The sequence below is a fragment of the Quercus lobata genome, chromosome 12, assembly GCF_001633185.2.
Source record: "Quercus lobata isolate SW786 chromosome 12, ValleyOak3.0 Primary Assembly, whole genome shotgun sequence".
Lineage (NCBI taxonomy): Eukaryota > Viridiplantae > Streptophyta > Magnoliopsida > Fagales > Fagaceae > Quercus > Quercus lobata.
The window spans coordinates 10,073,725-10,145,813 of NC_044915.1; the positions used below are offsets into that span (position 1 = coordinate 10,073,725).

At 35.0% G+C, this 72,089-nt stretch overlaps 2 protein-coding genes across 3 annotated transcripts; both read right to left on the reverse strand.

Moving 5' to 3' along the window:
• Positions 1-7,891: 7,891 nt before the first annotated feature.
• On the reverse strand, positions 7,892-20,034 carry LOC115970905 (putative disease resistance protein At4g19050). Of its 2 annotated transcripts, XM_031090527.1 has the most exons (4): positions 19,874-20,034; positions 10,360-15,377; positions 9,642-9,721; positions 7,892-8,143 (listed from the first exon to the last, which is right to left on the reverse strand). In XM_031090527.1, exons 1-2 carry the CDS (start codon positions 20,028-20,030, stop codon positions 10,492-10,494), a joined length of 5,043 nt encoding a protein of 1,680 aa, XP_030946387.1. In that variant the 5' UTR covers positions 20,031-20,034; the 3' UTR covers positions 7,892-8,143; positions 9,642-9,721; positions 10,360-10,491. The 2 variants fall into 2 exon arrangements, with proteins under 2 accessions (XP_030946387.1, XP_030946386.1); XM_031090526.1 differs by lacking the exon at positions 9,642-9,721.
• A 29,806-nt stretch (positions 20,035-49,840) lies between these two features.
• Positions 49,841-52,536, reverse strand: LOC115970212. The gene is made up of 5 exons (XM_031089872.1): positions 52,131-52,536; positions 50,713-51,483; positions 50,394-50,598; positions 50,050-50,297; positions 49,841-49,863 (listed from the first exon to the last, which is right to left on the reverse strand). Exons 1-5 carry the CDS (start codon positions 52,534-52,536, stop codon positions 49,841-49,843), a joined length of 1,653 nt encoding a protein of 550 aa, XP_030945732.1.
• Between the last annotated feature and the right edge of the window lie 19,553 nt (positions 52,537-72,089).

Consider the following 72,089-nt stretch of genomic DNA (forward strand, 5'->3'; position numbering starts at 1 on the left):
AAAAAAACTTTTGGCTTAGATTTGTTATTTGGTCCCCTAATAAACGAGGGAGTTGGGGGAGTGAAAGAGGGGGGGGGGGGGGGGATGGTGGTGAGGGCTAAGTTAACTTATCAAAAAAAAAATTCCTGTTTTTGGTCTAAGTTTTGAATAAATTTTATCAATATTTAAACTTTGTAGTTTTTGAGTGTGGATTTGATTTATATAGGTCCCATTTAACAGTTGGACTATATATTAAATTAATTAATAAAGGTTTTCTTTTATTAAAAAAAAAATCAACAATTAACAACTTTTGTTAAAAACTAAATTAGAGATTCCACAACTAAAGTGTAATAGCATTTTGACAAAAATGCAAATCACACATTAACCACTCTATAAATTTGACTAGAATTTATTTTTGACCTCTAACTTTTATTTTTTGTTAAATTGAGCCCTCCAAATTTCAAAATCCCCCAATGAATGCCTATTGTTATCCTCTGTCACAATACTCCATTAAAAAGACTCATAACGGCATTGTTATAGTATTTTATGAATATTTAATGACTAAAATTATTATTTTATTATTATTTCAATAGTAAAAAAAAAAATCAATAAAAAAAATTAAACAATTAATGAAACAATTTAGCAATAAACTTGGTTGTTGTCTAAAGTTACAACTCTGCTCAATATCTTTTTATTAGATGTGAATTTTGACAAATCAACCATTGGTTCACTTTTTTTCTTATATCTTTCATGCTTACAAAATTTTCAAAAAATCAAAGATTATTAGCTATGTTATCAATTAAATGTTTAAATTTCAAGTTTTTGTTGTCTAAAATTATGCATAGAAAATAAGTTATGGATTGAATAGTAAATAACATTTAATTGATATGAAACTTTACATGCATGTTTAGAATAGGAAAAAATGCAAAACTGACCCTCTAACTTTTAGCCTTTTTCATTTCAGTCTTTTAACTTTCAGTTTTGTCATTTCAATCCTTTAACTTTCAATATCTGGTCGCCGGTTATCAAAGAATCGGACTTTGGCAACCATATCGACTCGACTTCTTCACGTACTTTCACCAAAACCTCCGGATGCGAGTCAAGGAGAGTCACGGCCCAAAGGAGCGATAAAGTGGAAGCGTCCTGAGCAGTGAAGAGAAAGTCGAAGAGGTAGCTTCCGATTTCAACATTGCTGGTGTTTGGCGGCGGCACTGCCGTGGTTTCGCTGGATTCAGATAAAGCTGTTAACTTCTTCACAGTCTCTTGCATCCAGAAATCGATCAAGCACGTGGGTTCTTTTCCTTTCTTCATGTTCTCTTTGCTCTGTTCTATGCAGACAGATTCTTCAACTTCGTTCATTTGTTTGTTTGTTCGTTTGGTTTTTTTTTTTTTTTTTTTTTTTTGGGTTTAATAACAGTTTTTTTTAATTTCTTTTAATTACCAAAAACAAAAAAAACCAAAACGACGTCGTTTTGCTCATTTAACGGAGACACTTAACAGATGGTTAACAAAATACCGAATTGACAACAATTGAAAGTTAGAGGACTGAAATGACAAAATTGAAAGTTAGAGGACTAAAATGAAAAATGTTGAAAGTTAGAGGGTCAGTTTTGCATTTTTGCCTTTAGAATATAAAGAATATGAAATTTTAAAGGTTAGATTTTCAAAAAATATAACAATGTTAATTTTTTAGTAAGAGTTGTAGGCTTAGACTATAACTAAGTTTGTACCAACACACTTTCTAAAAAACAGGTTTATAGTAAAACTTTTTCCATAAAAGAAAAATAAGAAAATTAGAAAACCATTGAGAGAGAGAGAGTCTATTTAAGTTTCAAAATTGAACTTTTTAAATTTTCCTTTAAAAAGAAAATGACAAAGGCAACAAATATTCCAAACTTCCAAGCATAGAAACCTTAGCATCCTCACTTATAACAAAAAAGACCTTGACATGGCTATATCCCTACTACTACGATGCTTTATAAAAGAGTTTTGCTCCCATCACTATTTAGAGTATTTTAGGGAAGTGGGATTCCTTCACCTACGAAGGCCACAAAAGTTAGGAGGTATCTTCTGTTGTTAACAGTACAAAACACTAATAAGTGTCGTTATGAAATTGGTATATATACCAACATCCAGGTGGCTTAATTGGTAAGATACTGGATCAATAAGTCTTAAAACTTGGATTTGATTCTCAAGCAACTAGTTGTGTGTTGGTACTTCTTATCTCATTTCCATCCCAAACGGTTGACCTAAAAAATAAGTGAGTTCCTCATACAGATCGGGAGTATGGGGTCTCGCCCGATAGTGGGTAAAGTGCTACTATAGTCATGCCTAAGTAGGGAAGCCACATTGGCCGCCTCCCTCTACCCATTTTTTGTTTACCAAAAAAAAAAAAAAAAAAAAGAAAAAAAGAAATCAACATATATTGGGGTTTTTTGATTTCACTCCGATGGTCAAGTCAACTAGGGATTTTCAAAAGAAAGTGTAATTCTTGTGGAAAAAGATCATACCTCTAGTCCCAATCGATGTATTTTTATACTTGCATAAAGCATCTCCCTCACCTCCTTAAATTGAACCCATAGCTCGGATTTCTCTAATTGAATTGATGCTTGTCATTCTGATTTGACCATGTTTGAGCAGCTTAATATTTTGACTTGCCTTAGAAAGGGGAGGGAACATATTGCATTGCATATTTGCATTAAATGTGATGGTGGTTTCCGGGGTGCTATAACAAATACAAATCATCTGTATCATTTTTATTGTTCCACTTTATGTTCCACCAATCACAATTTGCCATGTATTTATTTAACTTTTTTTTTAAAATAGTCAAAGTTTAAAATGGAATAGAATAAAGACATGACAAGTCGTAAATGGTAGAACATAAAATGGAACACAAAAAGTGATACAAATGATTTGTATTTTGCAATAACTACTACTTATGAATATAAATCTTTTGTCTCACTTTTGTGTTCCACCAATCACAATATATCTTGTATTTGTTTGACTTTCCTTATAAAAAATAACTAAAGTTCACAATAAAAAATAAAAAATAAAAAATAAACAAACACATGGCATATGATGATTTTTTTTTTTGATAAACATGGCATATGATGATTGGTAAAGTATAAAGAAAAATAGATGATTTGAATTTGCTACTTTGCATGTTTATCATTGCTTTTTAGGCTAGGGTTTTGATGATGCAATGAGATTGGCAAGATGGTCTTCATGAGTTCGACCTTCTCTAGATGGAAGTGGCCTTCCATTGTTGACGAATTTGATTAGCTCCATAATTACACTATTGAGATATGTTTGGACTCCCTATAATGTTTTGAATGCTTTCTTTTAATGAGGTACAAATGACAAAAGAGAATACTAATATTTTAGGGCTTGTTTGAATTGAAGGGGAAGGGAGAGGGTGGAGGGAAGGAAGGAGGAGTGAAAGGAAATATAATAGAGTTGACTGAAAATAGGTTAATTTTGGACCAACTCTACTCCCCCCCCCCCCCCTTCCCCCCTCCCTCAATCCAAACAGACAATTACTTTTCTACAATTTGCTAGTAATCATGTTTTATTCTACAACATTTAGTTGTTTGGTAGAGTATTCTTTACTTTGCATTTGAAGTTCTTGCCTAGCTTTAGGTTTTGTGTGAAAAAAGAGAAATCTACTGGAAGAGTATTCCTTACTTAAAATTCGGAGTTCTTTCCTAGATTTGCCTTCTTAATCGATTACTTTCACTGATGTGCTGTCTTGCTTTTAGGTCTTGTTCACTTTGCAAAGCAAGTCCCTTTGTGCTACTAGCTTGTAGACAATTCTTTAATTGGATAATGGAGTTTTTTTTTCCCGTCCATATCTTAGTTGATTACTTTCCTATATGAAAGCTAAACTTTATTTGCTTTTATTTTCTACTCAAATTGCAAGCATATCTCTTTTGTGCAAAGGGGAGATGTTTGTTGCTATTCTTTACTTGTCAGTAGGGTTTGGAATTATGTATTCAGCTAAATTGCAAGTTTTTTTTTTTTTTTTTTTTTTTTTTTTTTTTTTTAACTTTTGAATTTGAGTTATCAATTATATTTGTAAATTTGAATATTTCTATTTAGTATACTGCAGGTTAATATTAAGTTTACTACTACAATAGATTTCATTCTAGTATCCAATGCAAGAAATGCATAAAAAACAACTAACCTGCTACAAAAAGGTTTTTTTTTTTTTAGAACATGGAAAAACCATCCAAACATTTTGGGTAGCACCTCTTCTATTCAGATTTCAAAATTATTTCTTTTATTGGTCCTTGTCTCGATTTCAAAATTATTTCTTTTATTAGTCCTTCTTGGCGACATTTTGCGTCAAAGGCCAAAAATGCTAGAATAACCCAAATCTCTCCTTGGGTTCTTTGAAGTGATTATTTGTAAAGAGTATTAAGTCCAAAATTCCAAAATTTAGTGAATAGAGGCTAATGGTCTTTTAACAAGAGAGAAATCAAAATGTTAATAAGAAAAATGCATAAAAACAACATAGGTCCAAAACTTTGACTCACGGTCAACGAAAAGTGGAAATTGAGAGAGATCATGAGGAAAAGAGGGAAGACTCCCTTGTACCTATATTTCCATCCCCTAGCTTTAGAATCATGAGAATATTGGTTGGTGGAATAAGTTTTTGCTCTAAAGTTTTAGGTAAAACGTGGTTGGTTCTTTTTGAATCTGATTGATGCTTTTTGTATTAAGTTTTGGGTGTTCTAAGTGACTGATTTTTGGTTAATAAAAGAGGTTTTGAATCCCCAAGGTATCAATTAAAGAGGTTATGGTCATATTTGCTTTAATTGGGTAAGATGGTTGACTTGCTTTTTGCATAATTTGGAAAATGAAGTGGCGTAAATTCATGGGCTAGTGTTTCCTAGACATGACAGGTCTTAGAAGGTTGCATTTGGTTATTGTAGCTGTTAGGACATATGTGAATCATGTTAGGAACATATGTCAATTTAAAATTGGCTAATCCTTTGACAAAACACATTTTACTTGAAATTGGGTAGATCTAGGATGTGTTTAATACTTCAACAGAAGTTCAAGTCCAAGTGTTAAAGCCTTGCAAATCTATCCAAGAAACAAGTGAAGAAGTGCTGGATTTTAAAACTCGATAGATAGTATCTATTTAGATTTAAAAGGCAGTTCAACCCAATGCTCGATAGCTGCTCAATAGATAACCTATCTATTGAGATTTACGAAAATTAGATTTTCAATTATGAATTCACTCCGATCCATGTATATTTGTTTAGGCTTTCTTTTCTCACAACTCTAAACATATATAAGGATTATTTTAAGGGCTGTTACATCGGATGCAACTTAATGAAAAAGTTTTTCACAAGCATATTCTGACTGAAGACATATGCCCTAATTCATCTTTCTCTTTCAGAAGCTACTGCGCTTGTACGCCGTAGGGTTTTATAACCAAGGAGCTTCTTGATCTTTATTGTGTGATGAACTGAAGAACTTTGTAGCCAACATCCTTCTCAAGTTGGTGTTTAGTCACATACTTGGATCCATCCATCGATTGGTTAGTCACGTACTGGGAGCCGTGCATTGAAAAGAAGAGATTGTTACTACAGAATAAGTCCAATTGTGTATTGGCATAAGAGTTCAACTGTAGGATGGTATAAGGTACTAGGATTCCTTTACTTGTAATTGCTTGTTGTGATAATAGTGAATTCTCGGGAGTAGTGACCTTAAATTCACCCGGTGGGGTTTTGCTTAGTGGTTTTCCTCATTCATAAACAAATCACCCGTGTCAAATTTAATTTCCACTGCATCTAGTTATTTGGTGATTTGTTTGTGCTACCACGTTTATTGCATGTTAATTGGTTAACTCATCACAAGGGGTCAATACATTCTTGGCCTATCAATAGCAAACAAGGCTAGTCACTTAGGGCTAGTTATATGTTTTAGGTAAAAAAAAGTGTAGAGTAGAAAAGTTTAGCTATAATCAGAGCATAAAAGATTTTTTGGGCAGAAATTTTATTTACAAGACCTCCTTCATAAGCCTGAGATGATACCAATGTCTCTTATGCACTTGGTAGCACTACAAAAAACTTCATTTGTTTCGACCCACTATTTCTGAGGGTCCACTAAAAAGGGTCCAAATAAACTCTAAAAATAGGTGCGTTGTATGGCTAACTTTATTTCAAGGGTCATTAAAACCCTTGAAATAAGCTAATATAACTATTTAAAAAAATGCAAACCAATTTTAGCAGTGTTCCTGCATGAGTTTTGGCTCCAAATATTACATTTTTCAGTCCACTTTAAGGCAAACCTCAAAATAAAGATATCCCAAAATTTTCAACCAACGAAATTATGCAATTTGAAAAATAAAAGCAAAAAACTCATTTCATTTAGTCAGATCGAAAACTTACTTTCATGGATTCTTTAGCTCTCAAGTTCTCTCTGAGAAAACTCAAAGGTGTGATGGTCAATGACTTAGCTCCGGTGGCTATCTGAGGCACAGTGGTTGGTGATATCATCTCTGATGACGAGCTTGGACCATACTTAAAAAAATAAAATATAATACAATACATGAATTTTATCCACAATGAGGTTGAGCTTAATTGAATCGGGCCTGTAGAAAACATGCCATGATAATGGATATCAACATTCCTTTTATTTTAACAAAGAGTAACCACACTACAACCAATTTCCAAGAAGCTTAAATTTTTATCTAACTTTTCAACAACAAATTTGAACTACGGAAAGGAGAACAATGTAATTTATGAAAAGTATTTGAAATTTGAATTAGCCAAAGTTGGACAAAGGTTTTTCTCCTCTTACACCCAACAATTTGGGATCTTCTATGCAAATTATCTTTTCCATGTGGAACGATCCTGAACTCAAAAGTTCAAAAGATATGTGTTTGGAGGGGCAAATGATAACATACACTTTCAGTTGGATTGTTTCTCTTGGAACCAAACACTACCAGATTCTCAATATTGAACTAAACTATGAATGCATAATATGTTTTTATTTTCAGATTGTTCAAAAACTGGTTTCCTGCTCCAAGATTCCATCACCTTCAAAAACATATTTAGAATTTTTTTTTGGGGGGGGGGGGGGGGGGGCTTCAAGCACTTTGCTAAAAAATTCCATCACCTTAAGAAGAAGAAGAATTTAGATTTTTTTTTTTTTTTTTTTGGGAGGGAGGGGGGTGCTAGAAGTACTTGGAAAAACAAGATCGGTATATACTATATAATAACAACATTGCAACCAAGAAGTTAAAGTCTTATCTAATTATGAAAAGGAAAACAATACAATTGATGGGCACCGAGCAATAATTGAGAGTTCAATAAGAGCATTAGTAGCAAATTACCTAAAATAAGTAAAAGTCTATTTAAGAACAATTTATTTAGCTGAAATTGAAAACTTTTTGCTAAAAGTACTGTAGATAAAACTAAAAGATAGCTAAAATAGTATAGTGAGACCTATGAAAAGTACGAAAAAGTTCAATGTAACCCATGAATAGTAGCAAAAATAAGCTAAATAGTAAAAAAAAATTGCCTTTTTAAGCCAATGTCATACACACACTAAAGAAGTGAAAATAGGTCACCAAGCATCCAAAACCTTTCCCCATCAACTTATCCATACGTACCCATTTAATCTACAGTGATTGTTGATTACCAACATTTATTGAAATAGGGTTTGTAACTGAATTTGATACGAGTGAAAAAGAAAAGTAGTTACCTAAACTAAGTAAAAGTAACAAATTAAATTGGAAGAAAAATATAGGTAACTTACAACTATTACTCTAAAAGTCATGACTATCACCCTTCAAACTCAGAAGTGATCGATTGGGCATGTAATAATGACTGCACACACGAAAAGATTCACCTTTCAAGGTACAAGACCCTATTAAATGCTATAATTGTCCCCCAAAACATGCTCCTAGAAATGATCCAAACCAAATATTATTACAAATAACTGTTCATCTCAAATAATTTTAATAGCTAAGCGAATAAATCCAAACTCTTTTCAAGACTCCATACCACAAGTAGAAGTTCCTCAAATACAAATTTTATAAGTTACTCAAACTTCAACATGTAACATTTATTGACATTAGCACTAAGCTCCTATCACACACCCACACAAACACCAACGACAGCTCAATAAGCTTGCTACTCCCCAATATCTGTAAAAGAGAAAGAAAATAGTGAGCTCAATAAGTAACCACTAGCCTTAAGCCCTAAACTAGTTTGATAAAAATGTGGTATATAATAAAAACACCATTGGTCATAGTAAACAAACTTAATTATTAGTTTTGAAAACAATAATTAAATTTATTTAGAACTAATAATTACATTGCTAAAAGCAATTGACAATTATATAGAAATTCATTGAACTATGAAAGTAATACAAATGTTATAAAATATTACATATACTAAACAATTATGATTATGATCATGCTATATACCCGTGATTAGACTTAGAATCACATATAGGCTAGTGTAAGACCCAAAAATACCAATGCATGCCCCATTGGTGGGGTACAAAGTATAGTCAAACTGTAATCATTCAAATTCATAAAAACAAATCAGTTTTCATTGTAGTCATATCCAAAATCATATATATATATATATATATATATAACATTTCAATCAACAGTAGAAAATCTTATATATCTTTTCCCTCTAAACCATTGGTTTTTTACACAAAAAAATTCACATATTTATTTCAATTTTGAAGAAGGTAAACATTTGAAAGAGAAAATAAATTTAATAAAAAATTTCCATCATTTCAAAAGGAAGGAAATTATGTTATTTTTTTCCCTTAAACAAACTTTTTTTTTAATCAACAATAATTTCCTAAAAAGAACAATTAATTATTTTATTAAATGTGTTAAGTGAAAATACCACTAGATAAGGGGGAGGTCACTTACCTCCAACAGCCTCACCAAAATCACCAAATTTCAAAGTTATGACACTCAAGATCAAGCTAATATAATGAAACATACAAACTAATTAACTAATCCCAAACTTTAGCAATTAACCAAAATGTATGCATGTTTGATCTAATTTGAACTTTTTCCTTAAAACACCTCAAGTGAGAGAATACCATAACTATATTACTAATGGAATTTTGGAAAAAGAAATACTATCTTAAAATTTGACATAAAAATTTTGAGAGAAGCTATATGAAATTGCCTCCTAAAGTTTCTACATTTTAGAAATTATGTACTTTAAGATAAATTGCTTATTGGACCAAATTGGGCAAGAGGTGAGCCATACATTCCCCCAACAATATGGCCCAGGGGCAGGCTTTGATATAAATCCTTAATTTCTAGATTCCCCCCCCCCCCCCCCAATTTTTCTATAATTTTCTTCTGTCTTTTCTACCTCTTCTTTTTATGTACCTAATCAAAATTCGAATATATAGTTTTTTTTTTTTTTAATAATGAAATTCTAATGCTAATTTCATGTTAAGGGCTAATTCATTAATTAATCTCATTAAAAAATGAAGTTATTAGCATCCTAGAGTCAATGATCTAACCCCAAAAACCAAAATCCATCAAAGTATCACATTTAATACAATCAATTGGCCAAAATACTCTAATATTGAAAAATACCCAAATTTTAAAACTCTATATTTTGGAAATTTGAAGAGTAGAATTACTAGTAAGAATTTCTTACCTTAAGGATGCTTTGATTGTTCTTGGCTTCAAGGTTTCTATTAGAATCACTAGTAAATTTTGAGACTCCTCCCTAGAACCCTATATAGCATACGTTTCATTTGATGATTTTAGTAACTAACAGAAGCTGATTAACTTAATTTTTTTAAACTATACCCTAAAAAATAATAATAAATTATTCTTTTCATAATTCGATAATTGAGAAAATGAGATTTGAACCTTAAACCGGAGGGTATCAATTAAGCTATAAATCTCTTGATATTACAAAAACATAAAGGGGAATACAAAATAATTAATACTAAAATTAATTTATTTAACGTCCTAATTTAATAAACTCTTTTCTTTTATCTTTTTCTTTGGGAGCATTACAATACAAAAACTTTCATAATACGAAGACCAAAAAATCCAATATGTGATAGACAACTTTTGCAACGACTATATAAATTGCTGTCAAGCGCTTAGTAATCCAGTGGCTCTCTTGTATTGGAAGAATCAGTATTTATATCTCTCATTTCTTGTTACTGTAAATATCAAATTATTAAGGAAAAATAAATAAAAAATAAAAAACCTATAAAATTGCCTAGCTACCACATCAAGAAAAATATAAGAAAAATGAACTCGGAGAAACGAAAAATAAAAGGCTGAGCAAACATGTATTTTGCAGTGTACATACTAGATAGAGACGTAGCCTAGGGAGACCATAAGAAAGCAGGAGTTACCTGTTAGCGGCAAAATGCAGATGGTAACTATTGAGAGACCTTGCCTATCACACACACACACACCAGGATGTCGCTTCTCAAACTTGCTGCAAATCCCACCCTTCCAAAAGCCACGTAGAGATGGCACTGCAATCAATACTCTTCAATCTTAGAATTTTCCACAGATCCTCCCAACTCCAGAACTGTTCCAAAGTACTGCTGCAGATTCGGGCATTCCCTGACTTTGATTACTTTCAAGGATGGGAATCTTTTCTTATTGTTGCTTCCCTCTAGCACCCCTATGCTAGTCAACTTAGGCAGTTCCACCAGATGAAGCTTCTGTAAATTGCGCTGTTCATATTCTTCTACTTTAGTGGGCATAAACAGAGTCTTCAATTCATCACAGAATTTGACTTCAAGGATTTTAAGATTTTCTGGCAGCTGAGAAGAGGGAAAAACAACTTCAAGCATCGGACAACAATCTAAATACAGTTCTGTTAGATTTAGGAGACTCCCATGTTGCATTTCCCCACTGTACACACTCTCCAATTCAGGAAGGTTTGATGCCCACAGAATGTTTAGATTTCTCTGCATTTCAACTTCTGCCTCTTCTCTGCAAAATATTGTCTCCATTTCGTTACACCTCTCCAACCAGCAGCCCTTCATTGCTTTCAAATTTCCCACACCTAAATTTGATAAGCTTTTGACGAAGTCATTTTCAATCAAAGACACATTTTCGGCTTTCATGAGCACATCCTCAACACCACCAGGATACTCGTCAAATCCAATGATTTCCAAATACTTACTAATATTTTCAGGAAAAGAATGAGTTTGGAAGTAGATTTTTCTGAAGTTCGAGTCAACTCTATGCCAACAGATATCTCTACTTTTGTCTTCCTTCTTTTCTTTACAGGAAGCTTTGTCTTCCTTCTTTTCTGCGCTAGAAGTTTTGTCTTCCTTCTTTTTTTCTTCGCTAGAAGTTTTGTCATCCTTCTTTTCTTTTTCTGAAGCTTTGTTTTCCTTCTTTTCTTGCCCTGAAGCTTTGTCTTCCTTCTTTTCTTGGCTAGAAGATTTGTCTTGCTTCTTTTCTCGGCTAGAAGCTTTGTCTTCCTTCTTTTCTCGGCTAGAAGCTTTGTCATCCTTATTTTCTGGGCTCGAAACTTTGTTTTCCTTCTTTTCTTGGATGGAACCTTTGTCTTCCTTCTTTTGTTGGATGGAAGCTTTGTCTTTCTTCTTTTCTATCCTAGAAACTTTTCCTTCCTTCGTAAGAGCACAAACAGAGAATTTAAATTCTTTGAAATAGGTCTTCCATAACTCAGAATTTTCCTTCAAATATTGGAAAAATTGAGTGCCACTCAATGACATGCAAGGCCTCTTTTCATTGAACTTGAAGATGCCACAATGATCCCAGTTTAGCTCCTCTGGTAAGTTCTTTATCATCCCCCAGTCAAGTGTTTGAAGATCCTTTAAGTCTGGTAAATCAAGGTGCTTCAAATGAGTCAACTCTGAGATCCAATAGGGAAATTCTTTGACCCCAGTCTCTTGTAAATCAAGAGACTCCAAATCTTTAAGTGACTTCAGATTTGGTAGTTGCTGTAATTTTGTACAACCTCTTAACTTCAGACCACGGAGATCGGTGAGATTCTCAAGTGATGGTAAAGATTGAATATCTGTCTTTGAAAGATCCAAAAGCTTTAGCTTTGTATACGTTTTCAGACTTGGATCAGTATTTGAAAGTTTACAACCTCCAAGGCAAAGCTCGGTAAGGTTGGTGAGGCTGGTGAGGTTGGACATTAGAGGTATCTTAATCTTAAGTTTTGTTCCTGATAGGTTGAGCAGCCTAAGGTGGACCATCTTCTCCAATTTTGCTTCTTTCAAAGGCTCTGCCAAAGGATCTCCATAAGACCCAGAGGATTTCTTTTCTGTCTCTTTTGTTGGTAATTTAGCTTCAGTTTCTTTCGAAGGTTCTCTAGAAGTCTCAGAGGATTTCTTTTCAGTTTCTTTTACTGATGATTTAGCAGCTTCGGTTTCTTTCAATTGCTCTGCCGAAGGTTCTCCAGAAGACTCAGAGGGCTTCTTTTCTGTTGCTTTTACTGGTGCCGAAGGTTCTCCAGAGGACTCAGAAGGTTTCTTTTCTGTTTCTTTTATTGGTGATTTAGCCTCAGTTTCTTTCAAAGGCTCTACCGAAGGTTCTCCAGCAGACTCGGAAGGTTTCTTTTCCATTTCTTTTACTGGTGATTTAGCCTCAGTTTCTTTCAAAGGCTCTGTCGAAGGTCCAGAAGAACCAGAAGGTTTCTTTTCCGTTTCTTTTACTGGTGACTTGGTCTCAGTTTCTTTCAAAGGCTCTGCCAAAGGTTCTCGAGAAGATTGAGAGGATTTATTTTCTGTTTCTTTTACTGATAGATCAAGCTCCTCCAGTTGTTCAAGGGCATCCAAGGATGGCAACTCAGACAAGTGTTCACAATTTTGTAGCAAAAGTTGGCAAAGCTTTTTGACGTTGGCTATAGATGGTAGACTTTTAATTTGGGTGTTTGAGAAGTTGAGATAGCAGAGGTTAGTCAAATGGTCAAAGGACTCGTCTTCGAATTTAACCAGACTAGAGGCATTAGAAAGATCAAGTTTCTCAAGTCTAGTAAGCCCTCTCGTTTCTGGCAATTTTTTCAATGGGCAATTACTTAGAAGGAGCTGACGAAGGTTCCCAAGTTTGGAAATGGATGGCAGTTCTTCAATTTTAGTGTTTGAGAGGTTGAGACTACGAAGACACGCCATATCTACAAAGGTATTTGGTGGGATTTTGACCAAATTAGAGACACCAGAAAGATCAAGTGACTCAAGAGCAGGAAGGTGTGTAAAACTGGAAGGTAAACTACAAATTCCAGATTCAGATAAATCAAGGACTTTGAGGCCATCTTTTTTCTTAAAGGAATCATCATGGATTTGCTTTAGTATAGTAGAACCAGAAAGACCCAGATTATGGAGAGAAGATAATAACTCAAATCTGGACAATCGGGTTATGGATTTGCAGTTTTTTAATATGAGCCGAGTGAGTGCTTTAAGATCTTTCAAAATGGGCAAATGGTTAATTTGGGTATGGGAAAGGTCAAGCATTTGAAGTTTCTGAAGTTGTTTTAAGCATTTGTCTTTAATTTTTTTCAAAGAGGTAGAACCAGAAAGATCAACTACCTCAAGGTCGGTAAATGCTTTAATGTTTGGTAGTTCTTCCAATTCAGAACACCCTTTGAGGATGAGACGACGTAGTTTAGTTAGCTTGGAAAGTGAAGAAGGCAATGATTGAACTGGGACTGCAGAGAGGTTGAGGCTTTCAAGTTGTTTCATGTTTTGGAAAAAATCATCTGGAATTTCCTTCAAGGAGCTAGCACCAGATATTTCAAGAACGATTAAATCTTTAAGGTTTTTGATTTGATCAATGTTATCCAATTGATCACAGCCCCTGAGAACAAGCAAGCGAAGACCAGTTTTTGGAATTGGATCATCGGTTTTTGGTTTTGGAATTGGATCATCAGTTTTTGGTTTTGAAGACGGTTCATCGGTTTTTGTTTTTGGAAACAAAAACGAGGGTAGTGACTTGAATCTGGGATTGAAAATGGCAAGAACTTTAAGTTCCTCCATGTGCTGAAGAAACATTGTGTCTAGGACTTCCCCGGAAAGACGACTTCCATCTATCATGAGGGTGCAAACTTTGTTCCAATTTTTAGGACCGTATGGAGTTTTTATCATGCCTTCCCCTGATGCAACTCTCCCAATGCCAAGCTCCTTTCCATACTCAAGAATCCTAGCCAATCCCAGTCTCGATGTCCCACGTCCATGGCAATGATCATCGGGAACACTAGCCAATCCCAAGCTTGATGTGCGGCAACCATGGCAATACTCATCAGGAACAGTAAGTGCTAGTCCTTCCATGGTAACAAGACCGTCTTCCCGTAATTTCAGTATACAACGATTTATAAGCTCCATCAAAACACAATGTCCCTCTTCATATGCCTTGTCAAACTGATCATTAACACCTACATATCCTTCGAGTATCCAGCAAGCTATCAACTCCTCATAATTGATGCCTCCAAAATTTTGAAATAATTGCTTACTTTGCCAACAACAATTGATCAAAGCCATATCAGTGCAAGCCAACATGTCATACACATAGCCCAGTAGTGGATTTACACCCTCGGGTTCTTCCAGAGCACCTTTCAACATCCGAACTCCCGAATCAAAATCATCTTCTTTAATATGATTTAAGGCTTCTGCCATCATAAGGATTACAGCTGGCAGTCGACCCTTGCTCCTTTTAGCAATTTCTTTAGATATTGTTTCAAAATCTGGATGGTCTCGAACCTTTCCCTTGACTTTCTCATTCAATAGGGACAAAGAATCATCCTCAGACATGGGTTCAATCTTAAAAACTTTCTTGTCACTCTCAGTCTCAATCACTTTTTTTGTTGTAGTGATTAAAAACTTAAACACACCTTTCTTTTCAGGCAGAAGGCCGTTCAAATTCTTCATCATTTCATTTTCATCCTTCTCTTCAGGAACACCATCTAGGATTAGTAACCACATTTCATTCTTTTCCTTTGTCTCTTTACGTTTTTTTTCCTCATCAATCATTTTCTCAAGCTTAACAGATATCTTCTTCTTCATGCTGTCCTCTTTTTCCACCTTTTCATCGATAATACTATCATCCCTCAACTTCTCAGTCTCTTCCGATTCCTTCTTTTCACCATCAACAGTAATGTTTTCATCGACAGTACTATGATCTTCCCACTCCTCGGTGGTAGAAACTATAGATAACTGATGGGCAATGCTCAACCAACATGACTTCCAATTGTGTTTATCTCCTGGACTCGGAAACACCCATAGAGTCCCCAAGCAAAAGCCGTCCTCTTGCAATGCCCAATTGTTGATCTCGTTGGCCATCCTTGTTTTGCCTACTCCAGCTTCTCCAGTGAGAACAATTGTTTTCACATTCGCGTCCTTTAAATGTTTCAGCAGAACTTCTTCAGCCGGTCCCCATTGTTTTGTCATATCTGATGCGAAAACCAAAAAAAAAAATTCACATTAGAATTTTGATCCCAATTTTATTAGCACAAGAAAAAATGAAACTTGTCTCTTCTATTTAAACCCCCCCCCCCCAAAAAAAAAAAAAAAAAAAAAAAAAAGAAAAAAAAAAAGAAAAAAAGGAAAATTAGCGCTCTACAAACTCTGGGTGGAAATTTAAGCAAAGAAAATCATTAATGTGATTGTAGGAGGAGGAAAATATGCTTGAGTATACGTTATAGATGTTTTAACATATAACATGGTCATCTAATTAACATTAAAAAAAAAATAACATAAGGTTTGGATAACCAGCAAATAGATTCCGTACCATCAATTTTGTGTTTTAATCATTGAGATTTAAGGATTAACAAAATGATTCTTACTGCCATTTTTTGTGTTAAAATTTGGACATTCCAGTATTAATTATATAAAAGAATGGTAAAAAATAATCAAATTGACCCTTCTTAGATTTTGAGTGATTGAAGGTGGTCATGTGCATTATAATTAAATTTTAGTTATCATAAAATAAAATACTGAAACATTGACACCTTATTGGTATGATAAGGTAATTTTTGAAAAAATAAGATTTGACAAATTATTGATATGATAAGGTATTTTTGAAAAATTAAGATTTGACAATGTGGAGATACATATATTAATTAATTATTAAATATATTTTTATATATTATTAAAAAATATCAATTTAAGAAAATAATGGATAATAAAATAAACTCATGACCATTAAATGATGTCTAGAATATAATTAATTATTTTTTTTTAAAAGCCCAGAACCATCATTTATTAATAACCAAATCTTATAAACTTAAACAATTAAAAAATATTAAACAAAGATATTAAGTTAAAATATTAAGTTATTATTTTTTGGCTGGACGAATTGGGGACACGCAGGCAGTAGTGTCCAAGGCGTATCTATTCTAGTGTCCAATTCGTGTTCGGCACACGCAACTCGTGCTACAGTGTCCATGACTAACGGCTGAGTCACATGAAGACCATATGGGCATATATTTATAATTATTTTGTAAGAAAAATAACACTTTATCTCTCAAATTTCAATGTTTATATTTTAAGCATATCTATGGATGATACTCACACAATACTCAAACAAATAAGTCATAACGCTATCAAAATATATGTAAAGTAATGGTATTTAAAGAAATATAAAAATATATATAATATGTTATAAATTAGTATAAAATGCTTTTGTGTAAAATGCAATAATGCATCTCCAAAATTTATTCATTTCTTTTATTACACCAGTTTGTTTTCAATTATTTTTATCACGTTTCTATGATTTAGAATTTACTTAATCACAGCTTTTGTTCCCACGGATGTCAGCAAATTGTTAAAAACAGTGTTTTACATAGCATTCACTTCACATGGCTTATAAATCATTGGGCACATGAGGATGTAAATTTTTTTCTTCTTAAGGCTTACATTAGATTCTTTGATTCATAAGCCAAAGATAATATTCCAGGAGAAATGCATGAATGCGGTGTGATTAAAGAAAATCTTAAATCAAATGATTCTAATTAAAATTTTTTCGATCAAGTGGTATGATTCATTAGAACACAGTCAAATTTGGAAAATACATATATCGTTTCTTAATTTTATTATAACCATTTAACTATTATTTATAAAGATTATTTTCTAAAAATAACAATATATATTGTAAGCAATTTGACAAAGAAATATATAAAAGTTACAAATAATTCGTTTTACAATGAACTTTATTTTGAGAATAATTATCCAATAATTATTCTTTTTAAATGTAGAGTAATTCAATTCTATTCATAATGAATAAGATATATATATATATATATATATAGTGAGCGTTTGGATTGGGTTAAAAGTGGTGTTGCGTTTTCAAGCTTTTTTTTTTTTTTTTTTTTTTTCCCTGTGTGAACAGTAAAATCACATGATTTTACTGTGCAGGGAAAAAAATACTATTCACGGGTCCCACGACACTATTCACACATTTAAAAATTATTTTGCTACCGTATTTTTAGTTTTCAGTTTCAGTTTCAGTAACAATAAATTCAATCTAAATGGACCCATAATATACATCTATAGGATTAAGGTCAACTACAAAAAACTACATTTTTTCACTCCACCATTGGAGATAAAAAAAACTTGGATTTGGGATTTGTAAATCATTTTTGTATGGTGAAGTCCAGAGAGAGAGAGAGAGAGAGAGAGAGAGAGAGAGAGAGAGAGAGAGAGAGAGAGAGAGAGAGAGAGAGAGAGAGAGAGAGAGAGAGAGAGAGAGAGAGAGAGAGAGAGAGAGAGAGATTTAAATTTTATGTCCCACTTTTCCTGTTCCACTCTATACTCGTTTGCCACGTGTTAATAAAATTAATTAAATAATATCATTATTGACTTATTAATATTATCATTATTAATTAACGGTAGTATTTAATTAATTAGGTGAATATGTGGTAAGATTTTATTGGTGGAGTATACAGTGGAGCAGGAAAAGTGGGACAGAAGATGTGGACTCGAGAAAGGGGGGCCAAAGACCACCACATCCACGCCTACACTTCTAAGGATGGTTAATATATTTCAAAGAAAAAAAAGAGAAAAATTTAAGGTAAATTTTTAATTAGACTTTAATTTTAGAGAAAAAAAAATATTAATTCTTACTTTTAAAATGATTTTTCATCACTAACAATTTGTGGAAATGTACTAGAGAGGTCAATTTGGTCATTCTAAAACTTGGATCTTAAAAAACCGAAATTGATAGTAGGGTGGGGTCTGTTTGCAACTGTCACAAATTTCAAGGGTTCTTTTTACATCTTGGCCTATTTTATATTATAATATGATTTTCACAATTGTGTCCTCACCTCATTATGTAATTGAAAAATTCTTTCTTATTGAATTGTTAGAATTTTTTATTAAATTGGTTTTATTTAGAAATTTTCTACACTTTTCAAACTTGGATTAAACATGTGTAATGTTAGTGGAAGAAGCCAGTGATTTGAATAAGATATTTGTTGTTGAACAATGATATTATAATATATGTGATTTTGGATAACTCTAATGCCCATATGCGTTAGCATAGAAAGTAGTTTTTTTGTGTCACTTACCACTGGGACTTCCGAGTTTGGTAAAATATACAGTGGGAAAATCTAGTGTAAAGGTCAATTGAGAAATGTAGAAACAGTCAGTGCCTATATCCTGGTTATTTCACTACAAGGGACAGTGTGATCCTTTAAAAGTTGATTCACTAAAAGGCTTTGTTAAACACTCCTCTATTGTTTTGTATTTTGTTACTGCACTTACATTGGCTGCCATATATGTGGTGATAGACTCGATGGTTGTCTGTAATTTCCTTTTTGTTCATAACCAGATATATCTATATCAAAAATAAAAAATAAAAACCTAAACACATTTATCTTATGTCATTAATTTATTTAATAAGAGATTTAAAATATGGGTTTGTAACTTGTAAGAATAATATTTCATTATGCTACTCTGTATTTTATATTGAATAAGCATATGAATGCAGAAAAATTTAGTGGCTATTCACGGATTATTTCACTATAAGGTATAGTTGTATCATTAAAGGAGTTTCACTTAATAAGGTTTTGTAAGACACTACTCACAAAGCTATCTCTTCTATTTTTTTTGAGTTTTGTTATTGCACTTATATTAGTTGCCATATTTGTAGTAATGAAGTGTATGGTTTGTGATTTTTTATTTTTTTATTTGTCCATAACTAAAGACGTCTACTTAAAATAAAAAAAATAAAAAATAAAAAACCAAAAGACATCTGTCCAAAGTGTTTAATTTATTTAATAGGAGATTTGAATTAAATATGGGGTATAAGAATTATATTTTGATACATTAGTCTCTGTTTTGTATTGTATTGAATAAATATATGGTGTATTCTATTTATAGTGCAAATGTATTGTATTATGTTCTCTGTTAGTATTATAGCTGTGGATCGAAGGAGGCGAAATGAGAATGTTCGTATTGAATCTGAGTTTTGAGTTTTTCAAGTCCTTGACTTTTGTTAAAATTTTTGTTCTGGTTTTTTCTTTTTGTAAGTTTTGTTATATAATCTATAGGAAATGGTTTTCAACAAAACCTCTTACCAAACAAGCCTCTAAATTTTTATTATAACTAACCATAGTTTTCTTCTTTTATTTTACCATGTATTTTATCATCCAATTTTGAAGATATAAGTAAAGTTATTATTTTTAATTTTTCTAAGATGGTTTGGGTTTTTTTTTTTTTTTTTTAATTTTTATAGGAGATGTCTTACCATGTGTTAGGTTGAATGAGATGAGTTCAGTTATCTAAAATGAATATATAAAATGCTATTTAACAAAATCAAACTGTTAAAAGCATTGTACAAAATCAAACCATGTCTATATTCTATCATTTAATCCAAAAAAAATAATCAAAGACAATAGCTAGATGTGGCAATCCGCATGGAGAAGTAAGAGTAAGAATGGATCCATACCCGGACTTGAAGCACGATCCTTGGGAAAGAGGCCCGACCTTCTGTTTTTCAAGGTTTGATCTTGTTCTGGCATTGTTTGTTTTGGATCTTGTTCGGTCGATGTTTGTTTTGGATCTGGTTCCGACATTGTTTGTTTTGAAGATTGTTCTGACGACATTGTTTAAATACCTATACAAAAAGAAAATGTATGGAAACATTTCAAAGCCCTGATTAGGGACGGAGTCAGGACTTGAAATATGGGGGGTAACTTTGCTGCTGACTGCATGTAAAGCTTTAGCTTTTGGCTTTACTGCCTAACTGCTAATGGGTTTTATTTATTTATTTTTGTGTGTTTTTGATGTGTGCCTTGCTTCTAAGTAAGGACAAAATTATTTCATTTAAAATTTTTTAAAGGATCAAGCTATTTGTTTTGAGTAAAATTGTTGATTAAGCTTAATTGGTTTTAGTTTTACTATTGGTAATTTTGTTGTTTGGCTAATTTTTTTGGGCTTGTATATTATGTTTAGATTTAGATAAAGGTTTTTTTTTTTTTTTTTTTAATATTTTTATGGCCTTTAAAAGAAGGAAAATGCTAGAGTTACAAACTTTTTTTTACAAATTGCTAATATGGTAAGTGATTATTGGTAAGTTAAAAAGTGATTTAAATGATGAGCCTAGATGCGAACTAATAAGAATTTACTATCTCAGTAGTTTATAAAAATGTTGTAGAAAATTTGTGACTATAGCATTACTCGTAAAAGAATTAATGATATTGTTAAGGGGACAAAGTGTAATTTTATAGAACAAAATTGCTAAAATTAGTACCTATATAATACTAGTATTTAAAAAAAAAAATATATATATATATATATATATATTAGGGGGGCCATTGGCCCCCTTGGTCCAACTATGCTTCCACCCCTGCCCTGATGATTCAAAACAACTTCTTTTTTTGGCTGAATTGTAATCCAATACAACTTGGGATATTAGAATCTACTTATATTATGATTCAAGGTTATTTGATCCAATCAGATAGATTATAACCAAGAAAATAAAGAAAAAGAATCGGGACAAAATGGGCTTTTGTCCTTTTCAGCTAAATTAATTAGCCTTTTGCTCTTCTTCCCAAACTAAATAGAAAAATGCCCCTTTTTTGAAACTCGACTTTTTCAAAATCGAGTTGAGCCCTATAGTGACGTTTTCAAGGACTTATAGTGGCGTTTTGTAACTTGATATCCATGAAATCGAGTTATAGGCAATTTTATTGCCTATAACTCGATTTTATGGATATCAAGTTACAAAATGTCACTATAGGTTCTTAAAACGTCACTATAGGTCCTTAAAAATGTCACTATAGGGCTCCATAATTTTTTTTTTTTTTTTTAAACTCGATTTTGAGAAAGTCGAGTTTCAAAAGAGGGGCATTTCCCTATTTAGTTTGAGAAGAAGGGTAAAAGGCTAATTAATTTGGCTGAAAAGGGCAGAAGCCCATTTTGTCCAAAAGAATCAAGCCAAATAAAATCTAATTGAAAAGAAAAAATGGTGGCAGAGTGTGATTGATAAAGAAAAATTGTGGATCTATACGTAAATGATAGTTAACTACTCATAATCTGTCATGTCATAGTTATGGCAAAAAAATTATGAAATAATTTGTGATCCTAGAGTCCCTCAAATCTAACAAATCAAAGTTCTTGTCAACAAAACCAACTATACAAAGAGAAACTGCAAGTCAAAGAAAGAGAGAGAAACTGTCACTAGTCTGCAAGTCAAATGTGAATTCTTATTCAAAATGATAGATAAGTACATATCTAATATCTTTTTTTATTTTTTTTTATTTTTATTTTTGATTGAATACATATCTAATATCTTGGTTTAGCTTCTAGACTATATCACTTGCTAGTTTCAAGAATTTCTAAATAATATCAAGACTGAAAGTTGATAAATTAAAACTTTATTTTAATTTTATTCATAACAAAGATTTGAAAATAAAAGAAACAAATGATTTATGAAAACTAATGTCACCAATATGGTATGATAACCTCTTCTCACAAATATATATATATATATATATATGTGTGTGTGTGTGTGTGTGTATGTGTGTGTGTGTGTGTGGGGTATGATAACCACCACAGGTTGGAGAGGATCGAATAGTAATCACTTTAGTTTTTTATTTTTTATTTTTTCCTGAGCTAATAATGGAAGTGAAATAATATCCCTATTATATTTAGTTGCTTGGTGGAAAAGAGAGGCTAGGTTAAGTTTTACATAAAAAATAACAATATAAAACAATAAAGAGAAATACATTATAGGTCTTCGTTTACATCTGACCATTTCCGCAAGCGAAACATGCATGGATTGAAAAAAAAAAAAAAAATCAATCTAACTGAAGGTCATTTTGGTAGTATTGAGAATGCGTTTGGATACAGCCGTCTGTGGGACTCACGACTATAGTAGCATCCATTAAATGCCCAAAACTAAAGAATGCATTTGTTAGTGGGTCCCGTGTACTGTTCACGGGACCCACAAACTTCTTTTTTTAGCAAAATTTTCATTAAAAATAGGCCCCACGGCACTATTCACTCATTTAAAAATTATTTTGGTAAAGTGTTTTCTGCAATAAATTGTATCCGAACAGACCTTAACATTGAAATTGAATAGTTAAATAAATATTAAAAATTAAATATAAATTAGGGGAAAATCCAAAAAAGATAAAAATCTATAATTTTGTATCTTGGACAAATTAAATCCTATATCTTTAATTGTATAAATTAAAACCCTACATTTTTATTACCATGACAGTCAAAACTCTATCCCATTCCATTAAGTTTAATACAAGAAACCTAACACCAATGCACGTGCATGCACACACACAAACAAAGCACTATTTACCAAGGTCTTAAAACTGGATTGGATAAAAAAAATGCCTAAAACCGATAAAAAAAACTGGGAAAAACTAATCAAAAATGGGAAAAATCAAGAATTAGAGGCAAATTTGGTTTTGCTCTTGATCCTGTTTTTAAAACCATGCTATTTACTCAACTTATATACTCACCATTATATTTTGATTTTCTTGAGAGAGAGAGTAAAAAAATTATCAAAAAGGAAAAAACTCATATGGAAACTTTACCTGGTTCAAATCCCCCCTTTCCGAGTTATAAAAAGTGAATTACCAAAAAGGTAAAAAGGGAACAAGAAGAAAAACCACGTGGGAGAAAATAATAAAGAATAATAAAAATTGAATTACCAGTATTTAACTATTTATACTTTTAAAGACTTCATAAATAAAAAGTTTCAAATAAAATTTTACTGATAGAATTTTAATTAGAATCCTTTTTGAAATTATAATTTCATTAGTCTAGATAAGAAGTCTTTGAGTACACACACGTGTGTGTATATATATATATATATATATATATAAGAGAATCATGTGAAAAATAGTAGACTAGAATTGTGTCCATGCAATGCTTGGTTTAATAAAAATAATAGAAAAAAAAATCAATAATATCATTGAAATAGAACAATTAAATAGACAGTAAAAAAAAATTTACTTTAAATTATGTGGTAACACATGACGTAAGATTGAGTTTTTATCAAAACCAAAAATTATAGTACATTATTATGTTTATTTTAAGTTTTAACATTTCTTAAAACTTTAATAATTGATTTATAATCATATTAATATTGTTAAAGTTTTAGAAACTGTTTGTGCACTGCTTGGTAGAGATGTAATATGACGTGTAGTACGATCCTACCATCTTCATCAAATTCTCTCAATATTAAAGAAGTTTTTTTTTTTTTCGAAAGGACAATGTTAGAGAGGTTAAATAAGAAATTTGGGAAATACTCACTCTCTCTCTCTCTCTCAATAAAAGAAAAACATTGGAAAGATTCCTCAACCCTTCCCCTTTTCTCTCTCCTCTGTTCAAACATCCATAACCAAAGCTGAAATCTACATGTACACATCATTTGTTTCGAGCTATTCTGGCAATATTCAATAAAGAACATAGAAAATAATATGGTGATAAGAAATAATTTAAACTCAAAAATAGCAACGACCATAAGGAAGAAAGTGAAAAACCTGGTAACTTGGCTGGGTTTGAGAGCACAATCACTTCAACCTCTCTCAAAGTAAAACAACTTCTGAATGTGTCCTCCTTCTCCTAACTCCCGCCCTTTTATAATCTCCTAAATAGCATAAGAATAAAGTAAGGTGGAATCTTTGGACTTTATTCTATGAGAATTTTCGTCCAAATACATATGGAAATTTGTAGATTGTTAATGTGAATGTTTGAGGAAGTAGACATATATATATATATATATATATATATTTGAGTATCTCTCTCTCTCTCTCTCTCTCTCTCTCTATATATATATATATATTTTGTGGTTATAATAATACATAAACACCTATATGTATTATACATAAACTATATATGAAAACTAGAGTAAATAGATATACTCAAAATTTGGTGAAATAGTTTTGCACGCAGTTTCTAAAAAAATTCCCACAAGTAAGTTGTACCAGATACATGAAGAATAAAATTAACAATTCAATAATAATGATATAAACAAAAGAGAAGATATATATATATATATATATATATAATGACTATTTCTTAATATATGCATATTCAATCATTTATTATCTATTAAAATTGAATTCAATATTCTTTAAATTGTGAAATCATATTATTTATTATTTACAAAATTTTGAAACATTTTTTATTTCAATATACAAAAATCAAACGTTAGAAAACTATCTTTCATTTTATTGCGAAACTTATATTTTTTAATATTCATAATTGAGAATACTTGTTTGGTAATTACAATAGAATTGGAAGAGTAAACACAAATACAACTATTCTATAAAGGAAATTGCATGAACTACAAAAGTTGAACTTTATATTTATTATCAATATATGTCCAGTATTCTTTTTACTAATAAATTAGTTAAGATTGATAAGTAAAAAATTAAACTTAAAATTAACACCAAAACTCATCAACAAAAAACGAAAAATAAAAAGCACTTAAACAATCATTAGGTGGAGCCAAACTGCCTGGCATCACTCAAATCCTAAAACCTCAAACTTTAAACTTGCAGCCCCAAACAAGCAAACTATTAACCAAATACGTATACGTCAAGTGATCATTTTATTTGTTTGTATTCTCCAGGCCAACTTTCAACTGGAAGAGCTAGTTACAAGTTTTGGGATATATAGATATTGTACTTAATAGATTTTTTTTTGTTGTATTTTTTTTCAACTTTGTTTTATATTATAATGGTAATAACATTTTGGTGCATGTGGTTACTTAAAATGTTTATTGTACTTTAAAATTATTATAATGAAAACTATGATTATGAATTGAAAATTTTTTAAGTTACTACAAATTTTCACAAAAGCTTATAAATTGATATGACAATAAATTTGATTGATACTATATAAAAATAATAATAAATAAAATTTTAAATTATTATTTTTTTGTTTGTATTTAAAATTGATATATTGGTGTGTGTGTATATATATAAGGCTTATGGGGAAAAAAAAAAAATGTCCTTAACGTTTTTTTATAAATAATAACCTTATTTTCTTTTTCTTTCTTAGTATTTAGTACGTACATGATTTTGCATTAGATTGGTGCGATTTATTTTATAATACAAGCTTATTATAATTAGGGTTGCATAATCACATGATGTATAATGAATTATTATAGGAAGTTAGGAGGATACTTTTCTTATCTTCCACTCTCTCTTTCTTTCTCCCTTATATTAGCTAGGTTTATTTATTTATTTATTTATTTTAGAGTTATCTTAGTTAGGTTGGTAATGACATTTTGATACATGTGGATGTTCACAAAGTTTTTGTATTTGAAATATTGTAACCAAAATATTGATTACAAATTACTTTGTTTTCCTTTTTTTTCATATAATATGTAGTTATTTTATATTAATTTGGTGTTAGTATTAATTATTTAATAAATCCTATAATTAATTAAGGTATCATATCTACATTATTAGCTTAGCCATGTGTCAAGAGCCTTCTAACTCAACTGACATCTCCCCATACATGAAGTGCATATTAATGTATATATTAAGAGGTGGGAAGTGTTCCAGTTGCAAAATTAAGAGCATAATAATTTATATATTTATATCTCAAAAAAAAAAAAAAAAAAACCAAAACAAAACAAAATACGTAACCATGTGACCTAAAAAAAAGTAATTTTAGAAAATTGTATGTATATATATATATAAGATAACATAAGATAATTAAGAGACGTGATAGACGCATACACTATTAAATATAGCACGATATATGAGACTATATTATATACATTATGACATCCAGACTTTCTATATAACCTATATAAAGTTTTAATGCAGAGAAACATAGTATAAATACCCAAAAATAATTGTGCAAAGAGTGTGGCTCTTTGTACGTGAGCAATCCTATATAAAATAAAAATGTTAATAAGAGCCTAGCACAATGTGTAATGCATTTTCAAAAGGAAAAAAATTTTGGTTACAAACTTGGTTGTAACCTAAAACTACAACCCTTACTAAAAAAATTAATAGAGCTACATATTTTGAAAATCTAACTGTTGGATTGTATGTTCTTTATATTCTTAACACACATATTTTTTACTATTTGATCTATAAGCTTATTTTTATGCATAATTTTTAACTGCAAAAATTTGAAATTTAAATATTTGGTTGATGACATAGGTATTAATTTTTGATTTTTTGAAAATTTTGTAAGTATGGAAGATATAAAAAGAAAATGTAATATAATTGTGGATTTGTCAAAATTCATATCCAATAAGGAGATATTAAGTAGAGTTATAATCTTATAAGGCATTTGGTTTGCTGTGATGTACCCTTGATGTGCTGCGCATTACAATGATGTGACATCAAGATTTTTGGTTTATTTTATTTTTTCTAACATTATCATAATATAAAATTACAAAATATATCACATTACCTTAATCTCGTCACCTTCCTAAATAATATAATATTATATTTTTATATTGAGATTATATTAATGTAATATTATAATAATGTAATATTATGATATAATGTAATATCAAATGCCCCTAGGCTACAGTCAAATTTATAGACAAACTTTGTCCTTTTCAAAATAGAGCTTTGACACCAGTTGGGCTGAAAGTTTAGTAAGTTTCAAAATTTAGGCAGGTATCTATCCTTTTGTTTTTTTTTTTTTTTTTTTCTCTACACGTGTAAGGCAAATCATCTTTATCTGCTGGTGAAGTATTCCCTACTTTTTATTTTTTCTTCAAAGTGGTGAGGTATTCTTTACTTGGCATTTGGAGTACTTGAAGCTAGCTGTTTTTATTTACCTTTTCTTTTTTGTGTAAGACATGTCACTTTTTGCGAAGGTGCTCATCTGAAGGATATTTATTCTTTACTTGGCATTTGGAGTTCCCTAAAGCTGTCTTGCGTTAGTTTACTTTAGCCTCATCAAAGAAAATATGAAATCTCAATGGACGAAGGTGAGAATCTGCCAGTGAAGTATCCTTGGCATTTGAAATACTTTTCCTACTTTCTAAGCTGTCTGGAATTTACTTTCCTTAACTTGCAGGGCAAGTTGCTCTGCATAATATACTTTGCTGTAATTTATCATCGAGTACAGAATGTAATTTTCCCTTAAATTAGGAAAAGAATCAACTCGTCGGTAGACTTTGCCGCCTCCCCGCCCCCAGGAAGGTGCCAGAGTGTGATTGTGTGACTTGTGTGAGACATAGCATTTACCAATACATGGCTCAACTAGTATTTCTTGGGGATTTTTTTTAATAGTTAACTAATGTTTTAAGGTATTGGTTTAAAAAGTATTTTTAGCAACTTTTTATATATGAGAAAAAAAGAATAATTGATTTTTTTAGCAGCTTCTTATATTTATGCAGGAAACCTCAAAGCTAGTCTCAATGAGAACTAAGCAAAATGGTACTGTTAATAGTAACTAACAAACTAACCACAAAGTAAACATATTACAACTCAACACTCCAACTAACTATGTCTATGTACAATATTTTGATACTTGTTCTAACTAACTATGTACAAGTATCTATTGCACACAATTTATGTATATATATATATATATATTAATAAGAAAAGTTTAGAGAAAGTTCAATTAAATTTTAAATTGGAAGCCTAATTTTGTGCCATGTGTCCTATTGCATTTCTAAATTTTTGTGCCAAAATTAATAATGTATTAACAAACACAGCAGTCAAGAAGATCACAATAATAACACTCATCATTTACCTAGGCAAAAACACCTCACCTGCACACTTCTATATTTACTCAATAGAGTCTTAATCTTCTATCAAAAAAAAAAAAAAAATAGAGTCTCAAGCTCTCCTCTTTCTTTAAACATCTCCTCACCCTTCTCTCTCTCTCTCTCTCTCTCTCTCTCTCTCTCACACACACACACACACACACACAGAGCAAGAAACCATTACATATTTTAGAAATTCATGACTTAAAAAATGTGTAAATTGTAATTCTTACACTAAGTTTAATTTGAACTCATACATACATATATATATATATATATATATATATATATATGTAATTGTAATTGTTTTTAAATGTATACGCATGAGATTACATACTAGTTGTCATAGCAATGATGTCTTGTACTAAAGTTATAATAATTTTCCATAAAAGTGATATTAATTTTTTTTTTAAAATGGATAATTAACAAATGTTCTAAGAACACTCATTAACTACCACCACACACCTTTGGTGCGATGGTCACTCCACAAGTATAACTGCTTGTGGAGTGTGGGGGGCAAGTGTGGGGATCGAAAAAAGAATCGAATTGGGTTGAGAGAAGTTTATGAATCGACTGAAAATGAGAAAGAAAAATCGTAAAATAAAATTGGGCAAGTGTGCTTGCTTATTTTTATTATATTAGAATTAGAAAAATACCAAAAATATGAAGAAGAACTAAGGCACTTGCTTTGATGAAACCTTTCTTCGTCGTTACGAAGTTCTTCTGCTCTAATCTTTGAAATCGAAGATTAGCTGACTGAGGAGTTAGTATTGATATGCAAAGATGCTCCTCTGAAGCTGGAGACCTCACTGCCTTGAAGAGTAGTGGCTTTGTTGTTTTGCACACCTACAGAAAGAGACTCCAAAAGTATCGATGCTCAATTGAAAGAAAGAGAAATCAACTATATGCTTAACTCATGCCCTAGGAATCCCTAGACGCAGGGGGTATGAGCGAATCTTTTACTAGAGGGAAAGCTGGGGAAAAGCATAGAGCGTGCGGGCTCAACTCTCGCCCTCCTCCCTCCCGTGATGCTCCCAAATCGATCGCTATCGTTTTCTTGCTTTCTTGTTGTCTTGAATTCTTATAGAATGGCTTTCTCTCAGGTATAGTTGGTAGAATGAAGTGGGATGAAGCCTTAGTGGATATAGCAAGTGTGTCAGGGATGTGGCTTGAGCATAGTAGGTTTGGACGCCTAGCATGAAACAGCCTTCTCTGGTAGTGACACTATACTAAGGTATGGTATCTCTCTAGCTTCCAATCTATATAAAACATAGTTAGCAGAGGTAAGTTTGTCTGGCGTTCCCTCACGTAAAAGGCGACTTTGGCATCAGCTCTCTCTCGTTAGGGAATTACCGAGGCGAAAGCAGCTTTCTTGGAAGTAAGTTTCCTCGCCATCTTAGGGGGACTAGTCTAATAAACTTTCACTTGAACTGCCAAGTCTCGGATTTTTTTTTTTTTTTTTTTTGTTGTGGTAACATTCTTTTAGAATTACGTTTAACGTCCCTTTATGACTTTCTCGATCAATGCCTCAAGTCGGTAGCCGGGCTTCGGGACTTTACTACCACGGCTACTATCGGCCCGAGCAAAAAGAAGGAAAAGAAGGGACTAAAGCGAGGAGTTCATTGGTCATACATAGTAAAGGGGGATAGGGGTTAACCTCTTTCATGACCCATGGTCCTAGTGTGTCACTTGGTTAGCATTTCTAGAACAAATTAAGTAGGGTTGGTTTTTCGATAGGGAAACAGGGGAGTTGGCTGTAGTTGAGACACGTTTTTTGGATGGATGATATGGATTTTTTCGAGATGGTTAAACACTTTTTTAACCATGAGAGGGAGGTCATTCAGAACCCGCTGGCTTCAAAACCGATGGAAGTTCCCCACATCGATCCCCATCAAGAACAACGTGAGGCACTTCGAAGTGCCTTCACACTTTGATTCTTGAGCAAGTTCGGGAACATTGTGAGAAAGGGAAAGGGCGATTGTCCGTTCACTTTCCGAAAATGGCAGAAATCTATTCTAGTGTCACAGAGAACATTATGTCTCGCGATTTGGAAATATCTGCAGAGATGGATACTAAAACCCTTCGCGGATGGGTGGAGGAGATAAAGGAGAACCCTAATCTCCTAAAATCCCTCATTAGGGAGCACCTGTAAGATGAGTCTGCCGCTTTCTTTCATAACAGAGCCGGGAATAACGGCTGGCATAGAAGTCTCTCGCACGCAAGGAGATGCTGTTGCTGGATGTCACGGTTCTGGGGCGCCATGTTCCTTCTCTCTAGAACAATCGAGGGCACTGCATCTCAGTGAGTTATTTATTGCCGCCAATAGCACTTTGCTTGCATGCAAGGCGGCACGCCAGGTAGAGCTATCGCGTGCGGGCGAAGGAGATGCATTTCTAGTACTGTAGTACTGGACAAGCTCTCAAGGAATAATCTCTTTCTTATTTTTACCTTTCTTTCCCATGACGACTAGGAACAGGCAAATCCAAAATTTCACTTCGAATTTCGAACCTCAACATCCTGCTGCTCATGGTGTTTCACGATTAGTACTGGAAATGAACAAAGAAGTGGTGGAACGTGCGGAACCATATATTGGATTACTCCAGTGCGGCACGAAGCTGTTGACGCCGAGTTGACTCCTATGTCGCTAGCTATGCCTTGCTTGGTCCCCCGGTACGGTGGAGGTTCCATAGCGCATCATGAGCCTCGGGTTAAGGGGCGGTTGAGCAACTCAAGTGAACCACCCTACCTTACTACAACATAGGGACAGAAGGGAGAAGGTTGTGAAGGTGGCCTCATTATCCACACCTCTGGTCGGATGAATGGAGGACCGATTAACTCGGGTTTTCATGAGCGTTGGCGGGTCCTAGAGTGCCTATCAAGGGCACTAGCGCATACCCCGGGGTGATCATCACCACCTGCACCTTACATCTCAGCACAGTGGAACGTGTAATCCATGTGATTACATACTAGTTATCATAGCAATGATTTCTTGTACTAAAGTTATAATAATTTCCCATAAAAGTGATATTAATTTTTTTTCTTAAATGGATAATTAACAAATGTCCTAAGAACGCTCATTAACTACCACCGCATACCCTTGGTGCGATGGTCACTCCACAAGTATAAGTGTTTGTGGAGTGTGGAGGGCAAGGGCTGGGGTTCAAGTCTCTAGGAGGGAGCTTCACACACATATATGTTTGTTTTTAGACCCCTTAAAACACAACCAAATTAACCTAGTTATTTAGCCAAGTTGTTACTTAGTCCAAATTCCAGATCTAGGTTAACACAATCATATAATTATATCAATGTAAAATGCAGAAAATAAAAAACACAAAGATATGATAACCTAAGAAACCAAACCTGTAAAAACCTAGGGAGGATTTAACCTAGCTATCCTCAAGGTAAACTGAATCCACTATGAAAGAATTGAAGTTTACACAATAGCGACTTAGACCACTAACACCCTATTACTACCTCGAGTAGGAAACTTACTACCATGACCACATGATAGCTCCGAGTCCACGGACTACTTCTTTCTTGGATTCCCAGTAAGTACAAGCACAACTGCTTATGTATCTTTAAGCTCTAAATGCAACAATTGAATCCGATCACCAAGTTCTTAACATAATCTTGAATCTTGGAAACCCTAAGTATGTGTGAAGACAACCACCTTTTGATCTCACAAAAGATTCACACACATAGCATCTGGAGCATCTAAAAAATGTGGCTAGGGTTTTCTCTTTTATACTTAAGACAAAATATAAAACCCTACACATCAAACGGGCTTGGGCTGAATTGGAAAATTCTGCAGAAAAACGTTCTGCTCGAGTTTCAATCGATTGAGCCAGATAGAATTGCACAATAAATTCTGTAGTAACTTGATTCCAACTTTACATAAAACACATACACTTTGAGCAAGTCTAAACAAGACTAAAACCTGTTTTGATCATGATTTGCCAACATTACAAATTAGAGTTCTATTACATTAGTTCCTAATCCTTAGAACCTAACAATATACACTTAGATTAGGCTAGAGTAGAATTCTATCTTGTAAAAAAAAATAAAAAATAAAATCATTAACTGAACCATTTTATTTTTAGAGCATGAATTAATTTATATGTTTGGACACATTTATAGTGCATTTATTACAAAACTTTTTTATTTCTTCTCTATATAGGATTTTTATTAGAGCATATAAATCCAAAACTATTTACTTTTTCTAATTGTTTAAGGCATATTTCTTTTTGCGAAGGTCAGGCCTAGGGCTATTAATTTACTTTAGCTTCATCAAAGCAAACCTTAGATTCTATAGACAAGACTTAGATACAATACTTTAGGTACTATCTATAGATTCCCCTTTTAAGATTCAGTCATGTGGCTACTTAACTAAAAAATACACTTTCATCCTATGAGAAAAAATTCACATGGCATAATTTTAAAAGAGGAATCTAAGAAACAACACCGAAGTACTGTACCTAAGTCTTGCTCGATCTCTATTTATGAATATCAGGAATCGGCAAGTGAAATATCACTTATTTGACATTTAATAAACTTTCTAACATGTTGAGTTTTTACTTTCTTTATCTTGCATTGCCAGAGCATTCATATCAATTAAATAAAAGTTTTGGATAATTTAAGCTTTGTTTGGATTGTGTTTGCATGACATGAACAGTGCATTTAGGCTTATGAACAGTAATTTTAAAAGTGAATAGTAATCAGAAAATGATTTTTTATGGTTTTCAGTTTTCAACAAAATAAGTAGTATCCAAACTCACACTTAGTATAATACTTTACATTTTTCATTTTACCTAATCACTCTTAAAAGAACCATAAATCTCACTATCTTTTTCTTTCTCTATTCTATTAAAATATTTTTTCTTACTATGTTTTTAATTAGGCTAAAGCCTAAAATGTAAATTGCACCTTTTAAGTTTAGCTAAAATTAATTTCAGTTCTTGAATTTTACTTTCGTTCAATCGAGTCCTCTAAGTATCAAATTGATTCAATTCATGCTTTTTTCCAATATTGTTAAAAAATTGTTATTATAACCCAACTCTCAAATTGCCATGAATTGTGGTCTATATATATTGACCCACCCAAACCGTCAATTTCATGAAACCACAATTTTATACACCAATTTTATTTATTTATTTATTTTTTTTTTATAATTCTACTATTTTGTTAGATATGTTATGCACCTCAAGCTACCTGCAATGATGTGGTACTTTGTTTCTTAGAAGGCAAACAAAATTTTTGTATTGTGTATACACAACAAAATTATGGAGAGAAGAGCGGAAGTAAGGAAGAACAAGAGTAAATAGAGAGACAAACAAAGTATTAATTTTTGTATTGTGTATTATAGAGAACCCTATGAAGGGTATATATTAAGACTCGGATGAGCCCTGGATGGGCTTTTCATCGTAACAATTTGACCTCTTGGGCCATAAATTCAAATTACATACTGTGGTGGGCCTTTTTGGTTATATCGAACTAGGCTCCCTCTTGCGGTACTGGGCCCTGTTAGGACATATGTGTTTCACATGTTAAGAATATATGTCATGACTTTATGTCATGACTTTATGTAATTGTCTTATTCTTTGACAAAACGCACTTTACTTGTATTTGGGTAGATTTGGGATGTCTTTAAATACTTCAAGAAACCTTGTTTCAAGATCAAGTAATGTCTTTAAATACTTCAAGAAACCTTGTTTCAAGATCAAGTATTGAAGCCTTCAAGTCTGTTCAAGAAAAAAAGTTCAGAGTGCAAATTCATTAAAGCTCGACAGCTACATCTATTGAGTTTAAGGAAGCTGTTCTACATTCGGTGTGCTCGACAGCTACTCGACACCTGATATTTGTCGAGATTTAAGATTTTCAGAATTCCAATCTGAATTTCTTGAGATTCGTGAATGTGTCTTTGGGCTTTCTTTCCTCCTAACCCTAGACATATAAAATGATCAATTTAAGGGCCGTCAAAGTGTTCACAAGTTGCATAAGCTTTGAGCAAACTTTGTTCAAGCAAATTGTGACCGGAGACAAAGTTCTTGCCCTAGTTCATCTCTTTCTCTTGAAGAAGTTACTGTGTATGTGCACCATAGGGTTTTGTGACCAAGCATCTTCTTGATCTTCATCTTGTGGATGAACTGAAGAACTTTGCAACCAACAACCTCTTAGTTGGTGATTGAAGTTGCGTATTGGGATCTGCGCAATTGGTTAGTCACATACTAGGAGTCGTGCATCTGAAAGGGGAACTGTCACTACAGAATAAGTCCAATTGGGTATTGGGGTAAGGGTTCAACTGTAGTTTGGTAAGGTATTTGGATTCATTTACTTATAACCGCTTGTTGTGATAATAGTGGAGTTTTGGGAGTGGTGACCTGAAAATCACCTGGTGAGGTTTTTGCTGTTAGGTTTTCCCCATTCGTAAACAAATCGCTATGTTATTTATTTTCCGCGGCATATTTAGTTTGTTGGTGATTTGTTTATGCTACCACGCGTTTGCATGATAAATTGATTAATTAATAACTTGGCTAATTAATTAATTAATTTCTATAAATTGGCTAATTAATGGAACTTTGATGTATTGTTCCATTGACCCTTGTTTGTCATGGATAGAGGACAGTCATTAATCATGCCTCATTTATTTGATGGCAGTAACTATGCATACTGGAAAGTACGCATGAGAGCTTTCTCGCAATCTTTAGATGAGAAAGTGTGGCAAGCTGTGGAAATAGACTGGACTAAGCCTACAGAAGCGCCAGCCGACTGGGATGATGCCAACATTAAGGTTGCAAACTTCAACAGCAGAGCTTTGAATGCATTGTTCAATGCTGTCACCAATGAGGAGTTCAAGAAGATATCCTCCATTGAAACTGCCAAGAAGGCTTGAACCATTCTCCAAACAACCTATGAAGGTACCAAGGTTGTCAAGGACTCAAAATTTCAAAGGCTTTGAAGAGATAAAGATGGAGGAGGATGAGTCTTTCACTGAGTTCTATGCCAAGCTAAAGGACATAGTGAACTCATCCTTCAATTTTGGGGAAACCATTCCTAAACCCAAGATTGTGAGGAAAGTGCTCAGATCTCTGCCCGAGAGATTTCATGCCAAGATTACGGCAATAGAGGAATCAAAGAATATTGACAAGATTCCTCTGACTGAGCTGGTTGGAAACTTGCAGACCTATGAGCTAGGGTTGACAAGAATAGGCAAGTCGGGTAAAAGCAAGAGTATGGCATTGAAGGCCAAGAGCAGTGAAACAAATGAATCTTCTGATGATGAAGATTCCAGTATGAAGTCCTACATCACCAGGCAGTTCAAAAAGTTTATGAAGAACGCCATTGGAAAGGGTTTTGATAAGGACCGCAGGCAGTCCAGTTCTTCTCAGTTTAAAGGCCAAGACAAAGGGAAGAAGGATGCTAAGGAAGGTGGTTAGTACTCTGTTCCCTCAGGACCTAAGTGTTTTAGGTGTCAAGGCTTCGGTCACATGAAGCATGAGTATCCTACATACCTCAAGAGCATTGGGAAAAGTAAGACACTTGCTGTTACCTTGAGTGACACTGAGCCTGAGGATGACTCCGATAATGAGGATGACGGAATCTTAAATGCCTTCACAGCCACGGTCAATCCTACTGATGGGATTTTTGAAGATGGGGTTGAAGAAGAGGAACTGGTGGAATCCAAATTTGAGAAGATGGATGATCAAGATGACATCCATACAACCTATGAGAAACTATACAAGCTTTCTGAGAAGCATGAGAAACTGTATAGGCTAATCACCAAGAAGCTCAGTGATGTGGAACTTGACCGTGAGGAGCTTTCCACAAAGATTGATGAGGCTAATCAGAGTATTGGGACGTTAAGATTTGAGAACAATTTCTTGGCTGAGAAGACCAAGAAGCTTGAAGCAGAGCTATGTCAAGTCAGAGCTCAACTAGAAAGGACTTCAAGCGCAAAGCTAGATGAGATGCTAAGTTTTCAGAAATCTACTTCAAATCGAACGGGCTTAAGCTATGGTCTTTCTTCCTCTAATACTACTTCTTCTAGTATTATTGTTTTTGTTCCTCCTACTAATAATGTTAAAACTGAGAATAATGAGAGTAAAACTGAATTAGCTAGTGAGAACTTAGACAAGGGTAAATCTATCTTAGGAGCACCCCCTAAGCTTGAGAAAAAAGATGTTAAAAACCCTAGGGCTAAGAAGGCTAACTCTCAAAATCCTAAACAAAAAAAGCAGCATCTTTGTCATTATTGTGGAGCTGCCGGTCATACTCGACCAAATTGCTATAGGTGGCTTGCCACTCAACAGAGTAATGGCATGATAGCATCTAGCAACCAGAATTAGCTTCAATCCTCTCTTGCTCCCTTGGAGATCTTCTCAAAGCCTTCATGTTCCTTTCTAACTTGAACGGTTTTAATTCTTCCCCTTCACCACCGGTTCAAGGGTTTGCTAGACGGAAAGGTTCTTCTAAGGTGAGGAAGGAAAAGAGCTCCAAGTGATTCTGTCACTTTTCTCTCTCTCTTCTTGTTTTTATGTGTGCATTACTTTTGTGTTTTGCTTTCATGTTTTTGAGTCAGTCTAGTTTTATGCTTTGTTTGTTTAACATTTTTTGTTTGATTATTTTTTATTTTTTTCTTTGTTTTGTTTTTCATATAAAAATATAAAAAAATTGAAAAATCAGAAAAATACAAAAACAGTGTGTGTTTTGTGTACTTTGGTACTTGTGTACCTTGGATGACCATTGAAACAAAGTTTTCTAAACTTTGTATTATTTGTAGCTTAGATGAGCATCTTCATACACAACTAAGCAAGTGAGCTTTGTGGCTTGTGTTTGTGATGAGTACAATTAAGTTGTCTCTTAAATTTAACACTCATATCACTCTTTTTGATGGGAAGGACTAAAAAATCCTGAGAGAAAGGCATAAATAACCATCTCACCACTATTGCCCACCAATCATAATATGACACCTGTATACTTCGGCATAGCAAAAGTGTAGTGTCAATGACATTTGTGTGCTTAGGCATAGCAAAATTAGAATGTCAAATATCATTGGGTATGTCTTTTTTTTCTCTAATAAGCCTATGCATGATATGTTTAAAAGAAAAATATGCAAAGAAAAATTAAAAGCAAAAAGATCAAAAATACTTTAAAAATGATTGCAAGCGTGTATTTTAGGATATGTGAGAGTTATAGGATGTACCTCAAATGTGATAGTCCCATCAAGTAGTTATGATATTGTGTGAGTTAAAGATTTTCTCATATCTCAAATCGTCATAACATGTATACACTTATGTAATCTTGCGATGTTTTTCACACACAATACGCAATATTCTTTGCTATTCTTGATACATGTGCAAGTACAATGTGATTTGGCCATCACGAGGTTTTACATGTATTAATGTATGCTCACTAAACTGTCTTGACTTGTTTAGTGTGTGTGTGTGTTTTTGGAGATCCATGTGCTTAAATTTTCATTTGAGAGATGATTTTGAAAGCTTAATATGTTGATTGGATCGCTGGTTGAGTTGCATGCTGGATTGCATTCATGTCTGTGTTTTTCACATCTCGAAAAAGTAGTTTTAAAAGCTTGCTCGACACCTCCTCGATAGCTACCTATCTGTCAAGCTTCCTAAAGCTTTTTCTTATCGCAATCTCGCCTACACCTCAATACCTGGTGGATCGATCGAGATTGGGTTTGTATGCTCGATAACTTTTCGATACCTGGTGGATCGATCGAGCTTCTGTGCTTGATACTGATGAGTTGATCCTTGATACCTCCTCGACACCTTAGTTGTCGACGAGTATTTCCTCGACACATCCTTGACAGATTGCTCGATACCTCTCGATACCTGCATCTGTTGAGATTTACTGGCTTTCCTATATAAGGCCTTTGCGCGATCCGATTCTCATTTCCATCAATCTCTCTCTCTCAATACTTCTTTGTTTCTCTCCCTAAAACACTCAAATCTCACTCCAATCTTGATTCTCAAGGATTCTTCAAGGTTTTTCAAGTTTTTCTTTACTTGGTAAGCTTCTAATCCTTTCTCATTCATGCATTTCATGTTTTGAAACCTAGGATTTAGGGGTTTTTTTTTAAAAAAATTTTGGGGTTTTTCAAAATTGATAAGCTTTCATTAAAATTTTGGGTTGGGTTTTCACTTAAATGTGTTTAAAACCTCATACATTGCATCACATTAGCATTATAATGGTATTGCCATGCATTTAGATGTGTGCTATATGTTTATGTGCTGATAGGTTTGGATTGGGCTGAGCCCATGATGTATTTTCTTTTGCATGTGACATGTTCATGCATTTCCCATGCATACATACTTCTTTTCAATATATTTGATATATTTGAAATGGCTTGGGACTTTTTTGATTGTCATTCTTTCTCTCCCTCTCTATTAGTTTACGTTAGTCGTGTCTATGGCACCTAAACGTAAATCCACTCCAGCCTGGAACCCTCTTCATTCCGATGCTTCTTCTTCGTCTGATCCTACTCTATCTTATATCTGGTTCCGTGATGATGATGCCTTTAAGGAATTTTCGGAGAACTTTTCTAGACGAGGTATTCATTCGGAATGCCAAGTCATTTTGACGAATTTTGCAAACACCGACCTTCCCTCTGTCATTCACAGTAGGGGATGGGAGTCACTGTGTAACATCCCGGTCACCTGTCCTCTCATGCTTATCCAAGAGTTTTACTCCAACATGCATGGAATTGATCGGTTAGTACCTCTTTTCTTCACTTGTGTTCGAGGTATGCGCATTCCTATCACACCGCAGCTTGTTACGGATGTGCTTCGGGTCCCTAGGATAGAGTTTCTTGACTATCCTAGTTGTGAGCGTCTGAGGACTGTGTCCAGGGATGAGCTCATGTTTGCTTTCTGTGAGCGCCCTTCTTCTTGGGGTGAGCATCTGTTTACACCATGTCGACCTTTTGCTAAAAGTCCTAGATTCATGAACATGGTGATGACTTTTGTTTGCATCCCCTCTCTCACTATAACTCCATCACAGAGCCTCATGCTCGATTTTTGTTATCACTTCTTGAGCATCTTACCATAGACTTCCCTTCTCATTTCAATTTGTCTATTATAAATGTTCATCTTGATTCGGCGTCCCGTGATGAGCTCATCTTTCCTTCTGCTATCACGAGGATTCTACACCATTTTTCTATTCCTTTTCCCTCTTCCGACCATGTTACCATCATGTGTGCCATAGATTACTCTACCGTTAAACGTAGCGAGGCCTAGTTTCGATAGCGACAGTTAGATTCAGCAGCTCCTTCCTCCCGTTCAGCTCCATCCACATCGGCTCCTCCTTCTTCTTCGGGCGATGTATCTTTAGGAGACATCATGGCACAGCTGTAGCGCATGGATGCTCGCCTCGATACACTTTCTATGGAGTTGTATCAGGTGAACGTTCGTGTTGGTCGTATTGCACGACGACAGGCGTCCATGAGTGGTTTTGCTCCTGAGGCTACTCTTTCACCACCTTTTCCCGTGGCTTCTGCTTTTGAGGATGAGGATGATGATGATGGTGATGACGATGATGCTTTAGATGATGCTGGTGGAGATGCTAGCTCTACCGATGAGATGTTTACTTGACACTCTTACCCTTTGTCATTCGTGACAAAAAGGGGGAGTAGTTTTGGTATGAGAGTAGTCCATCTTAGGAGAAGAGTTAGTATAGGACCATTTTGTTAGGGGGAGTGTTGATACATTTTGAGGGAAGTAGTGAGGATAGTATTTATCTTTTCTTTTCTTTCTTTTTAGATACATTACTCTTGTATATGAAGTCTTGTGACCATTTATAGACATACATTGTACTTATCTCTTTCTTTATATTGATGTATGTTTTTCTTTCACCTACCCCTTAATATTTTGTTTCTTTTCTCCATTTATACACATGTTTCTTGTACTTGTATGTAATCTATTATTTCTGTTTCACACAAAAATGCCTTGATGAGTTTTGTTTAAAAGTGTTTCAGGAATACAGGTTGTCAAAGTCTACTTGCCATAAACTCTCTTCTTACAAAGTTTTTCAAGAGTTTGTGTTAGGATAGATTTTATTGTATTCAACAAATGAATATGAGTTGAGTGATTTATGACTTCTCTCATATGTTCATTTGTTTGTTGTGGTTTTGTCACGGATTGCCCAAGGGAGAGATTGTTAGGACATATGTGTTTCACATATTAAGAACATATGTCATGATTTTATGTAATTGGCTTATCTTTTGACAAAATGCACTTTACTTGTATTTGGGTAGATTTAGGATGTCTTTAAATACTTCAAGAAACCTTGTTTCTAGATCAAGTATTGAAGCCTTCAAGTCTGTTTAAGAAAACAAGTTCAGAGTGCAAATTTATTAAAACTCGACAACTGCATCTATCGAGCTTAAGGAAGCTGTTCTGCATTTGGTGTGTTCAACACCTGCTTGACAGCTGCTCGACACTTGATATCTATCGAGATTTAAGATTTTCAGAATTCCAATCTAAATTTCTTGAGATCCGTGAATGTGTCTTTGGGCTTTCTTTTCTCCTAACCCTAGACATATAAAATGATCAGTTTAAGGGCCGTCAAAGTGTTCACAAGTTGCACAAGCTTTGAGAAAACTCTGTTCAAGTAAATTGTGACCGGAGACGAAGTTCTTGCCTTAGTTCATCTCTTTCTCTTGAAGAAGTTGCTGTGTATGTGCACCGTAGGGTTTTATGACCAAGCATCTTATTGATCTTCATCGTGTGGATGAACTAAAGAACTTTCCAACCAACAACCTTTTAGTTGGTGATTGAAGTAGCATACTAGGATCTGCACAATTGGTTAGTCACGTACTTGGGAGTCGTGCTTCTAAAAGGGGAACTGTCACTACAGAATAAGTCCAATTGGGTATTGGGGTAAGGGTTCAACTGTAGGTTGGTAAGGTACTTGGGATTCCTATACTAGTAACCGTTTGTTGTGATAATAGTGGAGTTCCAAGAGTGGTGACCTGAAAATCACCCGGTGGAGTTTTTGTCGTTAGGTTTTCCCCATTTGTAAACAAATCACTGTGTTATTTATTTTCCGCTGCTTTATTAGTTTATTGGTGATTTGTTTGTACTACCACACATTTGCATGATAAATTGATTAATTAATAACTTGGCTAATTAATTAATTAATTTCTATCACAAGGGGTCATTCAGTTTGTGGCCTATCAATAATTTTCTTGATCTTTCTATGGTGTTGACTCTGAAATTGTAGATAGATACTTCTTAAATGATGGAAGCGAAGGTGGCTAATGGGGCTGTGATAAAAACTAAGAGTGTTTGTCCTGGTGTGTCCTTATGGATTCAAGGTCATTAATTTTTTGTTGACTTGAATGTTATTTCTTTGGGAGGCTATGATGTGGTGTTAGGGACTCAATGGTTGAGCACCTTGGGGGAAATTTCATGAGATTTCAAATTGATAACTATGAAGTTTTGGTACCTGCAGAAATTGGTGCTGCTACAAGGGTTATTATCATCAGGGTCTTCCATTTTGGGGAGTGAGGAGATGTTTAAAAACCCCATCAAGAAGGGTTTAATCTTGCAAATCACCACACCTGAGTTAGGGGCAACAGCAGCTCCAGGTCAGCTTCTAGCAACTTTGCAAGATTTGCTAAATGAGTTTGGTGCTGTGTTTGAAGTTCCAGTTGGTTTGCCACCCATCAAAGGTCATGAACATGGCATTACACTCAAGGAAGGAGTTCAACCAATTTGTGAAAGACCCTACAAGTACCCTTATTATCAGAAATTTGAGATTGAAAAATTGTGAAGGAATTATTAGAAGTAGGCTCAATTAGGCCTAGCCAAAGCCCTTTTTCATCACTTGTTTTGTTAGTTAGAAAGGTAGATGGTAGTTGGCGAATGTGCATAGACTATAGGTCTCTTAATAAGGCTATTGTGAAAGATAAGTTCCCTATTCCTGTTGTGGATGAATTGCTTGATGAACTCCATGGGGCTAGTATCTTTTCTAAACTAGATCTAAGGTCTAGTTATCACCAGATTAGAATGAAAGGTGATGATATGCATAAAACAGCTTTTCGTACTCAGGAGGGTCATTATGAGTTCTTGGTTATGCCCTTTGGTTTAACCAATGTACCTTCTACATTTCACGCCTTAATGAATGATGTTTCAAGACATTCTTGAGCCACTTTGTTTTAGTGTTTTTTAATGACATTTTAGTCTTTAGCAAGAACTTACATGATAATTTAATTCATTTGAGAGCTGTTCTAGAAGTGCTTCTTAAACATCAGCTCTTTGCTAAGAAAACCAAATGTGTCTTTGGCTATTCTGAGCTGGAGTACCTGGGGCATGTCATTTATGGTGAAGGTGTCAAGGTTGATCCAAAGAAGACAGCTGCTATGCAGCATTGGCCAAGACCCCAGAATGTTAAGGCTTTGAGGGGATTTCTAGGCTTGACTGAATACAATAGAAAATTCATCAGAGGATATGGCTCCATTGCTCAACCTCTAACTGAGTCACTCAAAAAAGACTCATTTCACTGGAATGATGTAGCTAAATCTGCCTTCAATCAATTGAAAGAGGCAGTCTCTCACCTTCCTATCCTAGCCTTATCAAATTTTACCAAGCCCTTTATTATTGAGTGTAATGCATCAGGGGTTGGATTGGGGGCTGTCTTAATGCAAAACATGAGACCTATAGCTTTCCATAGCCAACTTTTGAGGGGTAAGAGTCTGTATTTTTCTACTTATGAAAAGGAATTGTTAGCACTAGCTACTGCAGTGAAGAAGTGGAGACCCTATGTGCTTGGAAGTCCTTTTATTGTTTGAACTGATCATCAAAGCCTAAAATTTTTGTTGGAGTAGAGGGTGGGTGCCCCAGTATAGCAGAAATAGATCACTAAATTGTTGGGTTATGTCTTTATTGTAGAGTATAAGAAGGGAATTGAGATTAGAGTTGTTGATGCTCTTTCAAGACAGATGGAGTTAGATTTGAAGCCTTTTACGGATAAGGCAAACCTTACTCATGGTTCAGTTAGCTGTTGTTTGCTGTTGTCATTTCCAAATCCTACTTGGTTGGATAAGCTCATGGATAGCTATCATCAAGATGAAGAGATTATGCTATTGATTCAATCTTTGCACTCAGGGGTAGCCACTCCAAAAGGTTTCTCTATGCATAATGGTTTTCTCTTATACAAGGGCAGATTCTATTTGGGCTCCCAATGCTCCTTAAAGCCCTTAGTTCTTGCTCATGTTCATAGCAGCCCTGTTGTAGGTCATTCTGGTTTCCTTAGGTAGTTTCATATGGCTAAACAGGAATTCTATTGGAAGGGCATGAAGTCAGACCTTAAGAAGTTCATTAGGGAATGTGACGTGTGTCAAAGAATAAAGGCTGAGACTATTGCTCCTGCAGGTTTGTTACAACCTTTAGCCATTCCTACTAAACCATGGTCTGATGTGAGTCGTGATTTTGTTGAGGGGTTACCAAAGTCTCAAGGGTTTGAAGTTATCTTGGTTGTGGTTGATAGACTGACCAAATATGTCCATTTTATACCCTTGAGTCATCCTTATACAGCTACTAAAGTTGCTGGGCTATATATGCAATATGTTTTCAAATTACATGATCTTCCAATCTTTATAGTTAGTGACAGGGATGCCACTTTTACTTCAAATTTCTAGTCTGAGTTGTTCAAGTTGCAGGAAGTTGATTTAGTCATGTCTACTGCATATCACCCTCAATCTGATGGCCAAACTGAGATAGTGACCAAGAGTCTAAAACAATACTTGAGATCCTTTGTTGGAGATAGACCTCACAGATGGGCTGATTGGTTTTCATTGGATGAGTATTGGTTTAATACCAATTTTCACACTTCCATTAAACTCACTCCATTCAAGGCATTATATGGCTATCCTTCTCCTAAACTTCAAGATTACATTCTAGGAACTTCAAGGGTGGCAGCAGTAGATTCTCTTCTTACTCAGAGGCAGCAGATTTTGGCTACACTAAAAGCTAATCTAGTGGCTGCTCAAGAGAGAATGAAGCTTTTTGCAGATAAACACAGAATTGGGAGGTCTTTTCAAGTGGAAGATTGGGTGTTTTTGAGGTTGCAACCTTACAAGCAGAAGTCTTTAGCTTCTAAGGGTAAATGGAAGTTATCTCTAAGGTTTTATGGGCCCTTCCACATGCTTCAAAGGGTGGGGGAGGTAGCCTACAAGTTGGATTTACCTAGTGACAGTAAGATACATCCAGTTTTTCATGTCTTTTATTTGAAGCTGAAGTTGGGATAGTAAGTCTCTCCATTTCCCACTTTACCACCATTAGATGAGATAGGCCAAATTATTTTAGAACCTGTAGCTGTTCTACAAACCAGAACTAAGACTTTGAGATCTATGTCTATTACTAAAGTTCTAGTACAATGGTTGGGCACAACACTTGAGGATGCTACTTGGGAATCATTGTATTAGTTGAAGCTCAGGTTTCCTCACCTTATGGGCAAGGTCTTTTAAATGAGGAGGGGTATGTTAAGACTCTGTATAAAGATTGTAATTGGGTTAGTAATAAGCTGATTGGATTGATTACTGTTGTATAGGTAAGCTGGTACACACGCTGTTGTACAGTTAGGATATGGTGGGGGGAAAGTTAGTTAGAATGGTTAGTAACTACCAGGAAGGTTAGTAACTGCCAGAGGGGTTAGAATTAGCTATAAAAAGACTTGTATCTTGTACATCAGATTCATAATAGAAATAATATCAATTTCATTCTTTTTGATTCTTTAATTCTTCTCTCTATCTCTTCTCTATCCTAAGGAGGACTGGTTCCCTCGAAGCAACCACCTAAAATTCCCTATTCCACCATTAATTCTCACTTAGAAGCTTAACAAGTTGACAACTCAATAAGTAACTAAAATCCTAATAAGTTCTATCAAGCAATAGATCTGTAAAGTAATATGATGTAATATTAGTCTTCAAAAGTTATGATATACTATGGGTTTTCAAAAATAACTAAAGAAGTTTCATAATCTTAAAATAATACTTTGCAAATCAATCACATACTTTAATCTTACAATTATATCATAGATGGTTTAGAAAGTAGTCAGTTTTCCATATATCAAAAGCTATAACTCACAATAGGTTCCAAAAATACATAAACAGTTTTAACGACTCAAAATAGTTAAATATTTAAACGTAATTTATATTCTTAACAATCTTATGACTATGACCACGCTATATCCCCGTGATTGAGCATCAAAGTACCAATGAATAACCCCCATTGGTTGGGTATCAGAGTAACAATGAATAACCCCATTGGTTTGGGTATCAGAATACCAATGAACAACCCCCATTGGTTTGGGTATCAAAGTACCAATGAATAACTCCCATTGATTTGGGTATCAGAATCAATTCATAGTCAAATTATCCATAATCATATATATGAAATTATAGTTTCTAACAAAAATATATCTTATTCAAATACGTATATATATAATCATATATTCAATATTCAAATATATTTGTGATATTTCTATATTCTTACTTTAAATCAATATAGCAATAAAATAAGATAAAATAATTCTTAAATTCAATGCTCATATTTATTTGTGAAAATTCCTTATTCTTTATTTTGAATCAGTATAGCTAAAAACAATTAAATAAGATACATCATATATTCAGTAATCAGATATATTTGTGATAATTTTTTACTTGAAATCAGTAATACAATAGAAATAAAATTGTAACATCTGTAAACAATTTTCAATAGTTAAAATATGCACAATAAAACCAATTAGGATAAGATTACTTATCTCCAAAAGCTATTCCAAAAGAAACTTTTCCTTAACAATTCCTCTAAAATCTTTAGATATCACCTAGGCAATTTTCAAACACTATACTCGATAATCAAATAATTCAAGGAAACTTATAACGGTATCCAGCCAGAATAGAGACTATTCAAAATAACCAATAATTACCCACTATCCACTCACACCAATATCCCACGTAAATTTTCAATATTTTTGCTCTCTTTATTTTCTGTCACTAATAGTTCCTAGGAATCAAGTCTATAGTTACACCATACCTATAGGCATGAAAGGGCCAAAAGTACATCACCCATTATTATATTCGTGAGTTGATATATATATATATATATATATATATATATATATATACATATGTATATACAATCACTTAGTCAGACCTACTGCTTCCCCTTTACGCCTTAACTAACCAAATAAACAAATATAATAATAATAAAGAAAAGGAGCTGGCTTTGCTTTCTCAAGGTGGTAAATCCATTTATCATATATACATATATAAATGTATATTTTTTTTCTTCCCTGCCAGTGCCGCCAACCATAGTTCTCTTTTGGCATGAGGGAAAAACTAAGAAAAGCACTATATCAAACCAGAATCAAGCTCCTAACATGCTTTTACAGAAAAATACTATTTGACACATATATTTTACCTCCGTAATTTATCACACTACCGGCCAACACCATAACTTTTTGCTATTCACCAAAATTCAATTCGGTAAACCTGTGTAGCACTTACAGTTAACGCAACACCGGCAGGGAAAATAGATCTAATTCCTTCTTTGTTTACATCATCATATTCATTGGAATTAAAAAAAAAAAAAAAAAAAATAGTCTCACTATTGGCCAAAATATTAATAAATAAAAAACTTTAATTCTAAATAAAACTTAGATTTGACAAGAAGGGATTCTTAGGCTCTTACCTCCATTGTGTAGTAAAACTTTTTCTACTTGAGTAATTTGGGTAGTATCCTCTCTCAAAACTTAATAAGCTTATATATAGTTAGGGTTTCAACCTTATTTTCTAAAAACTCCCTATAAGTATAAATTATAAAATTGGTCCCACATAAAGTTACTTAAATACCCCTCCTTTTAAATACTTTTTTTTTTTTTTTTTGGGTATTACAATCTCCTCCACTTATAAGAATTCAGTCCTCTGAATTCATCACAAACTGAACCAATTATCACGCTCCCCCAATTTAATTGATTGTGTGATATGTGTGGGTGTGTGATGAGTCCCACATCGAGTATTTACTAGGTAGATCTAGGCTTTATTAACAACTACAAGGAGTCTCAATTGTGACTAGTTCTTTTTAGGTATAGCACAGATGTGGCTAGTACTTTTCCTTGGGTCATTACATATGGTATCAGAGCCAACTCAGTAATCCCATGTGGGCTCAGAGGCACTATCTCACAAAGTGGGTCCTAACGAGGGCATTAGGGATTTAAGTGGGGGAGATTGTGATACCCCAATTTGATTGATTGTGTGATGAGTCCCACATCGGGTATTTACTGGGTAGATCTAGGCTTTATTAACAACTACAAGGAGTCTCAATTATGACTAGTCCTTTTGAGGTATAGCGCAGATGTGGCTAGCGCTTTTCCTTGGGTCATTACATATGGTATGAAAGCCGGCTCAATAATCCCATGTGGACTCAGAGGCACTACCTCACAAAGTGGGCCCTAATGAGGACGTTAGGAATTTAAGTGGAGGAGATTGTGATATCCTAATTTGATTGATTGTGTGATGACTCCCACATTGGGTAGTTACTGGGTAGATCTAGGCTTTATTAACAACTACAAGGAGTCTCAATTGTGACTAGTCCTTTTAAGGTATAACGCAGATGTGGCTAGTGCTTTTCTTTGGGTCATTACAGTTGGAAACCCTATGGGCCTACCGAAGTTCAACAAAGACTAATACTGGTTTTTCACCATTTTCTCTTGTGTATGGCACCGAGGCTATATCATTGGTGGAGCTATTAGTTCCTACCCCTAGGGTGATTCATGGTTAAGAAATTGAAATGAGTGTAGCCACCTGTGCAGAATGTAAGGTCTCCAACCTTGAAACCTTAAAGGAAGCAAGGAATTTGGCCCTTAGCTGTATTCAGTGGTACCAATATTAGATGGTTAATGCCTATAACAAGGTCATAAAGGCTAGAACTTTTGTTAATGGGCAAATGGTTTTGAAGGCAACAGATCATGTGAGAAGGAACCTCTCTGCCCCCTATAAATTTTCCCCAGGTTAGGAGGGTCCATACCTTGTAAGGGAAGCCAACGATAGTAGTTACTATCGTAGCACCTTAGAGGAAGCAAGGAATTTGGCCCTTAGCTGTATTCAGTGGTACCAACAGTAGATGGTTAATGCCTATAACAAGGTCATAAAGGCTAGAACTTTTGTTAATGGGCAAATGGTTTTGAAGGCAGCAGATCATTTGAGAAGGAACCTCTCTGCCCCTTATAAATTTGCCCCAGGTTAGGAGGGTCCATACCTTGTAAGGGAAGCCAACGATAGTAGTTACTATCGTCTAGCTACAGTAGATGGTGAAGTCCTTGTAGGAACCTATTAATGACAAATGAGTTAAGTTGTACTATGCTTAATCTACCATGCTTGTACTGTGTGGTCTTTTCCCACTCCTTTGTAAGATCACATCTACTACTAAATAAAGAAGTAAGCATCGCCTTTGCCATAACCAAGCATGTTTTTGAAAAGTACTGAGTTTTTCTTTTTTTCTTTTTAAAAAAAAATAGTTGTTCTCTTGAAAAAAAAAAATATATATATATATATATATATATGCACATATGAATACACATACATACATATATATACGTACGTATATATAAGTGAAAACTCTATTTTCTTTCCTTCAAAAAAGAAACAAATGTCTTTTTTTTTTTTTTTTTCAAAAAAAGAAAAAGAAAGGAACACAATAGCTACGGCTGGAGGTGTCCTTTGCCATGAAAAGTACAATATTTACACGTGAATGGCTAAAAGAAAAGGGTAATAATGCATATACATATGTTAGTATACATGTGTATACATATACGTAGATGAATAAACACTATTTTATCATAAAACATTTTTTTTCCCTTCCCTTTTGACTCAAAAAATCATTCTTGCAGAAAAAAAAAAAAAAAAAAAAAGGGGCACAGCAGCTACGGTTAGAGGTGTCCTCTACTATGAACATTGCAATATCTTCACATGAACAGTGAGGAAAAACATGTGCACACATAAAAAAGTGGCAATGGACAACCCCTTTTATATAGAAAATTTCTTTTAGGCATGAACCTTTTACAAAACAATGTCCATAGTTAACTGGTCTTTCTTTCACATGTGATATTGGTACCTACAATTGAATGAGCTTTTGCACAAATAACAACAACACTTTTAACTGAACAAATCAGAACTAAATAAGTTTTTCTATAGCTGAACAATTTCGCATACATGAATAGTAACAGCACCTAAAAGAGCTTTTTTTCTCCAATTACAAAAAAGAAAGAGGAAAGAAGTCTTTATAACTAAAGAGTCTCAAAATATGTAATAACATGTTAGATACAAATTACATCCCAACAGAGTTGCCCCCCCCCCCCCCCCCCCCAAAAAAAAAAAACTAAAGCATGAGTAGCCTAATCCAATAAGCCGCCAAGGGTTTCCATGGAGGAGGAGCCACCGCTGGTGGGTAAGGACAGAATGATCGAATCCTTTTGACTTGTCAGAAGCAAAGTTATTAATACGGTTTCGAAGCCCGTTTCGGTTTGCCCAGTGGAATGGAATATTTCGGTACCGGTCGATTTCGACATACCGTTTCAGGGTGTTTCGGGGTTCCTAAAAAATAATATATATATATATATATATTCTTGTAGAACATAAAATTGTCAATTCTAATAAATAAATAACTAAATATCAAATAATACAAATCATTTAGTCTTAACACTTAAGTCTTAAACATCAACATAACATCAATTTAACATACACTTAGTCTTAAGTCTTAAGTCTTAAACATCAATATAACATCACACAATAAAAACATTTAACATTAATTTAACATAATATTACTACTCCTCCTCATCATCATCCATGAAAAAAGGATCAAATTCATCATCAAAAGAACTCCCACAAGAACTACTAGCACCCATTGGAAGATTTGTCAAGACATGGTCATTGTTGTTGTCATCATCATCATCGTCATCAACATCAATAGTTTCAAGTTCAGCATCCTCTTCCACATTCACTAGGGTTGCTGGTTCATTAAGACAATCCCAATTTATGTCATCTGGATTAAGAAGTGCAGGTTCTTCAGCCACCCAATCTCCCATCAAGTCAATGTTATCCAAGCCTATACGATCCATTGCATACTTATTCCTTTGAATGTTCCTACCAATGAAAATATTAAACATTAGTAACATTTTATAAATTATAATTATTTGAAAGTACATTTCATTTACATATGAGTGATGATTATAAATTTACCTTTCTCGAAGCCTCAAATTATAATGGACAAAGACCAAATCATTTACTCGTTTATGTTCCAATCTATTTCTCTTCTTTGAGTGAACATATACAAATGTGCTCCAATTTCTCTCACAACCAGTTGCACTACAACATTGACTTAGCACACGAATGGCAAATGATTGTAAGTCTGGAGCTCCAAGTCCAAATTGTTCCCACCATGAAACTACAATAACAAATAAAAATGTAAAATAAGCATTGCTCATGTAATCTTACAATAACAACTATAAAGGATAAATAGACATATTGAAGGAAATACTATTAAATTATTAATGTTTACCTAGATTTAGTCTCTCTTGTTGGCGGATTGCTAGTGATGTGCTAAAGTCACCAATTGATTTTTTGTACTCATCAAGCTGTGAACTTATTTTGTCTTGAATGTCAGGATCGGGAACAAACCTCATTAGAGTGCTTAGCAACCCTCTTTGAACTTCATTTTGCCTTTTAAATGAAGGCCTAAAGTATATTGCAAGGTTAAGAAAGCAATCTGCTGCATGCAGAGGACTATGAAGTTGTTTGTCCCATCTAGTATCAATAACTCTAACATAATGTCCATACAAAGAAACTTTGTTCTTCAACCTTCTTTTTATTTCCTCTTTTGCTTTGTCCATTGCTTCATACAAGTACCCCATAGCAAGTTTCTCATCCCCATCAACAAGATGAAGTACTCTAACTAAAGGCTCACTAACTTTCACTATGTGCTTGCATTGAGACCAAAACGCATAATCTTCCAAAACAATTTTACTTATCTGCTTCCCAACGGCAGTCTTAGCATGGGAGCATGAAAGCCATTTATCACAAGTGAACATTTGTCTAAGCTCTTTTTTGAACCTTAGCATGCTCTGTAGACTTAAGAAGTTAGTGGCAAACCTTGTAATTGCAAGACGACATAACTCTCTTCCATTTGTAAAATCTTGCCTCATCAAGTCTAAAACAACTCCATGGTTGTAAATGAAATTTGTTATCTTTTTTGCCTTCTTAATTGCTTCATCAACAAGAGGGAACCACCTAGGATTAGCAATATTCTCCAACATCAAGTCTATGCAATGAGCTGCACAAGGAGACCAAAATAAAGTACCATACTTCTGCTGTAATTTTTTTCCAGCTTCTTTTTAGGCAAAAGCATTATCTGTAATCAATTTCACAATATATTCCACACCAATTTCTTGAACAACAGAATCAAATATATTAAACAAAGTTTAAGCATCCTTTGTAAGGCCTGAAGTGTCAATAGATTTCAAGAACATGGCTTCTCTTGGACAATACACCAAAAAATTCATTATTGGTTGTTGCTTTTGATTTTTCCACCCATCAGACATCAGTGAACAGCCATATTCTTTCCAATCATTTTTTATATCTAACAAAAAATCATTAACTTCATGGACAGCATTTTTCAAAAGGGGTCCCCTCAACTTATAAAAAGAAGGCAACTTAAATCCCAACCCAATAGCAGCAATGGAATCAATCATAGGTTGATAATAGTGTGACTGAGATGCATAAAAGGGTACATTAGAATGATACCACCATCTTGCCACATTCATTTTTGCATTATCAATCATTACTTTTGTAGCCAAAGCACTTCTTATAAAGGGTTGAGCACCAAGGGTTGTTCTAGGAGCAAAATAACTCTTAATTTTCTTCTTTCCTCTTATTTGACCCATACAGTGTCAACATCCTTTCCCCTAGATTTTTGTTTACCTAATGTTTGATGGGGACTCTTTTCAACAACCCTAACCTCATCCTCCTCCTCCTCAACATCATATGGGTTCCCAATTTCTAATTGAATCCTCTTTTTAGTTTGTTTAGATTTTTTCAAGTCTTCAATCATTTGTTTCATTTGAAACCTAATATCAGATGAAACCTTTTTACATGGTTCAACTTGACCCCTAATCCCAACAAGATGATACTTAAGTCTAGTAATACCACCCCCTTTAATCAACTTATTACAATGCAAAGATATAGTGTTATTTTTTGCATTAGGCACTACACGAGCATGAGCCCATGCGGGATCATCTGAACTTGCAGGAGCAGAGGCCACAGAAGCAGAGGAAGTACCTGCACGGGCATGAGCCCATGCGGGATCCCCTGAACTATGATGAGCCATAATTTACTATTCAATGAAATGAAATGAAATTCAATCAAATGCATGAACAGCCATATATAGTTAATGGACAAACAAATCAAGTTAAGAAAAAAACTAAACACGGTTTGGCTGAAGCTTGAATCTGAGAGAGTGAGAGTAAAATTTATGAAGTTTACCCAATTTGTTCAATCACATATCTTAACAAACAAATCACATATCTAATATCTTAGTAAGTTCTTAAATCTTAACCACAAAACAAATCATAAGAAAAAAAAAATTATGATTTGGCTGTAGCTTGAATCTAAGAGAGTGAGAGTAGAGAAAGAATACTTGATTTGGTTGTTCAATCCGAGAGAGTGAGACTGTGAGAGAGTCAGAGACAAATGAGTATAAGAGAGTCGAGAGATTGAGAGAGCACAACGGTGAAGGATTAGCACTAGCAGTGAGCACACTGAGCAACGGCAGTGAGCAGAGCACAACAGCAGTGAGTGAGGGATTTGAGAGTGAAAGTGAAATTGAAAGAATGAAAGAAAAAGGGTCTAAGATTAGGTCTTTTAGTCAAGTCCAAAACAGTGTTGTTTGGACGTTTACAGTTTTTTTTTTTTTTTTTTTTTTTTAAATACTCCAAATCTTGTACTGGCCGAAATTTGCGTACAGGCCGAAATTGGCTGAAATTCACCGGAACGGCCAAAATGGACCGAAACTGCCCAAAATCAGACCCAAGGTGGAACCGGGGGGGTTTCGGGTACTGGTTTGCATACCAGCATGAAAAATTTCGACCGTTTTGGCTGGAACGGAACGGTATTGATAACAATGGTCAGAAGGGATAGTTCTGCTAACTTCACTGTAATTTCTTTCTCTAAATTTGCAATCTTCACCGCAAGTTCAGCCAACTTCATCTCACCATCACAAATGATGCATAAGGCAGCAGTAGTTTTGAGCCAATCAAGAATGAACCTAACATCAAAATTCATGTATTGTAACTCACTAAGTACATCTTTCCACTCAAGTGCTTTATGCAAGTTGAAACTCTTGAGGGGTGTGCGTTCTATGTCAAGCAAAACCGCAACAAAGGATTGGAACATCACCTTCCTCACTGCATTACTATATGTGCACCTAGACATAAAATCTAGATGCTTTAACAATACTTTCTCTAGCAATGGTAGACCTTCAATGGGTACATTAAACCACTGAAATTTCACTGTGATTCCTGAAAGTATATAGAAGTCCTCGGCAGATTTTTTGTTCTCCCTTTCTTGATTGAACATCTCCATGAAATCTTGAACATTAACCCCCTAAAACATAGCACTTGATGGCTCTCCTTCCACAACTATTAGACAAGATTGGCGGGGTTAATCTATTTGCCAAAGAAACAAAAAAGGAAGTTTTTCTTTATAAGGCAAGCCCAACATAAATCTTTAGATATTATTCAAGCATGGGTAACAGAAGCCGTATCTGTGGTTTTTCTACTCTTGGGAGGATCAAGGTCAGATGTGGGCATGGTAGGTTCACTTATAATGCTTTCTCCGGCCACACCAGCAACTCCTTTAGGTGGTAGCAAGAGATCAGTGGCACCCCCTCCAATTGCGCCACCATCAACAACTTCCTTAAGGACCAACGGAGGTACACCGGTCTCTCTTTCAACTACTATACTAGCATCAACAACACCGCTAGGTGCTGGCAAAGGGTCAACAACAGCCCTAACCTCACCAATTTCCACAATTTATGCATGAACCATTAAGGAATCAGCAACATTACCTGTGATAGAAATGCCATCAGCAGCAGCAGAAACATAGGATGATAAGGAGGCAAGTAGTAGAAGGTTACTGGAACCCATGGTGGTGTCCATAAAGCCACCTCCATGATCTTCAGATTGGGTTCTCTCACTGTCACTAGATTGATAGGGCAATTGACAGCAAAAAAAATGCCAATATGAGAATAAAAAAATAATAATAACAGCAATAATAAAATATTAAAAAAAAAGGGAAGAGAAGAAGAGGAGTTTAAAGGTTAAGAATTTATCTCTCTAGAGGAGCTCTCAACATCAGGTCTAACAGCTTTCGCCCTATGAGCAGTGGTTTTTCTCCTATATGTCCTTATCTCAACATCTGGGCTCAAGAAAGGAGCAATCTCGATAGTCGACACTAATTGAGGCCCGACAGCCTGTATCGCTGGAGTAGAGAGGGTAAGACTTGTATCCCTAACAGGAGAATCATGCAGCACAATCATCGGAGACTTGGATTTATCTTTCTTACTGCTGCCAACATCATGCTCTTTCTTAGACCTTGTCCTCCTAGAAACACTCCCAGCCAAAGGAGTTTCATTTTTAGCCCTGTTACTTGGTGTCTTACGCTCCTCTATTTCAAGTTCAGGGGCTTCCACTGTCCTGTTTTGCTTGCTCCATTCTTTTGGAATGTCTTTGCCATAAACGACCCAACCATCAAGGTTAGCATGCCATTTAGCGAAACTTATTTTATGCCTGGCTGCCCATGAATAAACAGCCCAGGTATTCAAAACCAAGCACCGGTTAGGAGGAATATCATTCCTTGGAGGGCCAATTGTCACCCTTTCATGCTCTCGACTAGCAACAAAGTTAACAAAGGTGTTCATTACTTTTCGCTAGTAGGTACACATATTTTGGGTAACACGACCTTCCCTTCGCCTACATGGGATCAACACATCCACCTCCCTCTCATACCAGTATTCCACAGCCGAACCATGAAGTAAAGGCCTCATTGCCTCTCGAATATCATACTCTATATCATTAATTATAGGCACATCCTAGTCGAGCCTGAATTGGCGTGACACTCTATGAGGATTGTATTTCACAAGGCTAAAACCTGAACTATGAGGCAAGGGATCGATAATGGGGAAGTAATAAGCAGAAAATTCAAAACCTTGTTGCGATCCCCTAAGTTAAACATTTGAGAATCAGGCCTAGCACACGAAAATGGGGAAGGAGAAAAGAACCCGTCGGCATGATAAGTATAAGGCTTCCAAATAAAATCAGAGGCAGTATCTAATGAACCAATTACCAGCAAACCCCATACCTTTAAAGCCATCCACTTTATCAATAAAGGTAGGCCATGCGTAAACCCAAAAAATCTCTCCTCACCATCAAGAATTCCAATTGAAATCACCCTCTTAGTGTCACCGATGTCACTTATGCTCTTTCCTATGTTAAGGTAACTTCTTGAACGCTCCCAAGTAAAGGCCTGCAACATCACTATGCTTACCCTAGAATCAAAAATATGGTATGGAGAACCAGCTAGTTCATTGTAATGAAGTTGGTCTAATTCCGAGTAAAGGTATCCTAAAAATAAAGCACCTAACAGTAAGGACATACCTTGGGAAAGCTTTATAGCAAGACGAAAAGTGAAAGGTTTAATGAACTGAGCGAGGTAGCAGCTAAAGATGCATTTACTCAACCACATTGCCAAGAATGCAGCCCTCCCAATTGCATGACTACCAGGTTTCTTAAATGCAAGAATCCATGAAGAAAACCTGGCCCTTTGACTAATGGGCGATGCCGCACGACCCCCAAATGCCTTATAAAGTCTCTCTTCAATTTTAGCCTCTTCGCTATCCAACTCCAAATCCATTAGATTCAACCTCCCCATGCTTGGCAGTAAGAATAATCTCTCTACATCTTCGAGGGTGATAGTGGTTTCGCCCCAAGAGAAAAAGAAAGTGTAGGTTTCTGGGCTCTAGCGGCGAATCAAATACTGTAGTGCGATAATGTCCCTGAATACATGCCACCCTCAAGACATCAGTACCGCTTCAAAAATGTTGGCATCATGAAGAGCCTAACAAAATCCATCATTCTCAATTTCCATATCAAGCCAATCAGACCAACCATTGATCAATCTGCTGGGACACCAAAATTGCACTGGTAAAGGCAGAAGCTCCTTCCACTGGAGGTGCAAATCCATAACCCCAGATGCTGTAGGTACCTATGCAGTTTCTAGATTGGGGGCTTCACCCCTTATATTCCATTGAGAAGGAGCATTAGATGCACCGATGTTAGTTGGAACCATGGGAAATAAGGGAGAAGAGCAATACCACGGGTCTTGCAACGGTAGGATCGATTTGCTCTCAACATCAACGGCAATGGGTGCTTCCTCTTCTTTAGCCATGAACACAACTTGATAATGGAAGCCTCTCAAACACATATAAAAGGGAGAAGAAAAGGAACAACAAAGGAGGAACAGAATGGTTCCTTCTTTCTTTTCTCACAATAGCTAATATATATATATATATATATGTATGAAGAGAAGTTTTTCCCTCTCCTTTCTGTTGCCAAAAATCAAGAAAGGAAGATGTGAAGAAGGAAGTTTTATCTCTTTTTCCCTTTTGGTGGTGCCGAAACAAGGAAGAAGAAGGTGAAACCTCTCTCTCTCTCTCTTTCTCTCTCTCTCTCTCTCTCTCTTTTATTTTTTTCTTTTCCCCCTCTCTCTGTTTCTTAGCCTTGACAAAAAATAATGGGGAAAGGGCAGAATTAACTCCTTGGGTTGCACTGAGAAATGTGAAACCCAGTCTTGAAAAGACATGCTAGGGGGTTGCAGTTATTGCAAGTAACAGTAACCACCTTGGTATCTGAGATGAGGTTTTACAAGGGTTCACGCATAACACCACAAATGGTCACCATTTTTCAAAAAAAAAAAATATATATATATATATATATAATAAAAAGATTAAAAAAATATAATAACAAATAACTAAATAACTAAATTATGACAACAACAATGTATACTCGTATATGTATATATAAAACATAACAATGACAAGTTTTCGAAATATATTTATACACAAAATATATATATATATATGTGTGTGTGTGTGTGTGTGTGTGTGTGTGTGTGTATAAATATAAATAAACATATATGTATATAGCAATATATAGCAATGATGACAACAACAACAACAATAATAATAATAGCAATAACAGTAATAATAAAAGCACTCGCATGTGTGATCCAATATTTTCCTTTCCAAAAAAATATAGTAAGAATCTAATCACACGTGACTCGGGGGGCAAAATGTTGGGGTACATTTATTTACACCTAATATTATTCAAATAACACCTATTTATTTCTTTTCAAATGTCACAAACAAATTATTGGGCATGCATAAATATTTTTTGACTATCACTATGCTAGCCCACAACCTTTCTCCTTTCTATCAGAAGATTAGGCTACAAATGCAAAACACTATAGGAGCTAATATTTTCTCGTAAAATCCCGAATTATTTATTGAGCAAGATAAAATCTAATCCTTTCTAAAGCCCAAGAATTTTATACTTAGCAAATATTTAAAAAAAAAAAAAAAACTCATGATTCAAATTCATGCAATACTATTTTTCCAATGGGATTCAACCCCATGATAAAAGCCCATGATTCAAACCCATGGCAAATTATTCGTCAAAAAGTCCAGTTCCCACTAGCAATATCAAAAGCCCAAATTTCATTGGCAATATCAAAAGCCCAGTTCCTACGAGCAATATCAAAAGCTCAATCTTCATTGGCAATATCAAAAGCCAAATTTTCATTGGCAATATCAAAAGCCCAATTATCACTGGCAATATCGAAAGCCCAATTTATGTTGGCACGATTTTATTAAAAAGCCCAAGATTATTAACACTTGGCAAAGAAAAAATATCATGGTATAATTATTGCTTAAATATCATTATGGCAAAAACCATGGCAATCGTCTTATGAAAGTTCATGGGGAGTTATCTTGAAGATTATGTTCTCATATTATAAACACATGAAATACATGGTCATCATTTGCATTGCAACATCCATAATATACCTTCAACACTTATGGTAAATATTCAATCCAACGAGCTTATTATTTAAATTATGATGCGATTATTAGAAACCATGAACATTGTTTACAATATGGAATTCATCATAGTAAATGTTACTTACATAGGTATTTTGAAACTTGTCCTATTGTTTCAAACATTACAACTAGTTGCCCAAAGGCCCATTGCAAGTATCTATGAAAAACCAAAAAATATTTACTAATGAAAGTCCATGAGGAATGAAAACCCATGGCAACATGTGTTGTTGATGTCCATTTTGTAGGATGCACACAACCCAACCCAAAGGAACTAGCCCATGTGAGCAAGCCCAATCCAAAAGACCCCAGCAGATTGAAAGTGGACAACTAGCCCTTGTTCATCCCTGACCAAAGTACAGCTAGAGGCCCCTACAGGAGAACCAAGTCTTTGAGGATGAACTAGGGGCTATCCCATCAGCTTTCTGTCACCCTTTACCTGATGTGAATAGTGCTCGAGGGTTGTGATGGCAGCTAAGTCTAAAGGGTTATGGAACTCCATCATCTTCCTCAAGACTGTACCTCCAACGTAAAGGGAGTTGAAACCAAGTTATCCAAACCTCAAAAAATTGATGCTATAAATGTCAAAAACGTCCAATGATAGTTTTTAGACCCCTTAAAAACACAATTGGATTAACCTAGGTAATTAGCCAAGTTGTTACTTAGTCCAAATTCCAAATCTGGGTTATCACAATCAAACAATCATATCATGCAAAGCAGCGGAAAGATAAATAACGCAGTGATATGATCACCCAGGAAACCAAATTGGTAAAAACCTGGGGAGGATTTAACCTAGCTATCCTTAAGGTAAACCTAAATCCACTATGAAAGAATCGAAGTTGTTCAACAGGACTTAGACCACTAACATCATATTGCTACCCACCAGTAGAAACTTACTAACACAATCACGTGCAAGCTCTGAGACCACGAACTCCTTCTTTCTTGGATTCTCCAGCAAGTACAAGCACACCCGCTTGTGTTTCTTTAAGTTCTTATGGCAGCAACTGAATGATCATCAAGTTCTTGAACGAATCTCCTTCTTGATAATCCTAAGCTTGTGTAAAGGAAAGCTCCTTACAGATCTCATAAGAGATTTACATAAACAGCAATATGAGTAACACTAAAACGTGACTAGGGTTTGCCTTATATACCTAGGGCAAAAATACAAAATCCTAAACATTTTAAATGAACTAGGGCTGAGTTGGAATTCTACAGAAAACGCATTCTGCCCGAATTTCGATTGATCGAGCCTAAGCTTCGATCGATCGAACCAAGCCAAAATGCTTTAATAAATCTGCATTATTTAAATCCAACTTTACATAAATGAACCAACTTTGTGCAAGTCTAAACACGACTAAACATCTTGTTTTGATCATGGTTTGCCAACAATACACATTAGAGTTCTAAATACATAAGATCCTAAGTCTTTAGAACCTAACAAACTCCCCCTTTGACAATCCGTGACAAAACACAACTAAAAGCTCAAAGTTTACAAGAAAAGCCCTTTACATAAAAATGCTCATAAAAACAAATCCAATCCTAACTACTATCCATCAGTTGCAAGTGCAGATAGCAGCTCAATTGAATCAACCTATATATTTTCTGAAACACTCAAACAAAATGCATAACCACATGTGTGGAAAATACAAGTAAACAAAATAAATTCTTGATTTCAACCAACACACAATAAAGACATATATCAATGAATAACTCATAAATATAAATCAATAAGTAGTTGAAACAAGAAACATATAAAATAATAAAAGTATCTCCCCTTAACATGAATAGCCCAAACAAAACAAAAACAAGCTAAAAAGGTAAATACAAAGTGAAGCAGCTAGATACAATCTAATCTCCACAAGCTCCAGAAAAAAAAAATACTCTCCCCCTGAAAACAAAAACTCTACAAGTGCTTAAATATGTACTCCCACTTTTTGTGACGAAATGCCAAAGGGCAATCAAAATCCATCATCAAAAGGAGGTGGTGATGAGGATCGTCGAAATTGTGCCAACTCTGCATGCAAAGCACGGATCTCATTGAGCACGTCCACCAAAATCTATCCATTAGCCGCCTGAACAGTCAAGACATGATCCAACGTACGTCGAATGTCTAAATCATCTGAAGTAGTCGGTGGAGGAACATCAGCATTAGCAGTAGCAGCACCAGATGCCTCAGTCGTATCAGCCCCTGTAGAAAAGGGAGGAGGGGGAACAACACCAGATGACGCACCTCTAGGACACGTAGAACCAACTCTCAAGTGAGCAGCCCTCTGCCTAAGGAAGGTGGCACCTATGGGAGCTATGACATGAATGGGCTCACCGGTAGGGAAATCGGCTAGACCAAGAAACAACAAAATCCTATGAATGAAAATAGGATGAATAAGAGCATATGCTATGGCAGAACTCCTATGAACTTCATTCAAAGAACGAAGAAATAGATGTAGAAAGCTGATAGATGCACCAGAAACAAAAGCGTACAAAAACACACATCGCTCAAGAGGGATGGTGTGGAGATGAGAAATAGGCCACAAAGAATTTCATGTTATCCTAAAGAAAAGATAGGCAGTCGCAGTAAGCTCAACAGATGTGATCCGAGGATCAAAACCCCATTGGATAGAAGACCCAGTGATGTACGACATAATGTCACCTAAGGGTGGAGACTCCTCATAGGGATAGACAAGCTCCCTAACGACCAGAACCCCAAGAGCATCAGCCACTATCCGAGGGGTAATGGTGAACTTAACACCTCGTATTCAACTCCTAACAAGGGTGTTGGAATCATAGACGTGGCAAGAGAGATTTGAGAAGAACTCTCTAATCAAGGCAGTTGGGGGTGAATGATATACCTTTAACAAGGACAGCTAACCTCTACTCTCAAGGTTTGCCCTAATGGTAGGATCTACCTCATCTAACACAACAGAACGCTCAGCCCAAATCTTACGCTTACATTTCAGTTTCTCATAGACCTCTCTGCTTTTGTCATTCCTAAACAACTCACTCCTAGAGGGAGATTCAGAGGAAGTAGAGGGGGTCCTATGGGCTCTAGTCTTCCTAGGCATGGTGCTAGGATAAAGACAAAGACACAAAGCAAGAAAAACAAAAACCAAGGGCAAATTGCAAGTTAGCACCCAAAAAAAAAAAAAAAAATAGAACAAAAATCTATATGATGCATGAACAGTTTACAAGTCATGATGCATGTTCTAATGCAGTGCAATTAAGTTCAAATTAAATTCAAGTTCACAAAATTGGCTTGAGCATAGAGTTTCTAACAAAAAACCCCAAAATTTTGAAAATCCACTTGTTCAATTTGTAAAATTTGATCAATTGACCATCACACAAGATAGATTATATAAAATAATGATCAATTACATTAATTCAACAAGCTAATTTCATCAATTGAAATCAATTTGAACAAAATCCCCAAATTCGGATAACTACAAGCCCTAGAATTTTCAATTTCTCACAAAACACCAAATTGATCAAATTAATCATCATAGATCATGAATATAACATTATAGGAACAAAACCCAATGATCAATTTCAGAAAAAGAGGCTTGAATCAACAAAAAACCCAATTTGAAAATTTCTGAAAATACCCAATGAAATGCATGAAAAATGCATGAAAACATGAAATAAAATGCAATAGGAAGGGCAAAAAGGAGTTAATGGCTTATAGAGAGGAAAACCTTGCAAAAATTCGGAGGAAAACGACAAAAAATTCTGGGCGAGCCTTGTCCAATTCGGAGAGAGAGAAAAAGTTTGAAAACCTTTTTGAAAAGTAAGTTTGAAAACGTCAAACTTTGATTTTTAAAAAACCAAATTCATGATTTTTAATTGATCGAAAATCAGTTTCAATTGATCAAAACAGACAGAGGCTTCTTTAAAAATTTTAAAACAATTTCAATTGATCTAAAATCAGTTTGGATCAATCGAAGCAAACAGAGGCTTCCTTAAACAATTTTAAAACAATTTCGATTGATTGAAAAACATATTGGATCAATCGAAATAGACAGAGGCCCACAAAATTTTGAGAAAAAACACAGTTTTGAAAAACTCAAAGACACATTTCAGAAACACCTCAAAGTATTGAAATTGATGAACAAAATGCATGAGTATGTGATGAAATGTATTTCAAAAACAAAGTTTTAAACCCAGTTTTCCCAAAATTAAGATCATTAAACATTTTCCATAAATTCTCAAGCATTAAATCTGTTTTGCATAAAAACTCAAAGTATTTGCAAACTTGGTTGGTCAGACCAAAGACACACACAATAACATGTACAATGTTTAGCAAAGAGTAACTTGTGTAGTATGTGCAACTAGCAAAAGTTTGAGATACATGTGAGGTGATATGTGTATAGCAATTAAACACAAAGTCTACAAAATTCATCACATAGAATTTGAAAGAGACTATTACCAAAAGAGTTACATCATATAACTTCCACATCTCCTAGATCATAAGCTTGCAATCATGTATGTTTCTTGATTTTGCCTCATATTGTATACACAAATTTTAAATTATTCAGAAACTTATTAAAATAGCTGGGATAATGTACACACCAATTTTAGCAATTATTTGATTTAGCTTTAAGTCCAATAATGTACACACCAATTTTAGCATTTAAACCGAGGCTACACCTTATGATCTTTTTGTGCATGTGCTACACTTTCTCAAGCACAAAATCTTATGATATGCATTAAGGTATTCATGATTGGCTAGTGATCAGTAGTGAGATGGTTATTTATGCCTTTCTCTAAAGGTTCAAGTCTGACAGTCAAAGACATGTGACTTTAAGATCAAGACAAAGTGATCAAAACCATAAACATCTTTCCCACACAACATGCACTACAAAACTTCAACTAGTAAAGTACAATAAGTAAGTTCATCAAAACTAAACAAGGTACAAAAGACATGTTATGTGAAAATAAATTGACCAACCTTGTTTTCAAAAACCAAAAAAATAGTGCAAAACACAATTTGCTCCTTTCTCTTCCTTTTTCTTTTTTTTTTTTTTTTTTTTTTTGAAAAAGATAAACAAAAACAACCTAGAATGAAATGCATGAATGTTATGCAATGCAAATCCTAGAAACAGAGAAAACAAAAACCAAAGAACAATGGTCACAAAGAATAGCAATGAAGCAAAAGAACCATGTCAGAAGGACTCAATTAGATTAAGCCTTTTGCATCTAAAAAGTTTTTAGATGCACCACGAGCATTGGAGTTCTTATTCACATGGGAATGATTTCTAAAAGTTCAAATAGGTAAAAACACCCTTGAACGTTTAGACCCTCAATTTACAAATTAACCAGTTCAAGTTTTATGTCAAACATCTAGTGTGCGGAAAATGAACAAAAGCTATAAAACAGAATTGGTAAACAATCTAAGCCAAATTAAAATCACAACCCACAGCAGATAATAAAAGGCAAAGATAAAAGGGAAGGAAGATGCAAACACAAGGATAACACGCGATGTGTTATTGAAGAGGAAACCGAAGCCCTTGGCATAAAACCTCTCCGCCGCCCTCCAAGCGGTAAACAATCCACTAGAAAATGTAGTTAGGATACATGGACAGCAATAGACCCTCCAAGCCTAATCTACCCAATGCACCTAAGCCCTCTAAGCTTCTTGCTCCAATGAGGTTGCGCCGAACATATTTCTTTTCTAGCTTCCTAGATTCCGCTACTTGACCATAGCATCAACCAATGTAAATTGGTTCCTTCCTAACTGCTTCCCAGAACACCAAACAGCCCTCTCATAGTAATGGATATGGTGAGAAAAAGGTTTTGGTAAAAATGTCTCTCAAGGATTTGGCAATAGAGAGGAAGAGAGCTGAGGAATATGAAGAGACTCTTATGTAAAGATTGTGGATGAATCAATCTTGTTTTTCTCTAGGGTTTTTCTCTCAAAATTCTCTCTAGAAGCTCTCTTTCTTTTGTGGGTATAAGGGGTATATATACTAGGGTGAGAGAGGAATGTGCAACGTCAAGTTTTTCAAACACAGGGCTGGCTCGCGGCTTGGCCTCGCGACTTGACTGAGTTGTGAGATTCAGTCGCGAGATAACCGAATGGCAAGTTGTCCTATTTTGTCCTGTAGTGCTCCAGCTAGCATGACAACTCAACTTCTGGCACACTTGGCACGTGTGCTGCATCTGGCGGCTTACAGCCGCGAGTCACCCGTGAGATCCAACCGCGAGTCTCTATTTTCTTGCACACTCTTGAGCATTCAACACTTTATCTCACTCACTACCCTTACAACAAACCCACCTAAATACAGGGTTACTAAATGCTGAAATACAAGCAAATTTAGCATGGAATAAAGCCAACAAAATGGTTGATTAAATTCAACCTTACAATCTCCCCCTTTGGCTATTCCGTGACAAAACCCTAAAACAGACTCTAGACTTAACATGTGAGTTGGGAACAGTTAAGCAAAACTCACTCACACCTAACTCTAGACACTGTGAAGCACTTGAATCATATGAACATGAAACTCCTGAAACACAATAATACACCATGATCATTGTATGCAAAAAATATAAAATGCATATGAAACAGACATAAAGTGATTAAGCAAAGATGAAGTTAAGAACCAAATCATGGCTTGATCAAACAAGTAATCACTTGCAAGGTAGTGATCATAGTGCTCATTCACACTTGAAATGAACACTTGAACATACCAGCTAACAAGAACAAAGCAAGTTACTTGTATGCTCAACACTCAACCAATGCATAATACACCAAGTATATGCATCTAGGAACAATCCTACAAGGGCACAAGAGTGACAGTACTTAAAAGAAAATGAATGACATTTAGATAGAAGTACTGATTTAAACAAAGCATAAAAAGGCTGCATAAAGCATGGTACAGACTATAAAGCCTACAGATATGCATAAAAACATAACTCTGAAAGCTTACATAAGTAACATGGGTACAAAACACAATATATATTGAATAACATCAACAATATATATATATATATATATATATAAAGCAAAACCAAGTTTATGAGTTATGAGTTAGAAACAAAAATACACCAAAACCACAGTGTATCAAACCCATAGTAACAATAAATATCCAAAAACATAAACCTATAAATTTAAAGGAAAAGTCTTAAAACAAAAGTATGTGTGTACTCCCCCTATTACTATGCACACTTCCCTTTGAGCTTTCTCCCCCTTACTGAATGCTCTCCCCCTTTTTGGCACGAATAGCTAAAGGCTGTCATCTAACTTTTGTTGAATAGCTTCTAGCTAATTCTCCATGGACTCGAGTCACATTTGAGCATGGTTGTTGGTGGAGTAAAGAAGTGTCATCGTTTCATCAATGCATTTCTGAATATTTTCAAGCAAACTACCCACTCTATCAGTTTGAGGATCAGACTGTGCTTGCGAAATGCTAGTTTGTGGAACTTCAGGGATGACACGCGAAGTAGGTGTGGTACGTACAGGTGTCTCTGACTCAGGAGTAGATGGAGTAACTGGAGAGATGTGTGCACTCTTTGGTGTTTTAGAGGAATGACTTCTGCTAGCTTGTAGAGTGAACATGGAAATTGGACGCTGACGGGTTAACATTTTTCCATTTGAGGGAGGAACAATGCCTTCACGAAGAATGAACTTCATGATGAGATTGCGAAATGGAATACATCCTCGAGTTGCAGTTCGAGTCGCGGTCTTCCTCATGGTTTGAAAGATGTGAGCACAGATATCAATGGGGGCTCCTGTAATAAGATCACAAAGGAATTGTGCCCTTCTAAGATTTATGAAGGTAGTGTTGGACAGTGGGTAGAAATTAGAGAACATGATCAACTTTAGTGTGGTTAGCTCTGGTGTAAACTTTGCGGTGCTGATGGATGTGCTTGTACTGGATACTTCATGATCAGATCCTAGAACTTGTAGAATGTCTTGAATCTCTGGAATTCAATCATCGTACGGAGTTAGATCCATATTCTGAGGTCTAGTGATGCAGAGAATATCGGCTATGGAGTTCGGGGAAATGCCAAACTCTTTTCCTCTGACCCAGCAAATTAGTTCAACTCCAAGATCACTTGTATTAGAGTAGCATTCCTTAACCAGTTCATCCATTGGATCGACAAAATTCCCAAATAAGTTTGCCCAATCTCGTGGCTCAAATATTTGAGGGATAAAGGTGGTCCCTAAGGTGTCAAACTCAACCACCCGTTCCACTATAGGAGATGCCTTATCAAAAATGTTTGAGTAGATGTGTGAGGTAAGCGGGGTTCTGAACCTCTCCAAATTGGAGTCTTGAGATAACTAAGATGAGAGTTGAGTCCTTTTAGCAATTGGGGTTGATGGATCATCAATAACAATGTCTTTACCCTTAGAGGATCGACGAGACATCTGCAAGAGAATAGGCACACAACAAAGAACCAAAAACAGCACCACAAAGGACAGATTTCAACTTGATTAGATTCAGAAATGAATGTAAACCATAGAAATCACACACAATATCAAACATAAGTTATGACATTATAGAATGAGGCAGGTGCAACACAATGGTGAAAGTGCAATAGAGCACAGAGTAAGACAAACTTAAAGATAATTGTCAATAAGACAATCTACCATGAGTCTGAAATGCACAATGAAAACCTCATACAACCAAAAAAAATGGCAGCGGGACAATTCCAATAGAAAATTGGATGAATTAAAGTAATCCACTCAAGACATAAGCACATACATGAAAAGACAACAAAAACACAGTGATACAAGATAGGTAATCCAAACACACAAACACAAGTAAACTTTCATACACACAAACGAAGTAAAAACCAGAAAAACACCAACCCATTTCCCAAAAGAGTATAAATACCAACAAATGCCAAAGCATAGAACAAAGATAAGAACATTGTGACCAACAAGATGACACCAGATGAAATCAGCATCAAACACAATCCACCAAACCCAGCACACAAATAGTAAAACATTTGAACACAATATGACAAAAATAACAACCCAAACAGCAAGAAAGTAACACACAAAACATAACATATGAAGTGAGGACGAGAAGACCCATACCTTTTCTTGATGATTTTGAGAAGAAATAAAGCAACAATGGAGTTCAAAATGGGTTACACGGAGCATTTGGGAAGGAGACAGTTGAGAGAGAAGATGAATAGTCATAAAAAGTTCGAGGGAAAACTGAAAAAGATTTTAAAAACTGCCTTCACTATGCAAAACACGCGTTTTTCGCGACCGAAATGAGTCACCAACAAGACGCCAGGTCAAGCCGCCAAAACATTCAAAGACAAAATTTTGAAAAATTTTCTAAGTGTTTTTCGTGACTAGAAGGTCTACCCGCAAGAGAGTCGCGAGCTGAGTTGCGAAAATCTCTGTGTAACCCTCGCGACTGGACCTTCCATTCTCTAACAAGCCGCCAAAATTGACATGCGAGCTCACGACTGTGGCATGCGACTTGACTTACCCGCGACTGAGTTGCCAAAACAGGGCAAAAATGTTTTTTGAAATTTTCATTTTTTGAATAACAAAATACTTTCCAAAAACACCTAAAACACTCAAAAATCTTTTTGTGCTTGAATCAACAAAGATTGAGCATGTGAAAACACATTTTATCAAGTACAATCACACAAATGAATATGGCATTTATTGAACATAAACTTGTGTGTTGTGTGTGGATATTAACAATGAGATAGTCCTTAGTCTAATGTGAAGTTTCAATGATCAATTCAACCAAGGCATACACAATTAGCACTAGATCATGAGACCCATCTAAATTATAGAAGTATGCATATATGACTTCCCACAAAACTTGATAACATAACTTGGAGCTTTACATTTGACTCCACTTTCAATCATAACATTTGATCTTTTTGATCCTTTTGAGACAATCACCTCTCATTGTGAGAGTGATATTTGATATTTCACTTTGATGAGATAGCCTTTGGCTTTTTGAATAAACATTCAATTTAATTTTTGGTCGCTTTCCCTTTTTCCTAGTTGAATTCTAGTATGTGCGACAGACTTTTCCAGCTCAATATCTCTTTTCATTTGGAGATTTACATCTGGTGAGCTCTTTTTAGCAAAAACAAAAATAAAGAGTGGGAAGATATATAGACACAAGTCTATGCATGTCTCACGATCAACATAACCATTCACTAATTATTCATGACAAGTTTGAAGATCTATTTACAACAATCACATAGATTTCAAGATTTCTCCCACAGTGATAAGAGTGCAAAGAAACAAGTTATGCTCGAAAATGCACAAAGCCATTAGCACAGAGGTACAAGGCAAAACAAGTTTTGGGACAAAACTCAACAATGTCAATCAAACTTTTTGCTTTTTCTATTTTTTTTATGTGATTTTTGGATTTTTGATACACAAGAAGAAAAAGATTGATCAAAAACAAAAATGACCAAAAGTATGCACAAATAGACAAACAAACAACCATCAACATAAACAATAAACAAACAATCAAACACCGTCACAAAGCATAGGAAGTATTAATGCATGGACATGTTGTAATGCTTATGCATGAGTACCCTTTTTCACCCACACGTCACTTGCGTTTGGGGTGATTTCCTTATAGGATTGGGTACGGGAGTTAGGACTTTTAAACCTTCATGTGAAGCTTTCCAAGTAGTTGGTGAATGCACCAATCATCTTCATCACGTTCATCATTCCGGGATCACCATTTTGATCTCTTGATGGTTCACCAACCCAATTTCTCCTGTCATTTCTAGGTCCTCGTGACCTTTGAGGAGTTGCACTATTCATTGCTCTCAACTTTTGACAATTTGGTCGAGTATGCACTTGAAGTCCGCAATGATGACACACATAATTTGATCTAGGCCCTCTTTATGGTCGTGAACGAGACTTGGCTCGAGATTCAGACCTGACCACAGATTGATTACGTGAATTCAACAACCATTCGTTCCCCACATTCCTCTTCTCCTTTATCTTGGGCTTCTTAGCAGTAGGGTCAACATCAGCTGATTCTTTGGCCTTTATAAACTTCACTTCTTTAGTGACATTTCCAGATGAGCTACTTCCTCCAGTATATCCCAATCTAGATTTGTCTGAAAAGCTCTTTTGAGATGAAATAACATCATCTAGCTTCTTGGTGGAGACCCTCTCTATCTTGGCATTTGTTTGCACAACCTCTTGCTCAAGAAATCTCACTTTTGTGTAGGATTCTGACAGCTCACTATTTAGTGTTTCTATCTTACACTTGGCTTCCTTATAGCGAATTAGGAGACTTTTATAGTCCTCCTCTGCCTTCTTCATCTTTCTCACAGCTGTCTTTGCCACCCTTGTGTACTCACCCGACCTCTCTAGGAGTGAGTTATAATTGTCTTGAAGATTGGCTGTGTTTTCATTTTCTTCTGCATCTGATTCCTCAATAGCTCCAAATGATTCTTCATCATTATGTACTCCAAGCTCTTATACAAGTAGATTCAACTCATCTGAAGACTCAACATGGGCAATAGTCATAAAAGCTGAATAATTTCCTTCTCCGTCATAGCTTTCCTCAGAATCTGAGTCGGATGAATCTAAGTCACTCAATGTCGTGGCATACACTTTGCCTTTCGATTTTAAATAATTCAGACATTCTTTCTTAAAGTGTCCATGCCCGTTACATTCGAAACAAGTGACACCTTGCGTAGATTGAGATTCTTTTCCATCTTTCTTTTTGAATTCCCTTTTCTCCCTTCCTGAACTTTGGAATTTTCCTTTATAACCAAATTTGCCATTATTCTTAAATTTCAAGAATTTTCAGAAATTTTTTACAAGGTATGCAACATCTTTGTCAACCACATCTTCTCCCGATGAGTCATGGCCTTCCACCTTCTCATTAATGGTCTTAAGAGCAAGAGATTTACTCTTCCGTTGATTGGGCAGCGACATTTCATAAGTCTGAAGAGAACCAATTAGCTCCTGGACTTTGATGTCAACAAGGTCCTTGCTTTCTTCAATCGCTGTCACTTTGGCACGAAAACTTTCAAGCAATGATCGAAGGATCTTCCTTACAATTTTAGAATCCTCCGTTTTCTCTCCCAAATTGAACTTGCTTACAATCACTTCATTCAACTTGCTATAGAAAGAGTCAAAGGACTCATTCTCACTCATTTTTAACTCCTCAAACCGAGTGGTTAGCATCTGCAGCTTGGTGTCTTTTACTTTCTTCGTGCCTTCGTAAGTGGTCTCCAATATCTCTCATGCTTCTTTGGCAACAGTAATGTGAGAGATCCTATGAAATTCATCTAGAGATACCACAGAAAATAGCATTGAGTGCTTTACTGTTAGTATTAGATGCAGTGAGTGCTGCCTTATCCCATGTGGATTTGGCTGCCTCAGGTCTGGTCCAACCTATCTCAACAGCATCCCAAATAGATTCATCAATGGAACAGAGAAATGCTCTCATGTGAACCTTCCAAAAAGTATAATTACTACCATCAAAATATGGAGGTGCATTTAGGGATTGAGACAGATCCATCTCAATAGGGAGTCAAGGATCACACAATGGTAATGAAACCACTAGAAGTGTACACGCTCTAATACCAATTGAAAGTTCAACTAGTGTAAAAATACCCTTGAATGTTTAGACCCCCAATTTACAAATTAACAAATTCAAGTTTTATGTCAAACAACTAGTGTGCGAAAAATGAACAAAAGCTATAAAACAAAATTGGTAAACAATCTAAGCCAAATTAAATCACAACTCACAACAGATAATAAAAGGCAAAGATAAAAGGAAAGGAAGATACAAATACAAGGACAACAAGCGATGTGTTATCGAAGAGGAAACCGAAGCCCTCGGCATAAAACCTCTCCGCCGCCCTCCAAGCAGTAAACAATCCACTAGAAAATGTAGTTGGGATACATGGACAGCAATAGACCCTCCAAGCCTAATCTACCTAATGCACCTAAGCCCTCCAAGCTTCTTGCTCCAACGAGGTTGCGCCGAACCTATTTCTTTTCTAGCTTCCCGGATTTTGCTACTTGACCATAGCATCAACCAATGTAAATTGGTTCCTTCCTAACTGCTTCCCAGAACACCAAACAGCCCTCTCATAGTAATGGATATGGTGAGAAAAAGGTTTTGGTAAAAATGCCTCTCAAGGATTTGACAATGGAGAGGAAGAGAGTTGAGGAATATGAAGAGACTCTTATGTAAAGATTATGGATGAATCAATCTTGTTTTTCTATAGGGTTTTTCTCTCAAAATTCTCTCTAGAAACTCTCTTTCTTTTATGGGTATAAGGGGTATATATACTAGGGTGAGAAAGGAATGTGAAACGTCAGGTTTTTCAAAACACGGCTGGCTCGCGTCTTGGCTTCAGGATTTGACTGAGTCGCGAGATCCAGTCGCGAGATAACCGAATGGCTAGTTGTCCTATTTTGTCCTGTAGTACTCCAACTAGCATGATGGTTCAACTTCTGGCATGCTTGGCACGTGTGCTGCATCTAGTGGCTTGCAGCCGCGAGTCACCCACGAGATCTAACCGCTAATCTCTGTTTTCTTGCACACTCTTAAGCATTCAACACTCTATCTCACTCACTACCCTTACAACAAACCCATCTAAATACAGGGTTACTAAATGCTGAAATACAAGTAAATTTAGCACGGAATAAAGCCAACAAAATGGTTGATTAAATTCAACCTTACAATTTCCAACTCCAGGATTGGAATAAAGGTTTAGAGCCTTTACCAATTCACCAATGAGTACCATAGGATCTTGTGCTTGAGGCACAT

Excerpts from the sequence above, each read along its gene's own strand:
- LOC115970905 (XM_031090526.1), bottom strand. The coding sequence starts at position 20,030 with ATGTCGTCAGAACAATCTTCAAAACAAACAATGTCGGAACCAGATCCA. Across the intron at positions 15,378-19,873 it reads GGATCGTGCTTCAAGTCCGG|ATATGACAAAACAATGGGGA; the intron begins GTATGGATCCAT and ends TTTTCGCATCAG.
- LOC115970212 (XM_031089872.1), bottom strand. The coding sequence starts at position 52,536 with ATGGCTCATCATAGTTCAGGGGATCCCGCATGGGCTCATGCCCGTGCA. Across the intron at positions 51,484-52,130 it reads GAGTCCCCATCAAACATTAG|CTCATTGCATAGACTTGATG; the intron begins GTAAACAAAAAT and ends CTCCTTGTGCAG. Across the intron at positions 50,599-50,712 it reads ACAAGAGAGACTAAATCTAG|TTTCATGGTGGGAACAATTT; the intron begins GTAAACATTAAT and ends TTGTTATTGTAG.